This window comes from Hordeum vulgare, chromosome 4H (assembly GCF_904849725.1).
Source record: "Hordeum vulgare subsp. vulgare chromosome 4H, MorexV3_pseudomolecules_assembly, whole genome shotgun sequence".
Classification (NCBI taxonomy): Eukaryota; Viridiplantae; Streptophyta; class Magnoliopsida; order Poales; family Poaceae; genus Hordeum; species Hordeum vulgare.
In genome coordinates this window covers 460,690,828-460,762,916 of record NC_058521.1, presented here as the reverse complement: position 1 = coordinate 460,762,916, position 72,089 = coordinate 460,690,828, and positions in this window count along the sequence as shown.

Sequence of the window (72,089 nt, the reverse complement as noted above, 5' to 3'; positions counted from 1 at the left end):
CCTTACACTAAATGATCAAACATGTTTATAACCAATTTTTATTGCTTTATGCACCGATGACAACTTACTTGAAGGATCTTACTCAATCCATAGGTAGGTATGGTGGACTTTTGAAACATGGATTTGGGTTTAAGGTTTTGGATGCACAAGTAGTATCTCTACTTAGTGCGGAGTTTTGGCTAGCAAAGATATTGGGCAAGCATCACATGTTAGAGGATCTATAACAATACAACTTCTGCGTGAATGTGAACAAACATAAATCATTACATTGTCTTTCTTGTCCAATGTCAATAGTTTTGGCATACTATAATTAATGGGGGCTCACAATCATAAATATGTCAAGGATAGTGTATTTGCATGTAAATATTCTCTTTCCTAATTAATTATTTCATGTGTTGCATTGCCGACCAATGCTATGTTTGTCCATCTTCAACAAATTTTACTACTTATACTTTTCCTTATGTGGTATCACTACTTACTATAAGATTAGCATATGATATTTTTCATTACTTTCTTTTATTTGGATTGCAGCAAGAAAGTAAAGAAGCAAAAACTCAAACTAACTTTATTATATAACTCTCACTGGATTACAAAGATTGATAGATAGATCATGAAACTAGCACTCAAAAAGATGGATCGAACTAAACTTTTATTTGACTAAATCATGAAATAGCTAAAGATCAAACTAAGATGGATAAAGATAATAAGAGTGATGGTGATATGATACCGGGGCACCTCACCCAAGCTTGGCACATGCCATGGGGAGTGCCCATACCCGTGTACTCAAGTCTCCTTCTTTGATGATGAAGATGAAGGTGGTGGTGGTGTAGATGAGGAAGTAGCATCACAATGTAGACTCAAGAGGTTCTCTAGTTGTTTAATAATGATCTCTAGGCTGATGATTTAGTCCTTTAACAAAATATTTTCATGAGTAAGATATTTATTCTGAACACGAATCGTTTTGAAGGCTCTAAAGGCTTCAATTGTAGTAGGGTGAGATGCTCATAGTAGGGTTGGAGGTAATCTTCTTCCCTGTCTATTTTTGGTGCCATGGGATTTCCTTCTTCTCGAGCTTTATCCCCCTTTACTTCCTTGTCCTTGTTCTCCTAGGGGCCACTAAAAATTCCTCCTCCTTCAGTTCCATCTTTATTAGCCAAGCATACTCTTCTACGAGGTTGGAGGAGGGAGACGACATGATGCCTAGCATGATAGTTCTAACAGAAAAACAACACGAAACAAGAACAGAGGATTTATCCGCGGTACTGGGATCAAATCATCACGAGATATATACAAAGAATTTTTATATAAGAAAATACGTATCCCACAAGAAAATGGAGCTAGGAAGGTGCCCGATGAGCCCACTAGCCAACACGCAGCATGAGGGGGGGGGGGCTGGCGCGCCCTCGTGCCTAGTAGGTACCTAGGTTGCCTTCCCATGTGTTTATAAATTTCCTCTTTTTTCTAAAATTCCAAAATTGAAAGAAAATATGTTTGCGAATTTTTCTGAGTCTGTTTTCTTACCTTATCAGATACTCCTTCCTTTTAAGGGTTCTGGACTGTTCTCGAAGGTCTCCTTAATGTGCTCCTCCCGTGTCATGGTTTGGATAATATTTGTTTCAACATTAATTGGTTTACCTGAAATATAGTGCTTTATTTTTTGTCCATTGGCCACCTTCGCGTTAGTGCCTCCTGGATTATTGATCTTAATAGCTCGAGACCGATAAACATCTTCAATGATACATGGTCCTTCCCATTTGGAGAGAAGTTTTCCTGCAAAAATCTAAGACGAGAATTGTACAATAGAACATATTCACTAATTTTGAATTATCGCTTTTGGAATCATTTGTCATGCCATCTTTTAACTTTTTCTTTGAATAGTTTGGTATTTTTATAAGCTTGGGTTCTCCATTCATCTAATGGGATAATATCAAATAACCTCTTTGCACGAGCAAGTTTGAAATCATAGTTAGTTATTTAATTGCCCAATAAGTTTTATGTTCTAACTCAAGAGGTAAATGACATGCTTTCCCATAAACCATTTTATAAGGAGACATACCCATAAGATTTTTATAACCTGTTCTATAGGCCCACAATGCATCATCTAATTTCTTAGACCAATTCTTTCGGGACCTATTGACAATATTTTGCATTATTAATATTATTTCTATATTGGTTAATTCTACTTGACCACTAGACCGAGGATGATAGGGAGATGAAATCCTATGGTTAACATGATATCTAGCAAGCAACTTATGAAAAGCACCATGAATAAAATGTGAACCACCATGAATCATTAAGTATCTTGGGACTGCAAAACATGGGAAAATAACTTCCTTAAGCATTTTAATAGAGGTGTTATGATCAGCACTATTGGTTGGAATAGCTTCTACCCGTTTAGTTACATAATCAACAATAACCAAAATATGTGTATACCCATTAGAGGAAGGAAAAGGTCCCATATAATCAAATCCCCAAACATCAAATGGTTCAATAACAAGTGAATAATTCATAGGCATTTTGTGACGTCTACTAATATTACCAATTCTTTGACATTCGTCACAAGAGAGGACAAGCTTACGACCATCTTCGAAAAGAGTGGCCAATAAAATCAGACTATAGTACCTTGTGTACAGTTCTATCTCCAGCATGGTGTCCTCCATAAGCTTCGGAGTGACATGTCATGCCCAAGATGCGACCCTATCCTCAATTTGGCACGAAGGCCTCGTCAGGGATAGAAGCGCATCTCGTCGTGTCGCAAGAATGGATATCGTTACAAGTACATGTACTGAAACATAGAGATATAGGCATAGAGTTGGCTTACACTCGCCACAAGCTACATCAGAGTCACATGAGTACATTACATAATCATCAAGAGTAAGAGCAGGGTCCGACTACGGTAGAAAACAAATGAGAAAAGAAGAACGACGTCCATCCTTGCTCTCCCAGGCTGCCGGCGTGGAACCCATCCTAGATCGATGAAGAAGAAGAAGAAGAAGCAACTCCAAATGAACAATCAACGCGCTCGCGTCAAGTAACCTTTACCTGTACCTGCAACTGGTGTTGTAGTAATCTGTGAGCCACACGGGACTCATCAATCTCATTTCCAAAGGTATCAAGACTAGCAAAGCTTAATGGGTGAGGTAAGGTTAAGTGGTGAGGTTGCAGCAGCGGCTAAGCATATATTTGGTGGCTAACTTACGAGTACAAGAAATAAGAGGGGGAAGATCTACGCATTATGGACGTGAACTACTGTTGATCAAATGAATGATCCTGAACACCTACCTACGTCAGACATTACCTCACCGTGTCCTCGATCGGAGAAGGAACTCACGAAAGATACAGTCACGGTTACGCACACAGTTGACATATTTTAATTAAGTTAACTTCAAGTTATCTAGAACCTGTGTTAAACAAAATCTCCACGTTGCCACATAACCGCGGGCACGGCTTTCCGAAAAGATTTAGCCCTGCACGGGTGCTCCAACTAGTCCATCACAAATTACCACAAGCCGCTTGGAAATCCTCAATCACGAAGCTCGCGACCTCGTCAGATTCCCTAGTGGAAAACCTCAACTCTGAGATTACCCAAAGCATCACCGGAATCCCGATGCACAAGATATTTCATCAAAGGTAAAACTAATCCAGCAAGGCCGCCCGACGTGTCGTTGATCCCAATAGGAGCCGCGTATCTCGTTCTCAGGACACGACGGATGAGCTAGACGTCGGGATCGCTAAACCTCTGGGTGACCAGAGGGGCGTCGGACATTTCACAGGTGGGACCAACACTCATGAGGAGCACTTGCCTGGGGGTTGATTAAATTATCCTCGGGGTCCGAAAAGTCCCTATGCAATTTTATTAGGTGATTAGGCAAATGTAGTACCAAAGTTGGGCCTTGCCAGACCAGCTTTAATCTAAAACGAATTATCAAGGGGGTCCCCATAACAACCCCGATCGTGTTAGGAGCGCTCAATTTTGGAACATAACACTGGTAGCCGAAACTAAGGGGGCAAAGGTGGAACAAAACACCAGGCTAGAAAGGCTGAGCCTTCCACCTTTTACCAAGTATATAGGTGCATTAAATTAAATAACATTAATATGGTGATATAACAAGGAACCCATGTTAACACATGGAAGCAACTGCACCTGCAACTAGCAACGCTAACAACATGGTTAAGCAAGCGGTAACATAGCCAATCAGTGGTTTGCTAGTTTGAACAGGTTGAAGGTTATCATGGCATTGTTGAGAGGGTGATATTTAACATGTCGTAGGCAACGAGACATAACCGATAGCATCGAGATACTAGCATGGCAATGATAGTAATGGTATATGGGGAAATGTTCATCTTGCTTGAGATCCCGCTTGGAAGAAGAATGCCTTCGTGAAGCAGACGAACCGATGTAGTCGAACGGATCCTCACTATCCAGCACGCTGCGGAACTCTAACGAGACGAAGCAAACCGGAAACACAAATCAACAACGGAATTCACCATACGATGCACAACACAAATGATGCATGAGCAGCTGAATACATGCAAGTCACTGCATGACGATTCACACAAACAGACAGTAGACCTTAAGTGGAGTTCAATATGAAACGAGTTGCATATTGACGAAACTCCACGTTAATTATTTAGTTCTATCCTGATTAGATACACGACAATATTAAATGTGGTTAATCATGGCAAGAGGTGAAGCGCAATTAAACTACCTATCTAGGCATTTTAAATGAGGTCGGATATGACATATAGCACCTCCGAAACAACCTCACATGTTAATTTACACTTCTGTCCAGATCTGAACTAACACATTTAATTGGTTTTTAAACAGAAAAACAAATAGGTTCACGTGATTCTACGCGTCATTTCACGCAATTTACACATAGAGATCTTCTCCATCGCAGCTACGGATCAAAAGATACAAGCACCATAAAATATGATGGCATGAATGCAATATGTGTGCAACGACGGACACGAGCTCTTCAAAACAGACAACCAACAAGAAAGTGAAGCTACACGAGATTCTAAGCAAGTTCCATGTAGGACACGATCAAAACGGAGCTACGGTTCAACTACGAGCAAAACAAGAAAACACCACGATGTGCCAAAATCAGCCACATAGCATTTTCTACGCCCCACAACTACGAGCTACAAAATCCCAACATGCTCAAGCAAGGCATGAGACGATAGAGGGAAAGCAGCACTACAACAAACAACTAACAACAACTAGCATGCCATCATGGATCACTAGGGAAAGAAGTCACAAAAAGGCATCTCACACACTATTTCAGACTTGGTGAAAATTACACTTCATGAAAGTGCAGTTTTCGATCTGAAGGCATATTGACAGCAGCAAAACCATAAGATACAGGACTCCAAATGGCATGAAAATTCACAGCATGCTAGAGAAACAGAAGGTATACAACTAACTCCATTGGACCAACCTCAAAGGAGCTACAGATCACAAGATAGAAGCAAAACAAAACAGCAACAAAATATAACAGATTCCAGACTTAGAATATTTCAGCACCTGCAAATCAGCACTATTTCTAGCAACTTGAGAGCAAGCAAACCACACCTAAACATGCATTTCTATTGCAACCAAAAATACCAGGGGATAGAGTAAACATCAAAGGACAACTCTCTAGTTGACACCTCCTTCAAACGAAGCACGGATTAAATCATACGAAAATAGACACGAGGGCAACATGGCAAAATATCACGCGAACTAACTTACTCAAAAAAGCTAAAACTAATTGCACATAAAAATCTTATGGATTTTTCTACCCCGGAAACATATAAAATATGTGGGATTGCACAACAAAAATAACGCCACACGTAAATGCGAGATAAAAACCTATACATGGAAAAATTAACTAGCGGCAATCCCTACACGAAAAAATACCAATGTCTACTCTAAAATACATGGAAAAGTAGTTCCTAAAACATGAACATTTCTACTACGGCATACGAGCTATTCGAACACGCGCGGAAAATAAATGCAGGCACTATCCTATTGAGACATCACGTAAACCTAGGCATATGGCGGCTCAAACTACGTCAAACAATTATGCAAGTTGTGAAATCGTACTCTACGCGAGAAACTACACGAAATCCATATGCTACACGCCTCGTTCCGACTAACGGAATAAAAGTTACGACGTTTTTAATATACGGTTATTTTTTGGAATTTATTAATTCCTAAAATCTAAATGGGCTGAAAGGGCAACGCAAGATAACGAATTAATAAGCAAGGCGGGGAATAGCTCGGCCTCACCTTGGGCCAGAGGCCGGCCTGGTGCTGTGGGCTGAGGGGGAATGACGGGCTGGAGGGGAAGCTGGGCCGAGGCCTGGGCGCTGGAGAGGCCGAGCTGGGGCGAGGGCGCGCTGGCCGTCGTGCTCCTTATGCACGGGTTGGCAGCAGCCATGGAGGCGGCGGCCGGAGGCGATGGCGGCCGGCGAGGGCGCGGAGGCGGCTGGGAGGCGGCGGATCCGGGGCCTCCGGTCCCATTCCCGCCGGTAGGAGCCCGAGCCGGTGGCCGGTGGAGGAGATCGCCGACGGCTTGGCTTCGGTCAGGGAGGAGTAGGCGGGACGGCGCGGATCTAGGGCGGCGTGCACTAGGGCTAGCGCAGGGCATGCGGCCCAAGAGGAGGAGGCAGGGGCGGTGCGGCGAGGCACGCAATGTGGCAGGAACCATGGAGGCGCTTGAGCAGGGCCTCGGGAGCTGAGGAGCTCGGGGAGGAGGAGGGAGGCTCCCTGGGCCGTTGGATCCGAGATTCGACGGTCCAGATCGCTCAGATCGGATCTGAGGATTAGTTGGAGAAGGTGGAGTCTAGGGTTTGCACGAATTTCGAGGAGAGAAGGGGTTGGCTGCCTAAAAAATAGGAGGGGTCTATTTATAGGCAAATGGGGGGGTCTAGGTTTTGCGAAATTTCGTTCCGGATCCAACCGTGCGGTCGTAATCGGATAATTCCGAACGCGGGAACGTGCGAGTGGCTATGTAGAGTGGATATCCGTAGACGAGAGAGAGAACGGGCGGCGCGGCAACGAATTTAAAAACACCGACAAACGTCCAACGCTAGACCGAATACGGTGCCGCTACGGTCGACCGTTCGGGTACCAAACGGACTCCGATTGCGACGAAATTTGACAGGCGGCCTACCTAAAACTAGTTAAGACCGCACGCCAAGTTTCGACTCAATTAGAGAATATTTTACACACACTTTTGAAAACAGGTTTGACGATGCCGCGGGCGCGTGTGCGTGTGGTCGGGCTCAGAATGGACAACGACGAGAACCGGCAACTAACAATGGATGCAAGTTTTGAAAACTGGCAGCAACGGAGTGCTGATGCAATGCTGATGATGCGCAAGATACGATGATGATGCGACAAATAGAAATAACCACACGACGAAAACGGAAATAAAGGGGAATCTTCTGGAACGTCGGCATCGGGCTGTCACCAGTCTCCTACACTACAAGAGGATCTCGCCCCGAGATCCAAGAATGAAAGGGGGAGAGGATGAGAAAGCAAGAGGTAAAACTTAGTCGCTTCTTGACAAACGAGTGAAACCAACGATCCTTGAAGGTTGCAAGGCGATGAGGGATGATAAGAGAAAGAAGCAAGAATTCACGGAAAATTTTGGCAGCACTTCGGTAGGAAAATGGGACAAAAAATACGATAAGGTGGAAGAAATAGACAATATTCACAACCAACAACTAAATATAACAAGGGAACACCATGATCTTGATAGAACAAGATAATAGACCCAAAAGAGCAACATCACAATGCCTCTGGAACAATAGAATAGGAACTAGCTCATACGGAAGAAGAGAATGAAGAGAGAATGACAACTACTAACTCCAATTAACTTGGCAAGCATTCTTGCAAGAAGAATTGGGCGGAGTTGTTGGAAAAACAACAACGAAAAGAACAAGATAGTAGTGGGCTTATGGAAACCTTTTCAAACTAATGAAGTGACAACCGGCCATTAACAAAAACAAGGATTGATTGGGAGAAACAAGATATGAACAATTTCTTACACCAAGAGGATACATTGAGAACTTGGATTAATGACAAGCACCATAATAGCAAAAATCCATAGGAAAAGCTTTAGGTGAAATCCAAACCAAGATAGCTCAATGCAGAAATCATGGGTTGAAATATCTCATGATCAAAGAATTGGTGTGTTTAATTATCTCATTCTTGAAAGGAAAACTCTTCGAGACTCCTACACTAACAAGAATGCTATAATACCACCTCAAAGGATAAAGGAAGAACAAATGCACTTGGAAATGCAAGATAAGAAAACTTGAGGTTCTCCAATAAGAATCTTGAAGAACACTTTGATAATGAATTGAAACCTTGGTGAACCACCATGAAGGACCTCCGTAACAAAAGGATGATGCAAAGATAAGAAGGTAGAAAATAATAAGATTGAAGCCTTGCAAAGATTTAGATGAAGCTTCACAAAGAGATAATTGATAAAACTTGGAACTCCAGAAAAGAAAAGATAAAACACTTGAGAAAAAAGAATTGATATCATGAGCCACTCCGGAAGAAGAATTGAAATCTCTTGGAAGAAGGAAGAACAAGAATAAGAATTATGTTATGCTCATCCTTCATCAAATTAAATTGATGACAAGAAACGGATTTAGCAAACCACTTAATCTTCTTGAAATGATTGAGGAGAGATATGAGCACAAACTAGAAGAATTGTTGCAAGAAACTCCGACGAGAATCGAAATGAACGAGGCAACCATGAATGAATGGAGATACAAGAGAATGAAGAGATCATGAGCCACCTGAGAGAAAACTAGAACAAGGCACCGGAATAATTGAGAGAAGAACAAAGAGACAACAATTGAGAAGAATTAGAGAATGAAAGCTGAAAGCTGAGAACGAAGAAGTCTTCTAAAAATGATGTCCTTCGGAGGAACGAGAAATAAAACAACTCAGAAATGCACCGGATCGCAAGAAAGGGATTACTCATGATTGGAACAATTAAGATGATGGCACCAAGCTGAAATGATTAATCTCCAAGAGAATGAACCAAGATTTGAGAGAAACACTCCTCCGAATTTGCAAGCTGAGAACGATGATGAGGAACAACACCAAGAATAGCTGAGACACTCCGGAATAAGAACAAGGAAAAATTTATCCAATGACGACAAATAAATTTGAAGCGATCTTGAAGAAGGAATATGACTGATGAAATTCATACTTACGTCATAGTTGAAAAGAATTACGGATCTCCGAGAAAAAATTAAAAGAGCCAGGAAAGATCCTGGGAAAGAACCTGTGGGTTATGGGCCCACTCAAAGAAACCACCGTTAGAAAAGGTTGCTTAGAAGAGAGATATTGCACCGGTATGAAGAGAACAAGATGAGGTTAGCACCTCGGAATAATTGAAGGATTGAGAACCTTGAAACTCTGAGACATCTTCAACGCTCCGGATAGAATAGAGATAACTGAATAAACAAGATAGAATGATAAGAATCTCTAACATAGGAAAGAATTACAAGGATGAATAGAATATAATGAACACGGATAATTAAATTGAATTCACCAGAAAATATAACAAGATTGAATAAAGATGAACACGAAGCTCCTGAGAACCTTCACAATGAAACACCGGATAGGACATGGAAGAAAGGATAGCGGAGGCTATAAAGAAATGAAATGCACTTGGATGAAATCCAATCACTGATAAAAGGGAGGGAGGGCGGGGAAAAACAAGACAACTTGGGCTAGATGAGATGAACTCCGGAATAAAATGAGAGAATGATCTTGCAAGAAATTGGAGAGGATTGCATTCACTTGGAGAGAAACACACCGGTTGGAAAAAAATTGATATGACAACTCCGGTTAACAAAATTGATAAGACAATTGATTGAGCAAAAGGATTAACATTCTCACATAAAAATATGAGAACACAGATTAGGAAAGATCTGAAATCACCATTGACATCGAAGCAACTTAAATTACCATATTCCAACAAAACAAGGGGTGAGGCTTGGAAATAGCCAGAACAAACTCATGAGAAAGATTTCGTCCGATATTTTCGTGGACAGGATCGCACGGGCTCGATTTTACAGTAGCCATCAAGTGCAAGGCAGTGCACCCGACATACGAAGCGTCCCCGAGTCGTAGCAAGCTACAAGGACTCTTTAAGACACAACGTGTACCGCTGTAAGTCGACCGTGAACAAACGAATCCACTAGATGTCGAACCCCAACCTAACATCATGCATTTGTTGGAAGATTGTTCTGTAAGAAACTACTTGAATTCACACCTACGAATTCCCGAAATATCTGGTCATGCAATCTGGTACACGGATACAAGGAGTAATATCACACAACTCCTATACTAACCCGTCACCTGTATCACATCCGTCAACACACAACCAGAATCTCGGACTTTCATCTACAACAAACCCTCGTGATCACAACGATACAAAGTATGGCAGTACTCCCGAACAATCTGCACCAGTACTGGGGACATCGGGGTTATCTCGCCACTACTAGTATTGAAGCAATTACGAACATCCTTTGTCCCGAGATACTAAGAAATCTGAATGATAACGATGTGCTCGAGAATCCCCTGGAGCTCAACTCCCCGGAAGAAAAATCAAGTCAGACAGGAGGCACCAAGACAGAACTCCGTCACATCGGCATCATATAGATTCCAAGAGTATCCGCGTGATCCTAAATTTTTTTTTTGTGAGAAGAGGAGTACAATTAAATTATCACGTCAAGATTCCTCACCAGAGCATAAAAGAGGAGAAAAAAGAATCCTACTCTCCGATATATAACTAGACTCAAAGTAGTTTTTCACTAGACTCGACTCGGCCAAGTTCGATCAATCAAGGGGGCTCCTAGGTCGGTACTGCTCTGATACCAACTTGTCACGCCCAAGATGCGACCCTATCCTCAATTTGGCACGAAGGCCTCGTCAGGGATAGAAGCACATCTCGTAGTGTCGCAAGAATGGATATCGTTACAAGTACATGTACTGAAAAGAAGAGATATAGGTATAGAGTTGGCTTACACTTGCCACAAGCTACATCAGAGTCACATGAGTACATTACATAATCATCAAGAGTAAGAGCAGGGTCCGACTACGGACGAAAACAAATGAGAAAAGAAGAACGACGTCCATCCTTGCTATCCCAGGCTGCCAGCCTGGAACCCATCCTAGATCGATGAAGAAGAAGAAGAAGACGCAACTCCAAATGAACAATCAACGTGCTCGCGTCAAGTAACCTTTACCTGTACCTGCAACTCGTGTTGTAGTAATCTGTGAGCCACAGGGGACTCAACAATCTCATTTCCAAAGGTATCAAGACTAGCAAAGCTTAATGGGTGAGGTAAGGTTAAGTGGTGAGGTTGCAACAGTGGCTAAGCATATATTTGGTGGCTAACTTACGAGTACAAGAAATAAGAGGGGGAAGATCTACGCATTACGGACGTGAACTATTGTTGATCAAATGAATGATCTTGAACAGCTACCTACGTCAGACATAACCCCACTGTGTCCTCGATCGGAGAAGGAACTCACGAAAGAGACAGTCACGGTTACGCACACAGTTGACATATTTTAATTAAGTTAACTTCAAGTTATCTAGAACCAGTGTTAAACAAAATCTCCACGTTGCCACATAACCGCGGGCACGACTTTTCGAAAAGATTTAACCCTGCAGGTGTAACATCCCAAATTTTGGAATGTTAAAATAATTATTAGATTGTTTGTTGTTTGCTTGAGTGATTGAAACTTGTGTGAAATTTGAAACTTTTCAAAAACTTTTGAATGAGAGGGAATAAAATGACTTTCCCCTTCTCCGGTGAATTCAAATTCAATCAATTAAAAGCAAAGAGAGAAGATGACACGACTTCTTCAACTATAAAGAATTTGAACGGAGATATTTGCATTTGAATTCTTTTGCATTTCTATTTGTTTTCTTCGTGCAAGAAATGCCGGGAAATACATTCTGTCGAACAGAAAAGAGAGGAGGAACATGACCCTCAAACACACGGGAATTTTGAAAGTTATTTGAACCCTAAAACTTAGAGGGTCATTTGAAAATTATTTGCAAAAGAAAATAAATCTTTTAGGCAATTTTGTGAAAATAATTTTTTCTGAAGTTTTTATTTTTGTCGTGGAAAAATGTTAATCGTGTAGAGATTTTTTTTCTGAAAATTTTGGTATATAATACCCTATATTAATTTTTATTTTTTTGTTTCCTTTTATTCCCTTTTAGTTTCTGTTTTATTAAAAAGGCTAAATAGGAAAGTTAGTTTTTTTAGAAACAGCGCCCTCGGCGCGATTTAGCTCGGCCCAGATCCCCCTGGCCCAGGATCCCTCCCTTCTTTCCTTTTCGGTCAACCGACTGAACCACCTCCCGCCCCCCTCGCTGCCAGTGGGCCCCGCCCGTCCGACCCCGCCCCCTGCCGGTCACCCCCTCCCCCGCGCCTCCCTCCACCTTCCTTCTTCCCGAGCCGAGCCGCCATTGCTGGGACCTTCCTTGCCTCCCCCGATTCCCTTCCCTATGGCACCGCCCCCCTCCCCCTATAAAACCCGACCGCCCCAAGCCCTCCTCTCCCCGTTCCCCACCCTCGCCGCCGCCCTGCCCCACCCTCGCCGCCTTCCCGAGCTCCCCGAAGCCGAAGCTCCCGGCCGCCCTGCTGCTCGCCCTGCCGCCTCCCTTGCCCCTCCGACGCCACCACCCGACGGAGGAGGACGCCGCCGTCCCCCCGACCCCTCAGGTCTCGCCGGAGACCACCGGAGCCGCCCCCCGTCAACCGTGCCGCCTCGGCCTCGACGGCGACCACGCCGGAGCATCATCCCCCCCTGTGAGTTCCCCTCCCGTTAATAGCCGTTGGATCTAGATCTTACGCGCACGATTAGACTAAGTATTACCCTTTCGGTTTTCAAACAAAAAGCGCCGGTTTTTATTCACTTAACTTTTAGCCAGAGAGCTTTTGTTTAATTTGCGGCCGTCCGCTAGTTAGTCACCGCAGCGCACACCCCCTGACCAATCAGGAGCTGCCATGTACCCCCTTTGTTCGTTAGGTTAGTTTGTCTTTTTCTGTTTTAGATTTAAAAACAGAGAGAGATTCAATTTGCTTTTGATCATAACTTTTGATCCACAACTCCAATGGAGTTGATTCTTTTTCCAGGAGATCACAAATTTCCTGTAGTTTTTAAAAACATATAATTTGTCTATGTTTGAAATTTTCAAATTTTAATTAGATCATATTTAGTGTAAACCTTGTTTTGCTTATTCCAGGAGTTTAAAAATAGATTTTAATTTGATTCTTTTTGCTACTGATCACTAGTGATCTGATTTATCAGTGGTAGAAATTGCAGATTTGTTTGAGTGTTTTAGCTTACGGTTTCTTGTGAAACAATTTCTGTTTCACCTCTTGTAGGATTGTGACTAATTTACTTTCTTTATTTACTTTTAAAATTATTTTCTTTTATATTTCAGAAATATTATGTTTTGTTTCTGTTAGTTAAACAGTAGGTTTGCAAAAAGTTTTGATTTTATTTTTATTTGTTATCATGAAATCAATCTTGCAATTGGTTTCTCCACTGTTTCAAATCCCGTTTGGAAATACTTTGAAAAAGTTTTGTGAAAAATACTCTATTTTATCTTAATTAAATTTATATCTTAGGTCCTTGTTATTACTTTCAGTTAGACAAAAACTATTTAGTGTTTGACGTAGTAGAAGACTCCCTAGTCTTATTTGAAGTTTCCTTCGGATTCCTATTCGCTCTCTCTTTTGTTTTGATTGCTAGAATGATTGCTAGTATGAGTGCTTATGTGAATGATATGTTTGTTATATAGATTTCATCGGAGAGTGACGAGTAGTCTATCAAGTTATTTTCTCGAGAAATTCTTCTTCGTCAACATCACCAAGCAAGTCATTTTGATCATACTATCACCTATGTTTTATGCATCGTAGTTCTACCATCCTATGCCCAATTGCATGCTGAGTAGGTACTTGGAAATTTTAGTAAAGGTTGTAGTATCATGTGGTAGGCACACAACAACCCCGATAATTGGCCCTGGGACGACAAATTTCATATTGCTATGCTTGAGTAGACGGGATTTCAGTTGAGTGCATAACACGAGTGATGCAAGGTTGATTAAATAATCAAGACCGGTTAAGACAAGATTTTCAAGACCTCGGACGCAATGCAACTCTGGGTGAAGGACGGTTGATCGGCTCCCTGGAGAACCCAGTGGATGACCCGGGATGCTGGGGACGGCCATGACATCCTGCGGAAAGCTTCACCCAGGCTCAAAGAGACGGACGGATATTTTCAAGACCCAAGGCTTACCTGCGCAGCCACAAGTCATTATGGGCTCTGGCTTGGTTGGACAACGCGGCGACTCTGGACAGGCGGTGCTAGCAGATGTAGAAGAACGGTAGGAATGGATGGGCACCGACAGGGATTCAGAGGGACCCGTTGAAAGACCATGTTTTGATCATCCGGTCTTCAAACACCCTGAAGTGCGAGGACATACTCGGAGGCGATCAAATCTTGTGGGGAACGTGTGCAAAACTCTGCAGAGTACTCAAACCTAATCGATTAGCCGTGTCCACGGTCATGGACAAATTGAGCCAAAGGAACTGAAGTTATCTGAAATTCTCAACACCATTATAAATACTTGATGAGGGTAATATTGATAACTTGGGTATGAGAACTGGTTGGCGGAACCATCTCATTAACAACCAACAGCGTAGTAATATTTTGCTTTTAGCCCCTCTTGTTGTAGGAGAAAATTTGCTTTACGCTAAAACTTACAACACCACCTGCCATATATGCATATAGTATAGATGATATTTTACCCCCTCTCATATGTGACTTGTCGGCATATTCAATATGCTGGCCTACACGGCTGCAACGTCTTATGTTCCAGATATTTTTCTTCGACGAGTAAGAGTACGATTCAGGGTTACGGTCTACACTCAACTTGCCGTTGGTGTTTATTGGGACTCCACTCCCTTGACTACTTCCTCTGAAATATTTATGGTATATATCAGTTTTATGCTATTTACATGTGATTGCACTTTGATATATACATTGATGTACTGTGTGTGCCAGCATACTGATCCAGGGATGGCACAGATACATAGAGGCTTGACTCGTTTTGAGTCGGGTCTCTACAGCAGCGGTTCTCCAACTAGTCCATCACAAATTACCACAAGCCCCATAGAAATCCTCAATCACGAAGCTCGCGATCTCGTCGGATTCCCTAGTGGAAAACCTCAACTCTGAGATTACCCAAAGCATCACCGGAATCCCGATGCACAAGATATTTCGCCAAAGGTAAAACTAATCCAACAAGGCCGCCCGACGTATCGACGATCCCGATAGGAGCCGCGTATCTCGTTCTTAGGAGACGACGAATGAGCTAGACGTCGGGATCGCTAAACCTCTGGGTGACCAGAGGGGCGCCAGACATCGCACAGGTGGGAACAACACTCATGAGGAGCACTGGCCCGGGGGTTGATTAAATTATCCTCGGGGTCCGGAAAGTCCCTATGGAATTTTATTAGGTGATTAGGCAAATGTAGTACCAAAGTTGGGCCTTGCCAAACCAGCTTTAATCTAAAACGAATTATCAAGGGGGTCCCCATAACAACCCCGATCGTGTTAGGAGCGCTCAATTATGGAACATAACACCGATAGCCGAAACTAAGGGGGCAAAGGTGGAACAAAACACCAGGCTAGAAAGGCCGAGCCTTCCACCTTTTACCAAGTATATAGGTGCATTAAATTAAATAACATTAATATGGTGATATAACAAGGAACCCATGTTAACACATGGAAGCAACTGCACCTGCAACTAGCAACGCTAACAACATGGTTAAGCAAGCGGTAACATAGCCAATCAGTGGTTTGCTAGTTTGAACAGGTTGAAGGTTATCATGGCATTGTTGAGAGGCTGATATTTAACATGTGGTAGGCAACGAGACATAATCGATAGCATCGAGATACTAGCATGGCAATGATAGTAATGGTATCTGGGGAAATGGTCATCTTGCCTGAGATCCTGCTTGGAAGAAGAATGCCTTCGTGAAGCAGACGAACCGACGTAGTCGAACGGATCCTCACTATCCGACACGCTACGAAACTCTAACGAGACGAAGCAAACCGGAAACACAAATCAACATACAGAATTCACCACACGATGCACAACACAAATGATGCATGAGCAGCTGAATACATGCAAGTCACGGCATGACCATTCACACAAACAGACACTACACCTTAAGTGAAGTTCAATATGCAACGAGTTGCATATTGACGAAACTCCACGTTAATTATTTAGTTCTATCCCGATTAGATACATGGCAATATTAAATGTGGTTAAACATCGCAAGAGGTGAAGCATAATTAAACTACATGTCTAGGCATTTTAAATGAGGTCAGATATGACATATAGCACCTCCGGAACGACCTCACATGTTAATTTACACTTCTGTCCAGATCTGAACTAACACATTTAATTGGTTCTTAAACAGCAAAAAAAGTAGGTTCACGTGATTCTGCGCGTCATTTCAAGCAATTTACACATAGATATCTTCTCCATCGGAGCTACGGATCAAAAGATACAAGCACCGCAAGATATGATGGCATGAATGCAATATGTGTGCAACGACGGACACGAGCACTTCAAAACATACAACCAGCAAGAGAAAATGTAGCTACACGAGATTCTAAGCAAGTTCCATGTAGGACACGATCAAAACGGAGCTACGGTTCAACAACTACGAGCAAAACAAGAAAACACCACGATCTGCCAAAATCAGCCACATAGCATTTTCTATGCCCCACAACTATGAGCTACAAAATCCCAACATCCTCAAGAAAGGCATGAGACGATAGAGGGCAAGAAGCACTACAAAAAACAACTAACAACAACTAGCATGGCATCATGGATCACTAGGGAAAGAAGTCACAAAATGGCATCTCACACACTATTTCAGACTTAGTGAAAATTACACTTCATGAAAGTGCAGTTTTCGATCTGAAGGCATATTGTCAGCAGTAAAACCATAAGATACAGGACTCCAAATGGCATGAAAATTCACAGCATGCTAGGGAAACACAAGGTCTACAACTAACTCCATTGGACCAACCTCAAAAGAGCTACAGATCACAAGATAGAAGCAAAACAAAACAGCAACAAAATATAACAGATTCCACACTTAGAAATATTTCAGCACCTGCAAATCAGCACTATTTCTAGCAACTTGAGAGCAAGCAAACCACACCTAAACATGCATTTCTATTGCAACCAAAAATACCACGGGCTAGAGTAAACATCCAAGGACAACTCTCTAGTTGACACCTGCTTCAAACGAAGCACGAATTAAATCATACGAAAGTAGACAAGAGGGCAATATGGCAAAATATCGCGCAAACTAACTTACTCAAAAGCTAAAACTAATTGCACAGAAAAATCCTATGGATTTTTCTACCCCGGAAACATATAAAATATGTGGGGTTGCACAACAAAAATAACGTCACACGTAAATGCGAGATAAAAACCTATACACGGAAAAATTAACTAGCGGCAATCCCTACACGCAAAAATACTAATGTTTACTCTAAAATACATGGAAAAGTAGTTCCTAAAACATGAAAATTTCTACTACGACATACGAGCTATTCGAACACGCGCGAAAAATAAATGCGGGCACTATCCTATTGAGACAGCACGTAAACCTAGGCATATGGCGGCTCAAACTACGTCAAACAATTATGCAAGTTGTGAAATTGTATTCTACGCGAGAAACTACACGAAATCCATATGCTACACGACTCGTTCCGACTAACGGAATAAAAGTTACGGCGTTTTTAATATACGGTTATTTTCTGGAATTTATTAATTCCTAAAATTCCTAAAATCTAAATGGGCCGAAAGGGCAGCACAAGATAATGAATTAGTAAGCAAGGTGGGGAATAGATGGGCCTCACCTTGGGCCATAGGCCGGCCTGGTGCTGTGGGCTGAGGGGGAATGACGGGCTAGAGGGGAAGCTGGGCCGAGGCCTCGACGGTGGAGAGGCCCAGCTGGGGCGAGGTCGCGCTGGCCTTCGTGCTCCTTGTGCACGGGCTGACAGCAGCCATGGAGGCGGCGGCCGGAGGTGATGGCGGCTGGCGAGGGCGCAGAGCCGGTGGCCGGTGGAGGAGATCACCGGCGGCTTGGCTTCGGTCAGGGAGGAGCAGGCGGGACGGCGCGGATCTAGGGTGGCGTGCACTAGGGCTAGCGCAGGGCATGCGGCCCGAGAGGAGGAGGCAGGGGCGGCGCGGCGCAGGCAGGCAGGGGCGGTGCGGCGAGGCACGCAATGTGGCAGGAACCATGGAGGCGCTTGAGCAGGGCCTCGGGAGCTGAGGAGCTCGGGCAGGAGGAGGGAGGCTCCCTGGGCCGTTGGATCCGAGATTCGACGGTCCAGATCGCTCAGATCGGATCTGAGGATTAGTTGGAGAAGGTGGAGGCTAGGGTTTGCACGAATTTCGAGGAGAGAAGGGGTTGGCTGCCTAAAAAATAGGAGGGGGTCTATTTATAGGAAAATTGGGGTCTAGGTTTAGCGAAATTTTGTTCCGGATCCAACCGTGCAGCCGAAATCGGATAATTCCAAACGCGGGAACTGGCGAGTGGCTGTGTAGAGTGTATATCCGAAGACGAGAGGAAATCGGATAATTCCGAACGCGGCAACGAATTTTAAAACACCGACAAACGTCCGACGATAGACCGAATACGGTGCCGCTACGGTCGACCGTTCGGGTACCAGACGGACTCCGATTGCGACGAAATTTGACAAGCGGCCTACCTAAAACTAATTAAGACCGCACGCCAAGTTTCGACTCAATCAGAGAATATTTTACACACACTTTTGAAAACAGGTTTGACGATGCCGTGGGCGTGTGCGCGTGTGGTCGGGCTCAGAACGGACAACAACGAGAACCGGCAACTAACAACGGATGCAAGTTTTGAAAACTGGCGGCAACGGAGTGCCGATGCAATGCTGATGATGCGCATGATGCGACAAATAAAAATAACCACACGACGAAAACGGAAATAAAGGGGAATCTTCTGGAACGTCGGCATCGGGCTATCACATGACACTTCCGAAGGATTTGGCCTTGTTCGTGCTCAGGTATACAACATCTAATAATACCATCTACTCCCTCTTTAAATAGATGTGGGTCATCACAAATGTAATGTCTCAAATCAAAGAAGAATTTTTTCTTTCGCTCATAGGTGAAACTAGGTGGCATGTATTTAGCAATAATGTAATTAGCATAATCAGTAAACCATTGTGTCTTATAAGAAACATTGACCAGAGATAGTTGTTCATCAGGTTAACTATCAGCAATAGGTAGTCGGTCATCAAGAAAATTTTCTAACCTAGACAAGTTATCAGCTACGGGGTTCTCAGCTCCTTTCCTATCAATGATATGCAAATCAAATTCTTGTAGCAAAAGAACCCACCTAATAATTCTAGGCTTAGCATATTTCTTTTCCATAAGATATTTAATAGCAGCATGCCGAGTGTGAACAATTTCTTTAGAATCAACTATGTAAGATCTCAATTTATCACAAACAAATACAACTACTAAGAATTCTTTTTGAGTGGTAGCATAATTTATCGGGGCACTATCTAGAGTTTTACTAGCATAATGGATAACATTTAATTTCTTATCAACTCTTTGTCCTAGAACAACACCAACATCATAATCACTAGCATCACACATAATTTCAAAAGGCAAGTTCCAATTAGGTGATTAAACAATAGGTGTAGAATTCAAGGCTTTATTAAGTGTTTCAAAGGATTCTACACAATCATCATAAAAAACGAAAGGAACATCCTTTTGCAATAAATTAGTAAGAGGCCTTGAAATTTCAGAGAAGTCTTTAATAAACCTCCTATAGAAACCAACATGACCAAGGAAACTATGGATAACTTTAATATCTTTAGGACATGTCATCTTCTCAATTGCATCAACTTTAGCCTTATCCACCTCAATACCTCGTTCGAAAATTTTATGACCCAAGACAATACCTTCATTTACCATAAAGTGGCACTTCTCCCAATTCAAGACAAGGTTAGTTTTCTCAAATATCTACAAAACTCGATCAAGATTGCTTAAGGAGTCATCAAAAGAAGTTCAATAAACGAAAAAAAATCATACATGAAGACCTCAACAATCTTTTCACAAAAACCAGAGAATATAGCAGTCATACATCTTTGAAAGGTAATCCAAAAGGCATACGTCTATAAGCATAGGTTCCAAAAGGACAAGTAAAGGTGGTTTTCTCTTGATCAGGTTGTGACACATGTATTTGAGAGAAACCAAAATAACCGTCTTTGGGTGTGCTTCGATAATCTTTCTAGCATTTGGTCTATGAAAGGTAAAGGATAATGATCTTTTCTAGTAGCTTTGTTTAATTTTCTAAAATTAATTACTATTCTATAGCCAGTCACAATTCTTTGTGTAATGAGTTCATTTTTATCATTATGAACAACAGTAATACCTCCTTTCTTAGGAACATAATGAACGGGACATACCCATCTACTATCAGCTATGGGATAAATTATATGTGCTTCCAGAAGCTTTAATATTTCATTTCTTACAACTTCTTTAATTTTGGGATTCAATATCCATTGGTGATCAACAATGGGTTTATCATCTGGTTCGATATTAATCTTGTGCTCACAAAGAGTGGGACTAATGCCCTTAAGATCATCAAGAGTAAACCCAATAGCAGCTTAGTGCTTCCTAAAAGTTTTTAACAACTTTTCTTCTTCATGCTTTGTAAGGATAACACTGATAATAACATGATATATCTTCTTTTCATCAAAATAAGCACATTTCAAAGTGTCAGGTAATTGTTTTAATTCAAAAATAGGATCACCCTTGGGTGGAGGGGGACCTCGTAGAGTTTCAACAAGCAAGTTGTATAGGCTTTTGCTAAAAGAACATATTATCTAGTTCATTTCAGTCACGCATATGCATATCATTTTCATGGTCTAGCAAATATTGTTCTAATGGATCAATAAGAGGAATGGAAATATAAGAAAGACCAATTACTTCATATTTATAGGCAATTATATACCACGGGGTTGCTTACTGAACTTGGAGAAATGAAACGCATGAGACGTACCACCAAAATAAACACTAGCAGTTTTATTTTTGCAGTCTATTTGAGCATTGATAGTGTTCAAGAAGGGTCTAACAAATATTATGGGACAAAAATTATCTTGTGGTGAGCCAAGTACTAGAAAATCAGTAGATTATTTTACTTTTCTGCACAAGACTACACCATCTCTAACAATCCCAAATGGTGTGATGGTGTCTCTATTAGCAAATTTAATAGTACTATCTATGTCTTCTATATCAGCGGTGTTGTCTCATGCATAATTTCTTGATGTCAGGTAAAAGGAATAGCACTAACACTAGCACCCATATCACATAAACCATGATAACAATGATCTCCTATTTTGACTGAGACGACAGGCATGCCAACAACGGGTCTATTTTTATCTTTGTATTAGGTTTGGCAATTCTAGAAGCTTCATCTTAAAAATAAATAACATGCCCATCAATATTATCGACCAAGAGACCCTTAACCATAGCAATACTAGGTTTTACCTTTATTTGCTTAGAGCATTTGGTTGTTCTTACATAAGTTTTGTTAACCATAGTTGAAGCTTTAGCATGTTCCTTTATCCTAATAGGGAAAGGTGGTTTCTCAATATAAGTAGTAGGCACAACTGGGTCAACATTGTAAATGATAGTTTCATCCTCAACTTTAATTTATTCTTCAACTTTCTATTTAATAGGTGGATGATATTTAAACCATTTCTCTTTAGGGATATCAATATGAGTAGCAAAGGTTTCATAGAATGAGGCTACTATATCAGAGTCAAGTCCATATTTAGTGCTAAAATCATTGAAAGCATCGGTATTCATAAAAGATTTTCTAAGATACCATATCAGAGTCAAGTCCATATTTAGGGATACCAATATTTTGTTGCCAAGATACACAAAATCAGAATTTTCGAGTTTGAGTATCGGTGCCACCGAGTTTGGCCATTTGACCGTTAGTCACCTTTTCGGTGCGACCAAGTTCTATATATCGGTCTCACCAAGATTCAAAAGTTCATCACTTTAGTGCTAATCGGTACCACGAGTTGTCCACTTCGGTGTCACCGAGTTTGCTCTTTTGTGTGTAACAGTTGGATTTTGGCTACTGCCTATATATACACCTTCACCCACCTCTCATTCGTGGGAGAAGCACTCAGAACACACACTTCATTTCCACATCCATTTTCTAAAAGAGAACAACCTACTCATGTGTTGAGACTAAGATATTCTAATCCAATCATTTGAATCTTGATCTCTAGCCTCCCCAAACTGCTTTCCACCAAATCAACCTCTCCTAACCATGCATATTCTGTGTGAGAGAGATTTGTGTTGAGGAGACTATCTTTAGAAGCACAAGAGAAAGGAGTTCATTGATCTACACCATCTCTTACCTTTTGGAGGGTGGTGCCTCCTAGATTGGTTAGGTGTCCCTTGGGAACCTCCTACTTCGTGTCGTGGACTTGAACCAAGATGTTTGTAAGGGCAAGGAGATCGCCTACTTCATGAAGATCTACCGTAAGTAAGGCTAGTCCTTCATGGACGGAAGTCGTTGTGGGATAGACAAGGTCGCTTCTTTGTGGGCCCTCCATGGGTGGAGGCCTTCGTGAACTCTCTCAACCGTTACCCTATGTCGGTTGAAGCCTCCACTAACATGGGCGTACGATAGCGCCACCTATCGGAACCATGCCAAAAATTGCCGTGTCAACCTTATGCGTTTGATCTCCCTTCTTTACTTCTCTATTTACAGTTGCATGTTTTAGTTTCCGCTGCTATACTATTAGAACTGCATGTGTAGGGTGTGGTTGACCTGTTATAACTATCGTAGCTGCCTCTCAAGTAAAATTGGGAAAATGAAGTGTTTTATCTTGTCAAGTAGTCTAATCACCCCCTCTAGACATACTTTCGATCCTACAAGAGGTATCAGAGCTTTGGTCTCCATTTCATTGGTTTAGCAACCTAGGAGAGTATGACATCTAGTGAGGGAAATTATCATCATAGAGGTCCTTACTTTGACGGCACTAATTTTGCTAGTTGGAAGTATAAAATGAAGATGCACATTCTTGGCTTTAATCCTCAAGTTTGGGCTATTATTCGTGTTGGTGTGCAAGGTAACTTCTTTGTAGAACAACAAGAACCAAATCGTGATGAGACAGCTGATGAACTAAAGATGTCACAACTTAATGCTCAAGCATGTGATATCATCTTCAACTGCCTTTGCCCCAAAGAATTCAACAAAATTAGTCGTCTTGAAAATGCAAAAGAGATTTGGGATACTTTGGTTGATATGCACAAAGGTACTGATTCTGTTAGAGAATCTAAGTTGGATGTGCTTCAAAGTCAACTTGACAAGGTCAAGATGAAGGATGGTGAAGGAGTCGCTGAAATGTACTCTAGGCTAGCTCTCATCACCAATGATATTGCCAGCTTAGGAAGCGAAGAGATGACCGACAAATTCATCATCAAGAAGATACTTAGAGTTGTTGATGGCAAGTATGACAGAGTGTGCACATTGATCCAAATGATGCTAAATTACAAAGATCTCAAGCCAACTGAAGTCATTGGTAGGATTGTTGCTCATGAGATGTTAGTCAAAGACAAAGATGAGTTGCACAACAAGTCAAGCGATGCTTATAAAGCTTCATGCATTGCTCCTGCTACTTCAAAAGACAATCTTGTCACTGATGAAGAGATAAGCCTCATGGTCAGAAAATTCAACAAGTTCTACAAGGGTTGAGGCAAAGATAGAAGCTCAAGTTCAAGACATGATGAGAAGCGTTCGTCCAGTCGTGACCGAAACTGCTACAATTGTGGGAAACCGGACCCTACTCAAATGAGTGATTGAATCCCTACAAAAGAAGAGAAGAGTCACCTCGAAGACGAAGCTCAAGAGATGAGTCACCTCACAGAGAGAGAAGGAGTAGAGAAGATCACTATGAATGAAGACACTCACGGAGACGCAAGGAATCGGAGAAGAAGGACAAATACACCAAGAGCAGTTCAAGAAGAATATATCAAGCTCATGTTGGTGAATGGGTTTCTGGCTCTGAATCTGATCACCACTCCGAGAAAAGCTATCACTCCCACTCCGACTATAGTCAAGATGAAGGTGTTGCCGGAATTGCACTTGTTTCCTCCAACCCCTACGACTTATTTGATTCACCAAATGAGGGACTTGGAAAATGCTTCATGGCTAAAGGCCCCAGGGTATCACACTCCGAGTATCTTGATTTCAATAGTGATGAGGATGACTTGTTAGGAGAAGATGATTTGCTTCTAGATAAAACAAGTGACTGCACTGAAAATGAACGTGCTAATTATCATGCTAGTCAAGAGAAATTGAATGATAACGATAAGAAAGAGATCGAATGAATAACTCAAGAATTAAAAACTCTTAAGTTAGCTCATGAGACTACTCTAGAAGATCACAGAGAGCTTGCAAGAACCCATGAGAAGCTACGCTTCGAGAAGCTCAACTTGGATCAAGAGCATGAGTTCTTAAAAGCAAATAATGATGACCTTCGAAAGAATAGTTCTTCTTATCTAGCCAAGCGATTACTCTTGTCTAATTTTGTTCCACAAGTTAAGCCTAAGAACACTACTAACAAAGGCAAGAAGGTTTGTTCATCTAGTAACAACAATACTAAAGCTAAATCCAATAATGTTGTTGCTAGTAACTCTATTGATTCCACTAATGATTCTCTTAGCCAAGTTACACTTGAGCAAGAAAATGATTTATTTAAAGTGATTATAGAGAGAGGTGTCTTCAAGAGTCCTGCCACAAGTAAGCAATTTGAGGAAATTGTGCGCAAGCAAGGAGGACATCGGAAGAAACAAGGTGTTGGTTATTTCAACGTCAATGGAGATGTTTGGGAAGAAGGTCCATATCCCACTCCCAAGTTTGTTCCCCAAGAGGATAAGTCCACTCCTTCCGAAGGAACAAGCTCACAAGATGACCTTCCACCACAATACCAAAAAGGCAAGGGAAAGCTTCAAGATGACATTGACCTATTTGAAGAAGAACCCCAAGCCAAGGTCGAGTCGGCTCCCAAGGATACTACTAGATCTACCTCAACAAGTGCTACAACTACTCCAAGGATTCCCACCAATTTGATGTGGATTTACAAGAGGAAGAACTAGAAGTTCGTGAGGGGTGACTCTACCAATGAAATTCACTCTTATTCATTTTGGCAAGAACTATATGCAATCAACCTCAACCTTATGCATTAGTTCAAGGAGTTACACATTCCCTCAAAGGTAAGCAAGGAACTAGGTAATCCATGCATCTTTGGACACCATCCCATTTGTGCTTCACTCCATGTCCATAGATATACTTGCACATGTTCCTTATTGATTTGGGACTAACCCATGTAGGTGAGAAGAGTATGAAAACAACAAGATTGCGCCCAACTCAACATGATCTTCATCAACATTGAGAATCCACCACTACTTCACCTACTTGAAGTCTTCCACGACAAAACCCAAGGTTAGTTCATCCCTCTTTGTGGGGATATCATATCAAGGGGGAGCTTTACTCTAATACTTGAGTATAATCATCTCCTAATGATATGAACACATTAATGCTTATGTAAAAGTGGTAACCCCACTTGTGCTTAACGATGATTATGACCTATGATCAAGTATTCTTGCTTGGCTCCTATGTCAATATACTCATATATAGATGACCTTGTCATTGCCCAAGTGCTTGATAGCTTCTAGGATGTTTGTGCATGTTCACCATGTTTGTATCATCATTCTTATTGTGTGGGGATGTTGGTCTGCATGAATTTAATCATTTGAGGACATCCAATTGTTGTTATATGGCTTTTGTTTTATGTTCTGCCAATTGGATGGACAAGAATGCCTAGGACCCTTCTCTAGCTATATATGCTATCTCATCTCAAGTTCTATTCATGCTTCATCAAAAAACTTGAAAAAGCACTTGTCGATCCCTCTGTGTGAAGGTCCACTCGGAGTTCAGTATCGTCAAAGGCTGCCTTCCAAAAACTCTTTGAAAAACTTGGTGTCACCAACTCCATAAACTCGGAGCCATCGATTTTCCAAAGTTGATCAGGTTTTCTCATCTTGGTACCGCCGGAATCGCCAACTCGTTTAGACCAAGTTTCCCTGTCTATTGATAGTTGAGGAACTCGGTGACACTGATTTTGCTATCTCGGTGACACCGACAGTGCACTGGTATCTATACCTGTGGACCGGAACTTTTGATTTCACTTTGCCAAAACGGTTCGTTCGCCAAACCCTCGCTGCCCCCCGAGACCCCAGGTCATCGCATTGACTCCCCGAGTGCCGCCGCAGTTGGGACTCGCCATCGTTGACGAAATCTGCTCCTTCGGCGCCGCCGTAGCTGAACCGCCACCGAGATAGGGTACAGTTCGATCCCCTTTGCGTTCCCCATTTGTTCCTTATGCATTGGATGTTTTAATTCTTCTTACCACCTTGTGCAAACCTCCTGTCCACTAGATAAAATCAGTACATTAGGAAAAGTAGGAAATTTCAGATTTGATCGGCCGCAGAATGCAACTCGGTGAGACCGAGTTTATAAAATTGGTTCCACTGATTCTTGTTTTAGGGTTCTTCAGAAGCAACTCGGTGAGACCGAGCAGTTATTTTCGGTGCCACCAAAAATGACTTCCAAGTTTCTGTTAAGCAAGTCTATTTTCTCGGTGACTCCGAAAATGCCAGCTTGGTGCCACCGATTTACATCCTTCAAAAGATCATACCCTGAGTTTCAGACTTCAAATTTTCAAAAAATATCTGAATTTTGTGATGCTCATCCATTCTGTCTTTCCTGCATCCACTTCACAGGTTCTGTTGTTTGCTGTTGTGCTTGTCTGTTAGTATGTAAGGTTCAGATGACAATCAGAATGATTCCAGAGAGTAGAGTATCAAGATGGATATTTTCACTAGTCCAGAGAGGATCGCTTCAAACCCTAGTTTCCCAGTTCCCATGGCTTGCCCAAAGCAGCCACCAGGCAAAGGAGGAAGATAGTTTCCGATGAGGAAGACTCAGACTTTTTGCGAGAAGAAACTTCAGCCCCTCCTAAGGCTCCTCCAAGGAAAGTTGTCAGGAAGATATCTGCCAATGTAGCTGACCACAGAGCACCTGACTATGCCAAGAAGGGAAAATCTATTGCAAAGGAAGCACCTGCAAAGAAGGCTGGTGTGAAGAGGCCCGAGAAAAGAACTATCCATCTTGTTGTCAGAAAGACTTCTATGTTTGAAGACCAAGAAGAAGCCGAGGAAGAAGCTTCTAAGGGGATACCAGTTCCTCCCAGGAAGAAGAAGCTGATGGGTGCTGCAATGAAGTCAGCTCCAAAGCTTGCTGCTATAGCAAAGAAGGTTGTAGCTTCCAGGAAGACCAATAAAGATATACCTGCAGCTGGTAAGAGCAAAGGCCCTGCATCCAGTGCCCATGCTGCAGAAGAGGAAGAAGATGAGAATGCTCTAGTTCTCAGGAAGCTCAGACCATAGATATGTTGGAAATATGCCCTAGAGGCAATAATAAATTAGTTATTATTATATTTCTTTGTTCATGATAATTTTTTATTATCCATGCTATAATTGTATTGATTGGAAACACAGTGCATGTGTGGATACATAGACAAAACACTGTCCCTAGTAAGCCTCTAGTTGACTAGCTCGTTGATCAAAGATGGTCAAGGTTTCCTGACCATAGGCAAGTGTTGTCACTTGATAACGGGATCACATCATTCGGAGAATCATGTGATGGACTAGACCCAAACTAATAGACGTAGCATGTTGATCGTGTCATTTTGTTGCTACTGTTTTATGCGTGTCAAGTATTTGTTCCTATGATCATGAGATCATATAACTCACTGACACCAGAGGAATGCTTTGTGTGTATCAAACGTCGCAACGTAACTAGGTGACTATAAAGATGCTCTACAGGTATCTCCGAAGGTGTTCGTTGAGTTAGTATGGATCGAGACTGGGATTTGTCACTCCGTGTGATGGAGAGGTATCTCGGGGCCCACTCGGTAATACAACATCACACACAAGCCTTGCAAGCAATGTGACTTAGTGTAAGTTGCGGGATCTTGTATTACAGAACGAGTAAAGAGACTTGCCGGTAAATGAGATTGAAATAGGTATGCGGATACTGACGATCGAATCGCGGACAAAGGGAATGACATACGGGATTATATGAATCCTTGGCACTGAGGTTCAAACGATAAGATCTTCGTAGGATATGTGGGATCCAATACGGGCATCCAGGTCCCGCTATTGGATATTGACCGAGGAGTCACTATTGGATATGTCTGCATAGTTCTCGAACCCGCAGGGTCTGCACACTTAAGGTTCGACGTTGTTATATGCGTATTTGAGTTATATGGTTGGTTACCGAATGTTGTTCGGAGTCCCGGATGAGATCACGGATGTCACGAGGGTTTCCAGAATGGTCCAGAAACGAAGATTGATACATAGGATGACCTCATTTTATTACCGGAAGGTTTTCGGAGTTACCGGGAATGTACCGGGAATGACGAATGGGTTCCGGGTGTTCACCGGGGGGGCAACCCACCCCGGGGAAGCCCATAGGCCTTGGGGGTGGCGCACCAGCCCTTAGTGGGCTGGTGGGACAGCCCAAGAAGGCCCTATGCGCCATAGGAAGGAAATCAAAGAGAAAAGAAAGAAAAGGAGGTGGGAAAAAGGGGAAGGACTCCTCCTTCCAAACCTAGTTGGATTCGGTTTGGAAGGGGAGGACTCCCCCCTTGGCTCGGCCGACCCCCATGAGGGTCCTTGGACCCCAAGGCAAGGCTCCCCCTCTTCCCCCTATATATACGGAAGTTTTAGGGCTGATTTGAGACAACTTTGCCACGGCAGCCCGACCACATATCTCCACGGTTTTACCTCTAGATCGCGTTTCTGCGAAGCTCGGGCGGAGCCCTGCTGAGATTAGATCACCACCAACCTCCGGAGCGCCGTCACGCTGCCGGAGAACTCATCTACCTCTCCGTATCTCTTGCTGGATCAAGAAGGCCGAGATCATCGTCGAGCTGTACGTGTGCTGAACGCGGAGGTGCCGTCCGTTCGGCACTAGATCGTGGGACTGATCGCGGGACGGTTCGCGGGGCGGATCGAGGGACGTGAGGACGTTCCACTACATCAACCGCATTTCTTAAACACTTCTGCTGTGCGATCTACAAGGGTACGTAGATCGAATATCCCCTCTCATAGATGGACATCACCATGATAGGTCTTCGTGCGCGTAGGAAAATTTTTATTTCCCATGCGACGTTCCCCAACAGTGGCATCATGAGCTAGGTTCATGCGTAGATGTCTTCTCAAGTAGAACACAAAAAAATTTGTGGGCGGTGATGTGCGTTTTGCTGCCCTCCTTAGTCTTTTCTTGATTCTGCGGTATTGTTGGATCGAAGCGGCTTGGACCGACATTACTCGTATGCTTACGAGAGACTGGTTTCATCGCTAGGACTAACCCCCTTGCTCAAAGATGACTCGCAAGTTTCGGTTTCTCCAACTTTAGTTGAATCAGATTTGACCGAGGAGGTCCTTGTATAAGGTTAAATAGCAATTCATATATCTCCGTTGTGGTGTTTGCGTAAGTAAGATGCGATCCTACTAGATACCCATGGTCACCACGTAAAACATGCAACAACAAAATTAGAGGATGTCTAACTTGTTTTTGCAGGGTATGCTTGTGATGTGATATGGCCAAGGATGTGATGTGATATATTGGATGTATGAGATGATCATGTTGTAATAGATAATATCAACTTGCACGTCGATGGTACGGCAACCGGCAGGAGCCATAGGGTTGTCTTTAAACTAACGTTTGTGCTTGCAGATGCATTTACTATTTTGCTAGGATGTAGCTTTAGTAGTAATAGCAGGAGTAGCACGACAACCCCGATGGCGACACGTTGATGGAGATCATGGTGTGGCACCGGTGACAAGAAGATCGTGCCGGTGCTTTGGTGATGGAGATCAAGGAGCACGTGATGATGGCCATATCATGTCACTTATGAATTGCATGTGATGTTAATCCTTTTATGCACCTTATTTTGCTTAGAACGACGGTAGCATTATAAGGTGATCTCTCACTAAAATTTCAAGACGAAATTGTGTTCTCCCCGACTGTGCACCGTTGCTACAGTTCGTCGTTTCGAGACACCACGTGATGATCGGGTGTGATAGACTCAACGTTCACGTACAACAGGTGCAAAACAGTTGCACACGCTGAACACTCGGGTTAAGCTTGACGAGCCTAGCATGTGCAAACATGGCCTCGGAACACATGAGACCGAAAGGTCGATCATGGATCATATAGATGATATGATTAGCATAGGGATGCTTACCACTGAAACTATTTTCGACTCACGTGATGATCGGACTTGAGATAGTGGATTTGGATCATGTACCACTCAAATGACTAGAGAGATGTACTTTTTGAGTGGGAGTTCTTAAGTAATCTGATTAACTGAACTAATTGTCATGAACATAGTCTAATGGTCTTTGCGAATTACGATGTAGCTTGCACTATAGCTCTACTGTTTTTATATGTTCCTAGAGAAAATTTAGTTGAAAGTTGATAGTAGCAAACTTTGCAGAGGATTGTCCTCGTTGCTGCGCAGAAGGCTTATGTCCTTAATGCACCACTCGGTGTGCTGCACCTCGAGCGTCGTCTCTGGATGCTGTGAACATCCGATATACACGTTTCTGATGACTACACGATAGTTCAGTGCAAAATACTTAATGGCTTAGAAGCAAGGCGCCGAAGACGTTTTGAAACGTCACGGAACATAAGTGATGTTCTAAAGAGATGAAATTGTGATTTCATGCTTGTGCCCTTGTTAAGAGGTACGAGACCTCCAAGAAGATTCTTTGTCCACAAAGTAAAGGAGAAAAGCTCAATCGCTGAGCATGTCCTCAGATTGTCTGAGTACGACAATCGCTTGAATCAAGTGGGAGTTAATCTTCCAGATGAGATAGTGATGGTTCTCCAAAGTCACTGCCACCAAGCTGTGATAGCTTCGTGATGAACTATAACATATCAAGGATAGATATAATGATCCTTGAGCAATTCGCGATGTTTGACACTGCGAAAGTAGAAATCAAGAAGGAGCATCAATAGTTGATGGTTAGTAAAACCACTAAGTTTCAAGAAAGGCAAGGGCTAGAAGGGATACTTCGTGAAACGGAAAAACAATTGCTGCACTAATGAAGAGACCCAAGATTAAACCCAAACCCGAGACTAAGTGCCTCTATAATGAGGGGAACAGTCACTGAGGCGGAGCAACTCTAGATACTTGGTAGATAAGAAGGCTGGCAAAAGTCGAAAGAAGTACATTTGATATACATGATGTTGATGTGTACTTTACTAGTACTCCTAGTAGCACGAGGGTATTGGATACCGGTTCGGTTGCTAAGTGATTAGTAACACGAAATGAAAGCTATGGCATAAACGGAGACTAGCTAAAGGTGAGGTGACGATACGTGTTGGAAGTGTTTCCAAGGTTGATATGATCAGACGTCGCATGCTCCCTCTACCATCGGGATTGGTGTTAAACCTAAATAATTGTTATTTGGTGCTTGCGTTAAGCATGAACATGATTGGATCGTGTTTATTGCAATACGATTATTCATTTAAAGAGAATAATGGTTACTCTATTTGCTTGAATAATCACCTTCAATGGTTTATTGAATCTCGATCGTAGTGGTACACATGTTCATGATAGTGGTGCCAAAAAGATACGAGGTAATGATGATAGTACCACTTACTTGTGGCACTGCCGCTTGAATCATGTTGGTATAAATTGCATGAAGAGGCTCCATGCTGATGGATCTTTATACTCACTTGATTTTGAATCACTAGTGACATACAAATCATACCACATGAGCAAGGCCTTGTTTTCATTGAGATGAAACAAGATAGTAACTTGTTGGAAGTGATACATTTTGATGTATGCAATCCAATGGGTGCTGAGGCACGCAGTGGATATCATTATGTTCTTACTTCAATGAGGATTTGAGTAGATACAAGAGTATTCACTTAATGAATCACAAGTCTGAAATATTGAAAAGTTCAATTCTGTTTCAGAGTGAACTTCGTCGTAACAAGAGGATAAATTGTCTACGATATGATCATAGAAATGAATATCTGAGTTACGAGTTTTGGTACACAGTTAAGACAATGTGGAAATTGTTTCGCAGTTCATGCCACCTGGAACATCATAGTGTGATGATGTGTCTGAATGTCATAGCCACGCACTATTTGGTATGGTGCATGCTATGATGTCTCTTATCGAATTACCACTGTCATTTATGGGTTATGCATTAGAGACAACCGCATTCACTTTAAATAGGGCACCGCGTATTTCCGTTGCGATGACACAGTATAGACTGAGGATTAGATAAATCTAAACTGTCGTTTCTTGAAAGTTTGGGGCTTCGACACTTATGTGAAAAAGTTTCAGTCTGATAAGCTCGAACCCAAAGCGGATAAATGCATCTTCATAGGATATCCAAAACTGTTGGGTACATATCCTATCTCAGATCTGAAAGCAAAGTGTTTGTTTCTAGAAACGGATCCTTTCTCGAGGAAAGGTTCTCTCTAAAGAATTGAATGGGAGGGTGGTAGAACTTGATGAGGTTATTGAACCATCACTTCAACTAGTGTGTAGGAGGGCGCAAGAAGTTGTTCCTATGGTGCCTACACCAATTGAAGTGAAAGCTGATGATGGTGATCATCGAGCATCTGATCAAGTTACTACAATCCTCGTAGGTTGACAAGGTCGCGTACTACTGCAGAGTGGTACGGTAACCCTGTCTTGGAGGTCATGTTGTTGAGAAACAGTGAACCTACGAGTTATGGAGAAAGCAATGGTGGGCCCGGATTCCGACAAATGGCTGGAGGCCATGAAATCCAAGAGAGGATCCATGTATGAAAACAAAGTGTAGACTTTGGAAGAACTACTTGATGGTCATAGGACTATTGAGTAAAGATGGATCTTTAAAAGGAAGACACACGATGATGGTGATAAGTCACTATTAAGAAAAGCTCGACTTGTCGCAAAGATGTTTCCGACAAGATTAAACAGTTGACTATGATGAGACTTTATCACTCGTAGCGATGCTAAAAGTCTATTAGAATTATGTTAGTAGTTGTTGCATTATTTTTGAAATATTGCACATAGGATGTCAAAACATTGTTTCCTCGACGGTTTCCTTGAGCAAACATTGTATGTGATACAACCAGAAGGTTTTGTCGATCCTAAAGATACTAGAAAGTATGCAAGCGATCCTTCAATGGACTGGTGCAAGCATCTTGGAGTTGGAATATACACTTTGATGAGATGACCAAAGATTTTGGGTTTGTACAAGGTTTATGAGAAACTTGTATTTCCAAAGAAGTGAGTGGGAGCACTATAGAATTTCTGATAAGTATATGTGGTTGACATATTGTGGATCAGAAGTAATGTAGAATTTCTGTGAAGCATAAAAGGTTGTTTGAAAGGAGTTTTTCAAAGGAATACCTGGATTGAGCTACGTGAACGTTGAGCATCAAGATCTATGGAGATAGATCAAAACGCTTAATAGAAGTTTCAACAAGATGCATGCCTTGACAAGTTTTTGAAGGAATTCGAAATAGATCAGCAAAGAAGGAGTTCTTGACTGTGTTGTAAGGTGTGAATTTGAGTAAGACTCAAAACCCGACCACGGCAGAATAAAGAGAATAGACGAAGGTCGTCTTCTATGCCTTAGCCATGGACTCTAAAGTATGCCATGCTGAGTACTGCACCTGATGTGTGCCTTGCAGCAAGTCTGTTAAGAGGTACACAGAGTGATCCAGGATTGAATCACTGATCAGCGGTCAAAGTTATCCTTAGTAACTAAATAGACTATGGAATTATTCTCAATTATGGAGGTGGTTAAAGAGATCGTCGTAAAGGGTTACGTCGATGCAAGCTTTTACACTAATCCGAATTACTATGAGTAGTGAAACGGATTCGTATAGTAGAGTAGATATTTGGAGTATTTCCGAATAGCACATAGTAGCAGCATCTATAAGATGACATAAAGATTTGTAAAAAACACACGGATCTGAAAGTTTCAGAACCGTTGACTAAAACCTCTCTCACGAGCAAGACGTGATCAGCCCCCATAATTATATGGGTGTTGGATTCATTGGAATCACATGGTGATGTCAACTAGATTATTGACTCTAGTGCAAGTGCGACACTATTGGAAATATGCCCTAGAGGCAATAATAAATTAGTTATTATTATATTTCTTTGTTCATGATAATTGTTTATTATCCATGTTATAATTGTATTGATTGGAAACACAGTGCATGTGTGGATACATAGACAAAACACTGTCCCTAGTAAGCCTCTAGTTGACTAGCTCGTTGATCAAAGATGGTCAAGGTTTCCTGACCATAGGCAAGTGTTGTCACTTGATAACGGGATCACATCATTATGAGAATCATGTGATGGACTAGACCCAAACTAATAGATGTAGCATGTTGATCGTGTCATTTTGTTGCTACTGTTTTCTCCGTGTCAAGTATTTGTTCCTATGACCATGAGATCATATAACTCACTGACACCGGAGGAATGCTTTGTGTGTATCAAACGTTGCAACGTAACTGGGAGACTATAAAGATGCTCTACAGGTATCTCCAAAGGTGTTCATTGAGTTATTATGGATCGAGACTGGGATTTGTCACTCCGTGTGACGGAGAGGTATCTCGGGGCCCACTCGATAATACAACATCACACACAAGCCTTGCAAGCAATGTGACTTAGTGTAAGTTGCGGGATCTTGTATTACGGAACGATTAAAGAGACTTTCCGGTAAACGATATTGAAATAGGTATGCGGATACTGACGATCGAATCTCGGGCAAGTAACATACCGAAGGACAAAGGGAATGACATACGGGATTATATGAATCCTTGGCACTGAGGTTCAAACGATAAGATCTTCGTAGAATATGTGGGATCCAATATGGGCATCCAGGTCCCGCTATGGGATATTGACCGAGGAGTCACTCGGGTCATGTCTGCATAATTCTCGAACCCGCAGGGTCTGCACACTTAAGGTTCGACGTTGTTATATGCGTATTTCAGTTATATGGTTGGTTACCGGATGTTGTTCGGAGCGCCGGATGAGATCACGGACGTCACGAGGGTTTCCGGAATGGTCCGGAAACAAAGATTGATATATAGGATGACCTCATTTGATTACCGGAAGGTTTTCGGAGTTACCGGGAATGTACCGGGAATGCGAATGGGTTCCGGGTGTTCACCGGGGGGGGCAACCACCCCGGGGAAGCCCATAGGCCTTGGGGGTGGCACACCAGACCTTAGTGGGCTGGTGGGACAGCCCAAGAAGGCCCTATGCGCCATAGGAAGAAAATCAAAGAGAAAAGAAAAAAAAGAGGAGGTGGGAAAAAGGGGAAGGACTCCTCGTTCCAAACCTAGTTGGATTCGGTTTGGAAGGGGAGGCCTCCCCCCCTTGGCTCCGCCGACCCCCTTGAGGGTCCTTGGACCCCAAGGCAAGGCTCCCCCTCTTCCCCCTATATATACGGAGGTTTTAGGGCTGATTTGAGACAACTTTGCCACGGCAGCCCGACCACATATCTCCACGGTTTTACCTCTAGATTGCGTTTCTGCGGAGCTCGGGCAGAGCCGTGCTGAGATTCGATCACCACCAACCTCCGGAGCGCCGTCACGCTGCCGGAGAACTAATCTACCTCTCCGTTTCTCTTACTGGATCAAGAAGGCCGAGATCATCGTCAAGTTGTACGTGTGCTGAACACGGAGGTGCCGTCCTTTCGGCACTAGATCGTGGGATTGATCGTGGGACTGATCGTGGGACGATTCGCGGGGCGGATCGAGGGACGTGAGGACGTTCCACTACATCAACCGCATTTCTTAAACGCTTCTGTTGTGCTATCTACAAGGGTACGTAGATCGAATATCCCCTCTCGTAGATGGACATCACCATGATAGGTCTTCGTGCGCGTAGGAATTTTTTTATTTCCCATGCGACTGTTGGAATTATGCCCTAGAGGCAATGATAAATATAGTTATTATTATAATTCCTGTATCAAGATAATCGTTTATTATCCATGCTATAATTGTATTGAATGAAGACTCATTTACATGTGTGGATACATAGACAAAACACTGTCCCTAGCAAGCCTCTAGTTGGCTAGCCAGTTGATCAAAGATAGTCAGTATCTTCTGATTATGAACAAGGTGTTGGTGCTTGATAAATGGATCACGTCATTAGGAGAATCACGTGATGGACTAGACCCAAACTAATAGACGTAGCATGTTGATCGTGTCATTTTGTTGCTACTGTTTTCTGCGTGTCAAGTATTTGTTCCTATGACCATGAGATCATATAACTCACTAACACCGGAGGAATACTTTGTGTGTATCAAACGCTGCAACGTAACTGGGTGACTATAAAGATGCTCTACAGGTATCTCCGAAGGTGTTCGTTGAGTTAGTATGGATCAAGACTGGGATTTGTCACTCCGTGTGACGGAGAGGTATCTCGGGGCCCACTCGGTAATACAACATCACACACAAGCCTTGCAAGCAATGTGACTTAGTGTAAGTGGCGGGATCTTGTATTACGGAACGAGTAAAGAGAATTGCCGGTAAACGAGATTGAAATAGGTATGCGGATACTGACGATCGAATCTCGGGCAAGTAACATACCGAAGGACAAAGGGAATGACATACGGGATTATAAGAATCCTTGGCACTGAGGTTCAAACGATAAGATCTTCGTAGAATATGTAGGATCCAATATGGGCATCCAGGTCCCGCTATTGGATATTGACCGAGGAGTCTCTCGGGTCATGTCTACATAGTTCTCGAACCCGCAGGGTCTGCACACTTAAGGTTCGACGTTGTTTTATGCGTATTTGAGTTATATGGTTGGTTACCGAATGTTGTTTGGAGTCTCGGATGAGATGACGGACGTCACGAGGGTTTCCGGAATGGTCCGAAAACGAAGATTGATATATAGGATGACCTCATTTGATTACCAGAAGGTTTTCGGAGTTACCGGGAATGTACCGGGAATGACGAATGGGTTCCGGGAGTTCACCGGGGGGGCAACCCACCCCGGGGAAGCCCATAGGCCATGGGGGTGGCACACCAGCCCTTAGTGGGCTGGTGGGACAGCCCAAGGAGGACCTATGCGCCATAGGAAGAAAATCAAAGAGAAAAGAAAAGAAAAAGGAGAAGGTAGGAAAGGAAAGAAGGACTCCTCCCACCAAACCAAGTAGGACTCAGTTTGGGGGGGAGACCTTCCCCCCTTGGCTCGGCCGACCCCCTTGGGGCTCCTTGAGCCCCAAGGCAAGCCCCCCCCTATCCCACCTATATATACGGAGGTTTTAGGGATGATGTGAGACGACTTTTCCACGGCAGCCCGACCACATACCTCCACGGTTTTTCCTCTAGATCGCGTTTCTGCGGAGCTCGGGCGGAGCCCTGCTGAGACGAGATCATCACCAACCTCTGGAGCGCCGTCACGCTGCCGGAGAACTCTTCTACCTCTCCGTCTCTCTTCCTGGATCAAGAAGGCCGATATCATCGTCGAGCTGTACGTGTGCTGAACGCGGAGGTGCCGTCCGTTCGGCACTAGATCGTGGGACTGATCGCGGGACGGTTCGCGGGGCGGATCAAGGGACATGAGGACGTTCCACTACATCAACCGCGTTCACTAACGCTTCTGCTATATGGTCTACAAGGGTACGTAGATCACACATCCCCTCTCATAGATGGACATCACCATGATAGGTCTTCGTGCGCGTAGGAAAATTTTTGTTTCCCATGCGACGTTCCCCAACAGTGGCATCATGAGCTAGGTTCATGTGTAGATGTCTTCTTGAGTAGAACACAAAAGTTTTTGTGGGCGGTGATGTGCGTTTTGCTGCCCTCCTTAGTCTTTTCTTGATTCCGCGGTATTGTTGGATTGAAGCGACTTGGACCGACATTACTCGTACGCTTACGAGAGACTGGTTTCATCGCTACGAGTAACCCCGTTGCTCAAAGATGACTGGCAAGTGTCAGTTTCTCCAACTTTAGTTGAATCGGATTTGACCGAGGAGGTCCTTGGATGAGGTTAAATAGCAACTCATATATCTCCGTTGTGGTGTTTGCGTAAGTAAGATGCGATCCTACTAGATACCCATGGTCACCACGTAAAACATGCAACAACCAAATTAGAGGACGTCTAACTTGTTTTTGCAGGGTATGCTTATGATATGATATGGCCAACGATGTGATGTGATATATTGGATGTATGAGATGATCATATTGTAATAGATAATATTGACTTGCACGTGGATGGTACGGCAACCGGCAGGAGCCATAGGGTTGTCTTTATACTAACGTTTGTGCTTGCAGATGCGTTTACTATTTTGCTAGGATGTAGCTTTAGTAGTAATAGCATGAGTAGCACGACAACCCCGATGGCGACACGTTGATGGAGATCATGGTGTGGCGCCGGTGACAAGAAGATCGTGCCGGTGCTTTGGTGATGGAGATCAAGGAGCACGTGATGATGGCCATATCATGTCACTTATGAATTGCATGTGATGTTAATCCTTTTATGCACCTTATTTTGCTTAGAACCACGGTAGCATTATGAGGTGATCTCTCACTAAAATTTCAAGACGAAATTGTGTTCTCCCCGACTGTGCACCGTTGCTACAGTTCGTCGTTTCGAGACACCACGTGATGATCGGGTGTGATAGACTCAACGTTCACATACAACGGGTGCAAAATAATTGCGCGCGCGGAACACTCGGGTTAAGCTTGACGAGCCTAGCATGTGCAGACATGGCCTCGGAACACATGAGACCGAAAGGTCGATCATGAATCATATAGATGATATGATTAGCATGGGGATGCTTACCACTGAAACTATGCTCAACTCACGTGATGATCGGACTTGAGCTAGTGTAAGTGGATCATGAACCACTCAAATGACTAGAGAGATGTACTTTTTGAGTGGGAGTTTAGCGAGTAATTTGATTAAGTTAAACTCTAATTATCTTGAACATAGTCTAAGTCCATTTTGAACATATTTGTGTTGTAGATCATGGCTCACGCGACAGTCACCCTGAATTTTAATACGTTCCTAGAGAAAGCTAAGTTGAAAGATGATGGAAGCAACTTTGTAGACTGGGCTCGTAATCTTAAGCTAATCTTACAAGCTGGGAAGAAGGATTATGTCCTTAATGCTGCGCTAGGAGATGAACCACCCGCTACGGCTCATCAGGATGTTAAGAACGCTTGGTTAGCACGTAAGGAGGACTACTCAGTAGTTCAATGTGCAGTCTTGTATGGCTTAGAACCGGGACTTCAACGTCGCTTTGAGCGTCATGGAGCATTTCAGATGTTCCAGGAGTTGAAATTTATCTTTCAGAAGAACGCCCGGATCGATAGGTATGAGACCTCCGATAAATTCTATGCTTGCAAGATGGAGGAGAACTCGTCTGTCAGTGAACATGTGCTCAAAATGTCTGGGTACTCAAACCGTCTAGCTGAGCTGGGGATTGAACTCCCGCAAGAGGCTATCACTGACAGAATCCTTCAATCACTGCCGCCAAGCTATAAACGCTTTGTATTGAACTACAACATGCAAGGGATGAACAAGTCTCCCGGCGAGTTGTTTGCGATGCTGAAAGTAGCAGAGTCTGAACTCCGTAAAGAGCATCAAGTGTTGATGGTGAATAAGACCACTAGTTTCAAGAGAAACGGCAAAGGCAAGAAGGGTAATTCAAATAAGAGCGGCAAGCCTGTTGCCAATCCGACGAAGAAACCCAAAGCTGGACCTAAGCCTGAAACAGAGTGTTACTATTGCAAGGGTATGGGTCACTGGAAGCGCAATTGCCCCAAGTATCTGGCAGATAAGAAGGCGGCCAAAGAAAAATCAGGTATATTTGATATACATGTTAATGATGTGTACTTAACTGGCTCTCGTAGTAGTGCCTGGGTATTCGATACCGGTTCTGTTGCTCATATTTGCAACTCGAAACAAGAACTGCGGAATAGACGAAGGCTGGCAAAAGATGAAGTGACGATGCACGTAGGAAATGGTTCCAAGGTTGATGCAATCGCCGTCGGCACAGTTTCACTTCAGTTACCATCAGGATTAGTTACAAACTTGAATCATTGTTATTTAGTGCCTGCATTGAGCATGAACATTATATCTGGATCTTGTTTATTGCGAGACGGTTACTCTTTTAAGTTAGAGAATAAAGGTTGTTCTATTTCTATGAGTAACATCTTTTATGGTCATGCACCCAATGTGAGAGGATTGTTCATATTGAATCTTGATAGCGATACACACATACAAAACATTGAGACCAAAAGACTTAGAGTTAACAATGATAGCGCCATATTTTTGTGGCACTGCCACTTAGGTCATATTGGTGTAAAGCGCATGAAGAAACTCCATGCCGATGGACTTTTGGAGTCACTTGACTTTGATTCACTTGACGCGTGCGAACCATGCCTCATGGGCAAGATGACTAAAACTCCGTTCTCCGGAACAATGGAGCGTGCAAGTAACTTGTTGGAAATCATACATACCGATGTGTGTGGTCCGATGAGCGTAGAGGCACGCGGCGGATATCGTTATTTTCTCACCTTCACTGATGATTTGAGTAGATATGGTTATGTCTACTTAATGAAGCACAAGTCTGAAACATTTGAAAAGTTCAAGCAATTTCAGAGTGAAGTTGAAAACCATCGTAACAAGAAGATCAAGTTCCTACGGTCTGATCGTGGGGGTGAATATCTGAGTTTCGAGTTTGGTGCTCACTTAAGACAATGTGGAATTGTTTCACAGTTTACACCGCCTAGAACACCACAGCGTAATGGTGTGTCCGAACGTCGTAATCGTACTTTATTAGAGATGGTGCGATCTATGATGTCTCTTACCGATTTGTCGTTATCGTTTTGGGGTTATGCATTAGAAACAGCTGAATTCACTTTAAATAGGGCACCATCAAAATCCGTTGAGATGACACCATATGAACTGTGGTATGGCAAAAGGCCAAAGTTGTCGTTTCTTAAAGTTTGGGGATGTGATGCTTATGTCAAAAAGCTTCAGCCTGAAAAGCTGGAACCCAAAGCGGAAAAGTGCGTCTTCATAGGTTACCCAAAAGAGACAGTTGGGTACACCTCTATCTCAAATCCGAGGGCAAAGTGTTTGTCGCTAAAAACGGAGCTTTTCTCGAGAAGGAGTTTCTCTCGAGAGAATTGAGTGGGAGGAAGATAGAACTTGACGAGGTTGTCGAACATATCATCCCTCTGGATGGTGGCGCAGGGCAAGGGGAAACCTCTGTCGTTGCGACGCCGGTTGAGGAGGAAGTTAATGATAATGATCATGAAACTTCGGTTCAAGTTTCTATCGAACCAGGCAGGTCGACGAGACCACGTGCTGCTCCAGAGTGGTACGGTAATCCCGTCTTATCAATCATGTTGTTGGACAACAATGAACCTGCAAATTATGAAGAAGCAATGGTGGGCCTAGATTCCAACAAATGGCTAGAAGCCATGAAGTCCGAGATAGGATCCATGTATGAGAACAAAGTGTGGACTTTGGAGGTACTGCCTGAGGGCCGCAAGGCTATTCAGAACAAATGGATATTTAAGACGAAGACGGACGCTGACGGCAATGTGACCGTTTATAAAGCTCGACTTGTGGCAAAGGGTTTTTCACAAGTTCAAGGAGTTGACTACGATGAGACATTCTCACCCGTAGCGATGCTTAAGTCCGTCAGAATCATGTTAGCAATAGCTGCATTTTTCGATTATGAAATCTGGCAGATGGATGTCAAAACGGCGTTCCTTAATGGTTTACTTAAGGAAGAATCGTATATGATGCAACCCGAAGGTTTTGTCGATCCTAAGAATGCTAACAAGGTGTGCAAGCTCCAGCGATCCATTTATGGACTGGTGCAAGCATCTCGGAGTTGGAACAAACGCTTTGATGAAGTGATCAAAGCATTTGGGTTTATACAAGTGGTTGGAGAATCTTGTATTTACAAGAAAGTGAGTCGGAGCTCTGTGGCGTTTCTAATATTATATTTGGATGACATATTGTTGATTGGAAACAACGTAGAGTTTTTGGAGAGCATAAAGGATTGCTTGAATAAAAGTTTCTCTATGAAGGACCTAGGAGAAGCTGCTTACATTCTAGGCATTAAGATTTATAGGGATAGATCAAAACGCCTGATAGGACTTTCACAAAGCACATACCTTGATAAAGTTTTGAAGAGGTTCAAAATGGAACAGTCCAAGAAAGGGTTCTTGCCAGTTTTACAAGGTACGAGATTGAGTAAGACTCAGTGCCCAGCAACTGATGAGGATAGAGAGCATATGCGCTCCGTCCCCTATGCTTCAGCCATAGGTTCTATCATGTATGCGATGCTGTGCACGAGACCGGACGTTAGCCTGGCCATAAGTATGGCAGGTAGATTCCACAGTAATCCAGGAGTGGATCACTGGACGGCGGTCAAGAATATCCTGAAGTACCTGAAAAGGACTACGGAGATGTTTCTCGTGTATGGAGGTGACGAAGGGCTCGCCGTAAAAGGTTATGTCGATGCAAGCCTTGACACAGATCCGGACGACTCTAAGTCGCAAACCGGATACGTATTTATTCTTAATGGGGGTGCGGTAAGCTGGTGCAGTTCCAAGCAAAGCGTCGTAGCAGATTCTACATGTGAAGCGGAGTACATGGCTGCCTCGGAGGCGGCTAAGGAGGGTGTCTGGATGAAGCAATTCATGACGGATCTTGGAGTAGTGCCAAGCGCACTGAATCCAATAACCTTGTTCTGTGACAACACGGGTGCCATTCCCTTAGCAAAGGAACCACGGTTTCACAAGAAGTCCAGACACATCAAACGATGCTTCAACCTCATCCGCGACTACGTCGAAGGGGAGGACGTAAATATATGCAAAGTGCACATGGATCTGAATGTAGCAGACCCGCTGACTAAACCTCTTCCACGGGCAAAGCATGATCAACACCAGAACTGTATGGGTGTTAGATTTATTACAATGTAATTCGCATGATGATGTGAGGACTAGATTATTGACTCTAGTGCAAGTGGGAGACTGTTGGAATTATGCCCTAGAGGCAATGATAAATATAGTTATTATTATAATTCCTGTATCAAGATAATCATTTATTCTCCATGCTATAATTGTATTGAATGAAGACTCATTTACATGTGTGGATACATAGACAAAACACTGTCCCTAGCAAGCCTCTAGTTGGCTAGCCAGTTGATCAAAGATAGTCAGTGTCTTCTGATTATGAACAAGGTGTTGTTGCTTGATAACTGGATCACGTCATTAGGAGAATCACGTGATGGACTAGACCCAAACTAATAGACGTAGCATGTTGATCGTGTCATTTTGTTGCTACTGTTTTCTGCGTGTCAAGTATTTGTTCCTATGACCATGAGATCATATAACTCACTAACACCGGAGGAATACTTTGTGTGTATCAAACGTCGCAACGTAACTGGGTGACTATAAAGATGCTCTACAGGTATCTCCGAAGGTGTTCGTTGAGTTAGTATGGATCAAGACTGGGATTTGTCACTCCATGTGACGGAGAGGTATCTCGGAGCCCACTCGGTAATACAACATCACACACAAGCCTTGCAAGCAATGTGACTTAGTGTAAGTTGCGGGATCTTGTATTACGGAATGAGTAAAGAGACTTGCCGGTAAACGAGATTGAAATAGGTATGCGGATAATGATGGTCGAATCTCGGGCAAGTAACATACCGAAATACAAAGGGAACGACATACGGGATTATATGAATCCTTGGCACTGAGGTTCAAACGATAAGATCTTCGTAGAATATGTAGGATCCAATATGGGCATCCAGGTCCCGCTATTGGATATTGACCGAGGAGTCTCTCGGGTCATGTCTACATAGTTCTCGAACCCGCAGGGTCTGCACACTTAAGGTTCGACGTTGTTTTATGCGTATTTGAGTTATATGGTTGTTTACCGAATGTTGTTCGGAGTCCCGGATGAGATCACGGACGTCACGAGGGTTTCCGAAATGGTCCGGAAACGAATATTGATATATAGGATGACCTCATTTGATTACCGGAAGGTTTTCGGAGTTACCGGGAATGTACCGGGAATGACGAATGGGTTTCGGGAGTTCACCGGGGGGGGCAACCCACCCCGGGGAAGCCCATAGGCCTTGGGGGTGGCACACCAGCACTTAGTGGGCTGGTGGGACATCCCAAGGAGGCCCTATGCGCCATAGGAAGAAAATCAAAGAGAAAAGAAAAAAAAAGGAGAAGGTGGGAAAGGAAAGAAGGACTCCTCCCACCAAACCAAGTAGGACTCGGTTTGGGGGGGAGACCTTCCCCCCTTGGCTCGGCCGACCCCCTTGGGGCTCCTTGAGCCCCAAGGCAAGGCCCCCCCTCTCCCACCTATATATACGGAGGTTTTAGGGCTGATTTGAGACGAGTTTTCCACGGCAGCCCGACCACATACCTCCACGGTTTTTCCTCTAGATCGCGTTTCTGCGGAGCTCAGGCGGAGCCCTGCTGAGACGAGATCATCACCAACCTCCGGAGCGCCGTCACGCTGTCGGAGAACTCTTCTATCTCTCCGTCTCTCTTGCTGGATCAAGAAGGCCGAGATCATCGTCGAGCTGTACGTGTGCTGAACGCGGAGGTGCCGTCCGTTCGGCACTAGATCGTGGGACTGATCGCGGGACGGTTCGCGGGGCGGATCGAGGGACGTGAGGACGTTCCACTACATCAACCGCGTTCACTAACGCTTCTGCTGTACGGTCTACAAGGGTACGTAGATCACACATCCCCTCTCATAGATGGACATCACCATGATAGGTCTTCGTGCGCGTAGGAAAATTTTTGTTTCCCATGCGACGTTCCCCAACAAGATACCACTCCACAGTGATGCTCATCCTATAGCAGAAGACGTGAAGAAGAGGAAGGATGTCGGAATAAGAAAGTGGAGAGCTGCTGATCCATATGTTGTCAGAAGAAGAACTGTTGTTGATCCAAAGTTTCACACCAAGGAACAACAAGATTTTTATGAGACTGTCTTGTATTACAAGAGTCATGATGTCAGTGATATGAGGTATGTCGACTGGGCATACATCAAGGAGAATGAGAATTTCTTTCCTCATGTTCAAGAGAACTTCAGGCTAGTTGACATATAATATTTTGTTGGAAAGGATATGACCCCATGGAATTACGAGATGATCATGCAATTCTATGCAACAGTTCATTTCTATGATGGCTATTTAGTTTGGATGACCGATGGACACAAGTACGCCGCTACAATTGCTGAATGGGCTACTAACATTGGTGTTCCCAAGCAGGAAGAAGCAGATGTAGATGTGTATGCAGATGCTAAGCAGAATCACAACTTCATGGCTAACATGTACAAGACCATTCCACATCAGTACTTGGCCAGGTTCAAGTTTTGCTCAGTATATTTTCTGCAAGCTAATATTCCCATGACAAACACTATACTGCAATACACTCTCATGCCTAAGTTAGGAGATGAGAAGATGATCAGAGGATATTCAATCAAACTACTGCACCTACTTGATACCCATACCAGATTTAGAGTGATGGACTTGATAGTTGAGACTATCCGAAGGACTACTGTGGATCAGAAGAGAACCTGTGGATATGCACCTTATATTCATATGCTCATCAATGACAAGTTAGGCAAGCATGCATATCAACTTGATCGTCCTCATCTACCTCGTTAGCATGAGTGTGCAGATAATGAGGTTGTGATGGATGACAATGATCCCAACTGAGCTGCAACAAGAATGGCAGCAGAGGCTGAAGCTGCTAGAAAGAGGCCACCTCCAGTTCCACGGCTCAGAACTCAAGCTGAGAAAATGGCATTTCTAGTAAGCACTGTCCAAGGCATAGAGAAGAACATTTAGGAGATCATGCAAAATCAGAAGAGCCTTGAGAGAGTTGTGGAGACAAAATTCCACAACATGGATATGAAGGTAACTGAGTTGACCACCATTGCAAGACAACTTCAACATGAAGTTGACTCTATGGAGATTCCACACTCAGAGGATGAAGATGAAGATGACAATGACGAGGATGATTCTCCTCCTCCCACTACTACACAGTTCAGCACCAGGACCCGGTCAGTTGTTGTTCCTGCTCTGGAGACAAGACATACATCTTCAGCACAAGCTTTAGCACCTTCAGCACCAGCTCCGGCTCAAGCTCCTTCAGTATCAACTCCTCCAGCTCCAGGGACGTCAACATAAGTCTTCGCAGACTATGTTTTATCGACTCCATCATGAGCTACCCAGAGACACGAGTAGTTCTATACTTTTGAACTTTTTGGTAACTTGTTGCCAAAGGGGGAGAAATGTATAGATCATAGACCCCGTGAGAGAGAGAGAGATTTTGACTTTATTTGCACTCGTTTGGTTTGAAAAAAATTGTTTGTTGGATGACTTTATCATATCTGTGTGTGATCATACGCTTTATCATGTGTGATGCTACGATATTATCTTTTAGATATCCATGTGATGATCACGCACTTATCTTGTTGGTGTCATGTGCATTACTTTTACTTTTACGCACCACAAATACGTATGTGATATGGAAGAGTAAACCGTGATCCTAATCGATTGTGCACTTGCATTCAAACGCAAATTTTAAATAATGCACAAATTTAGGGGGATCTCTTTCTTTTCACATACTTCTCAAAGCGTCGATGCTAATCATTTGTTATATCTTTTGTCGAAGCTTTGATCTATATGTTGTCATCAATTACAAAAAGGGGAGATTAAAAGCACAATTGCTCCCTAGGGTAGTTTGATAATTGATCACAACATATGCATCATTGGACTAATGTGTTTTCCAAGTATATTTCAGAAAAGTTCAAAATATGCTATGGCTTAACGTTTATGTGGAGATGCCCCTAGATGCAAGAAAGGAATAGTATTTTCTCAAGCTTCAAGCTAGAAGACTCTTCATTTTATATTTGTGAGAAATCACTTTTGAGTCCATAGGAAAGCCAATAGTATTAAAAGGGGGTGAGGTAGTAAAATGAACTGATTGCTCAAATGCCAAAGTTAGCCACCAAAGCACTCAGTCATTTTTCCCACATATCCACTCTGTCAAGTTCCACATACACAAATTCAGTTTACCCAACATTGCCACATTGGACCCACCGAGTTTGAACCTAAGACAGAACCCTAGCCATTCCCACCAAATCGGTGCAACCAAAACTGCATTGGTGCTACCGAGTTTAGTGTGACCAACATTCTGTTGCCAAGATACACAAAACCGGAATTTACGAGTTTGAGTATCGGTGCCACCGAGTTTGGCCATCTGACCGTTAGTCACCTTTTCGGTGCCACCGAGTTCTATATATCGGTCTCACCGAGATTCAGAAGTTCACCACTTTAGTGCTAATCGGTACCACCGAGTTGTCCACTTCGGTGTCACCGAGTTTGCTCTTTTGCGTGTAATGGTTGGATTTCGGTTGCTGCATGTACATACCCCTTCACCCACATCTCATTCCTGGGAGAAGCACTCAGGAGACACACTTCATTTCCAGATCTATTTTCCGAGAGAGAACCACCTACTGATGTGTTGAGACCAAGATATATTCCAATCCAATCATTTGAATCTTGATCTCTAGCCTCCCCAAACTGCATTCCACCAAAGCAACCTCTCCTACCCATGCATATTCCGTGAGAGAAAGATTTGTGTTGAGGAGACTATCTTTAGAAGCACAAAATAAAAGGAGTTCATTGATCTACCCCCATATTACCTTTTGGAGGGTGGTGCCCCCTAGATTGGTTAGGTGTTGCTTGGGAGCCTCCTACTTCGTGTTGTGGAGTTGAACCAAGATGTTTGTAAGGGCAAGGAGATCGCCTACTTCATGAAGATCTACCATGAGTAAGGCTAGTCCTCCGTGGACGGAAGCCGTGGTGGGATAGACAAGGCCGCTTCTTTGTGGACCCTCCATGGGTGGAGCCCTCTGTGGACTCTCGCAGCTGTTACCCTTCGTGGGTTGAAGTGTCCACTAACATGGACGTACGATAGCACCACCTATCAGAACCATGCTAAAAATCGCCGTGTCAACCTTATGCATTTGATCTCCCGTCCTTACTCCTCTATTTACACTTGCATGTTTTACTTTCCGCTGATATACTATGAGAACTGCATGTGTAGGGTGTGCTTGACCTATTATAACTGTTGTAGCCGCCTCTCAAGTAAAATTGGGAAAAAGCAAAAAATTATCTTGTCAAGTAGTCTAATCAACCCAGATTTGTAAACTGTTCTAGGTTGAGAAGATTTATGTTGAGAAGATTTCAAGTAGTCTAATCTTGTCAAGTAGTCTAATCAATAGCGCCACCTATCGATCCTACAGTGACTAACTTTATGTTGATAAGATTTCAAGAATCGGAATTTCCGAGTTTGAAATCGGTCTCACCCAGATTTGTAAACTCGTCTAGGTTATCGTATCAGTACCACCGAGATTCCTATATTGGTCTCACCGAGAATTCAAAAGTTTCCACATTTAGTGCAAATCGGTACCACCGAGATTCATTTTGGTGTCACCGAGTTGGGCAATAATGTTGTAATGGTTGGAATTTGGGGGATGCCGATATATACACCTCCACATACCTCTCGTTCCTAGAGGAAGCACTCGCAACACACTTACACTTGCCAGATTCATTATTTTCTGAGAGAGAGCCACCTACTCACGTGTTGAGATCAAGAGATTCCATTCCAACCATTTGAACCTTGATTTCTAGCCTCCCCAAGTTTCTTTCCACAAGATCAATATGTCCTATCCGTGCAAAATCTAAGAGAAAGTGATTGAGTGTTGAGGAGACTATCTTTTGAAGCACAAGTGCAATGAGTTCATCGTTCTACCACATCTATTACCTTTTGGAGGGTGGTGCCTCCTAGATTGATTAGGTGTTGCTTGGGAGCCTCCTACTTTGTGTTGTGGAGTTGAACCAAGATGTTTGTAAGGGAAAGGAGATCGCCTACTTCATGAAAATCTACCGTGAGTGAGGCTAGTCGTGTGTGGACGGAAGCGTGGTGGAATAGACAAGGCCGCTTCTTCGTGGACCCCTTGTGGGTGGAGCCCTCCATGGACTCTCGCAGTCGTTACCTTCTGTGGGTTGAAGTCTTCACTAACATGGACGTACGATATTACCACCTATTAGAACCATGACAAAAATCGTTGTGTCAATTTCTTTGTGTTTGATCTTCCTAAACTCTACTCCTTACTACATGTGCAAAGTCGTTACTTTCTGCTACCATATTTGTTGACTAGCATGTGTAGGGTGCACTAGACTTGTTAGGAATGTTAAAATCTTCCAACCATTAAATTTGGGAAAAGGCTAGGATTTTAATTTATGCAAGTATTCTACTCAACCACTTCTAGACACATCTTCTATCGATCTCATAATTGGTATCAGAGCAAGGTCGCCATAACCTTGGTTTGAACACCATTGGAGGAAGATGGATGTGCCTAGTTTGGGGAATATTAGTTGTGGAGTGCCTATTCTTGATGGGAAATATTTTAAACAATGGAAAGATAAAATCCTTGATATATTTGATAAATCCCATTTACGCAAGTATGTTGAATATCCCTATGAGCCTGCCATCGATCCTTTGCATCCTTATCATAATGAAGAACTTGATATGCTTGGTAATCTTAAAACTATAAATCTAATCATTAGAGGACTGCCAAGAAATGTACTTAATCAATTGCAAAATTTTGAGATCATTTTCCATAAACGCATTGCCTTTCACAAAATGAAGCCAACCGATCCTAATTTTGATAAATGCCTCTTTGAGCTTCGTGACCTCAGGTGTGTTAAAGGAGATGTCATTACCATTAAAAATGTTGTTGTTGAATCCATTCACATGCATAAATCTAAACATTGTCATAGTCAAAATTCTAATGAAATTCTTGTTTCCTATGATGAGGATATTTCGTGCGACGACGACAATGTGGAGCATGGCTACTACGATGAAGATGAAGAGTTTGACGTTGAGTATGAGAAGACCATGAGGATCCTTAGTCTTATGGCGAACCTTAGAGACTACATGGCCGGAGGAAAGGAGGGGATAGTTGGCAGTGGATGCACCGATCACATGACCAGAGATAAAGACATGTTCCATGAGATCACACCAAACCGTAGACTTCGAAGGTATGTGACCTTTGGAGACAACTCCAAGGGTAAGGTACTTGGTCTTGGTAAGGTGGCCATATCTCATGATAGTTCCAATCAAAATGTCATGCTTGTTGAATCCCTAGGATACAATCTTCTTTCTGTATCTAGACTAGTAGACTCTAGTTTCAATGTGCTATTTACGGAACTTGACTGTCAAGTGTTTCGTCGTGATAATCATAACATGGTCTTTAGTGGTTTCCATAGAGGTGATCTATACATTGTCGATTTCACTAAAAAATCCAAATCCCGTACATGTCTTATTGCTAAATCTTCTAAAGGTTAGTTATGGCATTGAATGTTAGGATGTATCGGTATGAGTAACCTTGACTGGCTTATCAAAGGTGATCATATTCTTGGTGCTAAAGATGTTATCTTTGACAAAGAGAGACTTTGTACTGCTTGTCAAGTAGGAAAGCAAGTTGGTGGAAGTCATCCCATGAAGAACATCATGACTACAAGAAGGCCACTTGAGCTGCTTCACATGGATCTTTTTGGTCCCAATGCTTACAAGAGCCTAAGTGGAAATTCTTATGGTTTAGTCATTGTTGATGATTTTCCAGATTTACGTGGGTATTGTTTCTTGATGATAAGTTGCGGGTACAAAAGATCATCAAGAACTTCACTCAGAAAGCTCAAAATTAGTTTGAACTGAAGAACAATATAGTTCGGAGCGACAACGGAACGTAGTTCAAGAACACTAATGTCGATACTTTTCTTGACGAATAAGGTATCTCACATGAGTTCTCAACAACGTACACACCTCAACAAAATGGACTTCTTGAGAGGAAGAACCAGACTCTAATAGAGATGGCGGAATGATGCTCGACGAATACAAGACGCCAAGACACTTTTGAGCAAAAGCCGTGGAAAGAGCTTGTCACGCCATAAACCGACGCTACTAACACAAGCTTCTTGGTACAACGGCATACGAGCTACTCACCGGTAGCAAATGCAAAGTTGAATACTTTCGAGTATTTGGCTCTAAGTGCTACTTTCTTGATAAGCATTGTCGCGCAAAATTTAGTCCAAAATCTCATGAAGATTTACTATTCGGTTACGGATCAAACTCTCACACTTACCGTGTCTACAACAGCTTCACTCGAAAAGTTGAAGATACGGTAGATGTAAACTTTGATGAATCTAATTGTTCGCAAGTAGAACAATTGCCAAATGATGTAGGAGATAAGGAACCTTCGGAAGCCATCCAAGATCTACCTATCGACAAGATTCATCCCATGGAGGTAAAGGAAAGTACTTCATCAATTCAAGTGGAAGCTCCTACTTCGCATCAAGGCGAACCACAAAACGACATGGAGGCATCCACAAGCGGTACACGACATGAGGAAGAAGCGGAAGAAGTACATTGTGATGATCCACCTCAACCTTCCTCACCACCACCTCAAGGAGATGAAATCGTCAATGATAACATGCAAGAAGATGATGATGAAGAAGCTCCTCCATCCAACAAGAATAAGATGTCATGAGTTCCAGCAAGAGTGGACAAAAATCAACCGCTGAATCAAATCTTTGGTGACATACGAACCGGGAGAATCACTCGCTCTAAATATCGTTTAGCTAAATTTTGCGAGCATTACTCTTTCATCTCTAGCATTGAGACTTTGAAGGTAGAATAAGCCCTTCAAGACCCGGATTGGGTAAATGCCATGCACGAAGGGCTACACAACTTCAAGAAGAATCAAGTGTGGACACTTGTTCAAAAGCCCGAAGATGAGCACAACATCATCGGTACAAGATGGGTGTTCCGAAACAAGCAAGATGAAGATGGACAAGTTGTATGCAACAAGGCATGTCTATATCCCAAGGATACACACAAGTCAAAGGTATGGACTACGGTGAGAATTATGCCCCCGTTGCTAGACTTCAGCCATTCACATTCTTCTCGCTTATGTCGTTCACCATGACATTACTCTTTACCAAATGGATATCAAAAGTGCTTTTCTAAATGGTGAAATTGAGGAGGAGATTTATGTCAAAGAACCTCCCGGCTTTGTGAACCCCAAGAAACCTAATCATGTTTACAAACTTCATAAAGCTTTATATGCTCTTAAACAAGCCCCTAGAGCTTGGTACAAATGCCTAACAAAGTTTCTCATTGAAAGGGTTTTGAAATTGGAAAAATTTACGCAACCTTATTCACTAAAAGAGTTAATGGAGAACTATTTGTGTGCCAAATATATGTGGATGATATTATCTTTGGTTCTACTAACCCACATTTTAGTGAGAAATTTGGAAAGTTGATGTCAGAGAAGTATGAGATGTCAATGATGTGCGAGCTGAAATTCTTCCTTGGATTTCAAATCAAACAATCGAGAGAAGGTACATTTATCTCTCAAACAAAGTACATCGAGGACTTTATCAGGAAGTTCAACATGCAAGAGTGCAAAGGTATGAGAACCCCCATGCCTACTAGTGGACATATTGACCCCACTAAGGAGGACAAACCAGTTGATCAGAGAGTTTATCGATCAATGATTGGTTCATTGCTATATCTATGTGCCTCCCATCCTGACATCATGTTGGGTGTTTGCATGTGTTCCCGATACCAAGATTCACCTAAAGAGTGTCATCTATTGGCTGTTAAAAGAATCGTGAGATACCTAATACACACGCCAAACTTTGGCATATGGTATCCCAAGGGGTCTTCTTTTAGTCTTGTTGGATATTCCGACTCGGACTATGCCGGAGACAAGGTTGATAGAAAATCCACCTCTGGTACATGTCAATTTCTTGGGAGATCTCTTATGTCTTGGTCATCCAAGAAACAAAACTCGGTATCTTTGTCTACTGCCGAAGCTGAATATATAGCCACGTGAATATATAGTCTATTGCCGAAGCTGAATATATGGATGACTCAAACTCTTAAGGATTATGGCATTCATGTTATAAATGTTCCATTACTGCGTGAAAATGAAAGTGCTATTAAAATTGTCTATAATCATGTGCAACATTCTCGAACAAAACATATTAAAGTGCGACATCATTTCATTCGTGATCATGTTGGTAAAGGAGATATAGATCTTAAGCATGTTCGTACCGACAAACAATTAGCTGATATATTTACCAAACCACTTGATGAGGAAGTGTTTTGTCATTTGAGGAGTGAGTTGAACATCATTGATGCTTCAAACTTGAGCTAAACTCACTCGGATGCATCCAAGGGCATGACCTTGATTGTTTATTCCATGATGCCATTGATATGATAATATCTTATATCTTGGAAATCTATGCTCCCTTGTATTGCATCTAAACTTTTGTAGGTACTTGGAAGAAATACACTTCACAAGATTGTCATCAACTCAAATCAAAAGCAATCTTGACATGGCCAAGTATCAACAATCCTTTCTTTGGAGATGGAGGAAGAAGACAACCAATGCCATATGCTTGACAATTATATGATGATGAAATTCACTCATGTCATTTGGATATATTATGCTCTTCCTTGCATGACTAACCATTGTAGGTTAAAAGTGAACCAAAACGACAAGGATAGCTCCCAACTCAAGATGACCTTCATCAACATTGCGCATCAACGACAAGTTCACCTACATGCCACGTCATCAACATCATTCGAAGGTATGTACTCATATCCTTGATAAAGCTTTGCACCAAGTCATGAGGTAAAGCAACTCAAGTGATATGAATACGTTAAAATATTAATCAAAAATGGTAACCACATTTTGCACTTAACGATGAGTATGACCTATGATCAAGCGTCCTTGCTTGACTCCTCAAGTCAATATACTCTAATATAGGTGACTTAGTCACCGCCCCACATCTAAATGGAGATTCCTGTATGGTTCACATTTTTGTTGCATGCTTTCTTAGAACCATTCAAATCTCGTCTTTATATGTATGTATATATATTGAAAAAAAAATCTATTATTTCTTTTTAATTTGTGGATATTTTCTGTCTATTTTAGTTAAGGCGTTGATTTTCAATGCAACTCGGTTTCACCGATCTGAAAAACTCGGTCCAACCGATTTCTCCAAGAGGCCTGCTATCATTCTCGGTTCTACCAAACCATATTGCCTCGGTGAACCTGACTATTATCACTGCCTATAATTTTCAGATATTTTCTGAATGTTTGCCTTAGGGGAGAAAACCTCAGTGATCCCATACATATAAGAGGGGGAGACATTCAAGATTCCTCATATAGGGGGAGATAGTTCGAGGAACTCTTATCTATAATTTAGGGGGAGAAAAGTCAAATTAAAGGAACCTTCATCAAAGAGAGAAGAGTCAAAGAACCCTTTCTCTCAATGATCCCTTACCCTTTGACCTTTTTGGAAATTAATGCCAAAGAGGGAGAAATATCAAAGCTTCCAATAAGCTAACACAAAAGGGCGAGAAATATCAAAAGGGGGATATCTGCCACAGGGGAGTTGTATCAAACCATACATATTCGGGGGGAGATAGATAAAATTGTTTTAGATATAATTAATGTTCCCCTATCTTTGGATTGAACTTGTCTTACCCTACCTACTCCAAATATCTACATGCTATGATTCAGGGGGAGAGAAAATTCTTACATATTCATCCTTAGGGGAGAAATTTCTAAATTCTGTTGGAGACATATCTATACTCAAATCCAATATCTTGGTACTTTTGAATCTCTTCGCATATTTACAATAGAGTACTCTTCTGTTATCTAACATATATTTTCCCAAGTGTCCTTCTACTGCTAAGACGCTCCAGAACCTCAAGGTAAGTATATGCATCTTATCCTTGTTCATGATATTATCTTGTATCTTGCACATATTGTTTGCAAGAGTGAGTCTTGAACATGGAAGTTCTTCATTCACTAAAGTTTGATGCATATACCAAGAGTTATATGGCTTGTCTTGTCCTTCTATCTTGTGTGTGCCCATGCAGTCCAAAAAAACTATTATTTAAAAGGGATTGCACACATTTAGGGGGAACTTGTACTAGTCATGTATTTTTCAAAGTTGTCATATTATAATGCTTACCTTTATTTGAAATTTGATTGTATGTTTTCATCAATTAAATAAGGGAGATTCAAAGCACATACGCTCCCTTGCTGATTTTGATAATTCATGACAACATACATTGTCTCTTGTACTAACACTTTTACCTAGTATATTTCACGTATAGTCCGACTTTGAGTGTTCTCACACTTTGTGGAAAAACTTAGAGGAAAGATATCCCGACTATTCAGTGAAGAATCTTGAGATCATTTTCCATAAATGCATTGCCTTTCACAAAATGAGGCCAACCGACCCTACTTTTGATAAATGCTTTTTTGAGCTTCGTGACCTCATGCGTGCTAAAGGAGATGTCATTACCATTAACAATGTCATTGTTGAAGCCATTCACACGCATAAAAATGAATATTGTCATAGTCAAAATTCTGATGAAATTATTGTTTCCTATGATGAGGATATTTCGTCCGACGGCGACAATGTGGAGAATGGTGTGGGTGCTCTAATAATGGGGTACCTAGTGCCCATGACTTATCCGCGGGCATTGAGAGCATACCCAATCTCAAGAGCAACCGCCAACTCCAAAAGCACAAGGCGTGCCAAGGACCCGTGGCACCTACCGGGGGCGAAGGTGCAATCATCCTCACCAAGACCCGACAAGGCACCTCCCCGGCAGGTGTGAGCCAACTTGTCACAACTCCACCTCGTCGCTACACGAGTCACTTGTCGATGAGGTATTGAGCCCCAGATGACTAGCTGTCTCTCCCTAGCTACATGGTGCCACCCCGGAAGCTAGGTTGGAACATGTTGACACCCGTCCAGAAGCATGTCGAGACCTCAAGCCATGGCCAGCTCATAGATGGCAGAGGCCTGCCGGGAACACACCCCTGCTCGCCACCTAGGGCCGCATTTATGGCGCTCTATCTTAAGTACCAGAGTTAGGTATGATAGCACTGTTAGCTATCTAATCATGTCAATTTCCACTGTGGACACCCCTTGAGCTATAAAACGAGGCCCGAGGCAACCTTGCAAGGGATTTAGATCTTTGGGTATTCGAGCACTTAGAGATTCGACACTTGGTAGATTAGGTCCCTCTGGGATTAGAGCCAAGTGTAAGTGTACATGCGTGCTAGCTCTCCCGGGCAACCCTTGCTGGTGCATAACTTCGTGCATACTTCGTCTTCCCCAATCAATCCACCAAAGCAGGAGTAGGGTTTTAAGCTTCACAGCGGCCCAAACCTGGGTAAAAAAACCCAAGTCTCATCATCGTGTTGTTTCATAGTCTCTGCTCTTTGTGTGGTACGACCTCCCCGCCGAACCACAAGGGGCCCGAAGGTCCCCTAGGTGACCTTGTGCACGCCTGCACTTACATCTTTGGCGTGCCAGACAGGGGGCTTCATTCACGCAAACCTGAGGATACGAGCAACATGTTGATCTTCATCGCGACTTCCTTTTTCTTATGATGGCTCCCAAGAAGAAGACCGATGCAGACGCTCACCCATCTACTTCGAAGGTCGCGTCACTTGCAGCCGCAGACGTCATTAGCACCACGGCGGCATAAGGTGACGCAGACACTGTGGGCGACGCGATCGACGCACGAGGTGCCACCATCATGTCCCGTGCGGTCGAGGCTGGAACGAGGGGCGCCGGAGGTGAGCAACACGGACGTCATAGCGAGCCTTCCCCTGGTGTTGCGGGTGAAAGGGACACCAAGGCCGCACGCATCCGCCCCATCAGTGACCGCACTCGCAACAGCGGCACCGAGTCCGAGGGAAACCATGGTCCACCTACTGCGGTGCCCACGGGCATGGCTGGTGGCGTGTGCCTTGTCCAGAGCAAGATGGAGTGATGAGCAGAGCTACGGATCCACGCGCCCAGCCTCCCCCACGTCAGGCCACCACGGCGACTGGCGCACGACGACAAGGACGTGGCGAGGCTCCTCCTGGTTCAACCAGGAGACAAGCCACATTGTGGTCCGCCTATTTGCCCATGTCAGACAAGGCTACAAAGGAAATGGCACAGGCTCACCTGCTGTTAAACTTCCCCCCACTTGCTGACAAGATGGACGAGTGGAAAGCCACCATCCAAAGTTTGATCGGCTTCAAGGAAGCCGGCAAGTCACAGAAAGCAGGCCCGTACCGTCGTCCACGGACGACAACGGCGGCCCGAACAAATGGTCGTGTTGAGGGGACACATCAATCGTGCAGTCCCTGTCGGATTTCGGTTTCCGCAAAACCCTAAGGATTCGAGCTCACGGGCGCGCGGAGAGTTCAATTAGGAGCTTCGGTTCGTGTGACTTGCTACTCGATGAACAAGGCAAAGAACTCACTCGATGGCGAGGAAGACAAAGGACATGATAGTTTACCCAGGTTCGGGCCGCTGGGAAGCGTAAAACCCTACTCCTGCTTTGGTGGATTGCCTCTCGCTGAGGTTAGTGGATGAACTAGTACAGTGCTTAGGCACCTCCGAAGGCTAGGTGACCTTGCATGGTGCTAGTAGGTAAATGAGTCGTTCCCCTTCCTCTACGAATCAACCTATCCTCCCTTTATAGTGGCGGCCCTGGTCCTCTTCCCTTATAGTTTCGGACGGAAGGGATCCCACAACGGCCAATTTCAGAGGGGGACAAGGGAACATGCTCCCCCTGCCCAAAAGTTGTCTTCGCCTGCAAAGTAGCTGCCAGCGCTGCAGGGGCTGGCTCAGGGACAATGTCCGTCCTGCCGGCGGGCGGCCAGGGTCTTGTTGCACCAGCATGGAAACCTTTAGAAAATGCCTTGGGAACCTACGTCCGTCCTTGCCCCCTTTGCACCAAAGGGGAAACTGCTCCGTCCTGTTGTCCGCTGCCCGACTACCTTCCTCTGCGTCATCCTTGACTCCTGAGGCCGGGCCTCGCCTCAGAATATCCGTCGCTCTCGGGGGGCCTGAGGAGGCCCCCTGCGGGTCTTCATGTCGTTCCTCCTCGCGAGGGCCTTTCCTTGAGTGATGCCGAGCCTGCGGGCATTTAGTTCGTGAAGTGGGCCAGCCCTGGGCCACAGACAGGCAGTGTGGCGACCCCGACTTACAGGTCGAGATCGCCGTGCTCAGTGATCCCAGAGATCAATGCTCACCGAACACAGATACCGAATAAGAGAGTCTTACATCCAAATACCGATTATTACAACACAAGACCGATTGGTCAGGTTCACAAGGCAGGGCCTAAGGCCAAATTACTCAAATACAACTAGAAGCGGAAATCATAGGGGCTAAGCGGGTGCCCATGCCATCAAGCCTACACCGACAAGCATTCTGACTTGGAAGGGTCCTAGTTCGCAGGGGCGTCTCCGAAGACATACTCATCTCCAAACTCCGGTCCTTCCATGTCTGGTCAATAACCTAACCAGTGGCAAGCCAATGAGTACTTCGAATGTACTCGCAATCTGCCCATGACATGAACATTGAAAGTGAAGGATAACAATAACATGTATCTTTGGTGGAATTACTCTTGGTGGAATAATCATGAATATGCATCAAATTAAAGAATTACTTTTGAAGAACAGGTTATAGATATCAATATATCTGACGAGGACTGAACCATCCGGGGTCACCCTATATGCCAAGTCACCAAACTTGGTCATATCGTTACTATCACAACAACACCTTTTTATCACCACACACACACACTCTTGGTTTATGCGGAAACAACTGGGCGTAGTTTAAGCAGGATTACCCAATTGTCCTTGACCGTGGACATGACTATTCGAATAGTTTTACACTCTGCAGAGGTAGTATGCTCAACCCACGAGATCCGGGAAACTTCTGTTTCATCCACGACTCGCGGTACATAATATACTCGAGGTAAGTACCCGATCAATGCCTTTCCCCTGACGATACTAGAAAAAGAGGTCCACTCCATTGGTATCCATCCCACATGTTGTACGTCTTGCGAGCACCGACCCTGGACAGTAACAACCATGTGGGGACCAACGGTGTGCATGGAACTCATAAAAATGGCATAGTCATCCTACCTGGCACGAGCACATCATGAGAGTGACCACACATTACTCCCGCCACTTCTAATGTGGCTCTTTGCTAGCACCGACCAGAGTAATCAACATAGCTCCGTCCCATAAGGGGTAACGTGGTCGTATTGGTAAGGTTGGGACCGTCGACACATCATAAATCTAATCACATTTCCGAAACCATACACACACAAATCCGGGTGCACCACTTCACCAAAAGTGGCCACCTAACTCATCATCACTCTCGGGCATTAGTGGCACCCGACGGGGTTTTCGTAAATCTTTGATTTATACCAACAACACGCTCGTGCTATTTATTCTAGCATTACATGTCAACATGGTAATAACGTGATCCTCAAAAGGGGTAGGATCAAGCTCAATGCATGTGCTCCGGAGGAGCCACCGGTAACATCATATCAAATGTTTTACCGACACTTGTGATCATATGCAACGGAAATGCTTGATATCTTAACATGCAATATAACATATGCTCAGTCATGGTCATAGGGCTGCTTGCCTTGGTCAGCTAGGTATCCGGGGTCTTCGAAGTCTTCCGCTCCGATTCCCTCGTCACGCGGATTTTCTATCGTCAATAAAAGAATAAATAAGAAATAGCTCACACAGAAACAGATCACAAAGTCATTTTAAAAATGTTCTTTATTACTGATAAATCTAAGTTGTCATTTTGAAAAAAATATTTGCTGCACTTTTACTTGAAGGAACATTTTTAAAATTAACGAAACAGAAGCAAAACTATTCCAATTTAGTCCTTTTTATTATTGTAAAACGGAATAGTTGTTGAAAAATTCATCCAATCATATCATTAAATACTACATATTTTTAGAAGAATAATAGTGGAAAATTTATATTTTTACACTAGGTAATTGTTTTTATAAAAATCTTAGAAATCAGGTTTTAAAAATAAAAGGAAACGGGTTGGCCCATGGCCAGCCGACAGCTTGCCCAGGCGCGCGCGCCGTCAGGTTTGAACCTGACGTGCGGGGCCCTGCGGTCAGTGGCTGTGGGTAGCGCGGGGGAGGAGGCTGGGCCACCGACAGGTGAGGCACACCTGTCGGGGTCGTCTCCTACAGGTGAGGCGAGGCTGCCGACGCTCTCAAGCCCCAACAAGGACTGGAATGGGTTTGCCATGACATCACCTACCTGCTAGTGGTCGGAACAACGTCGGAGGGGCAGGAGTTCGCCGGCGACGAGGAGGTCGCGGCGGAGGAGTTTCATGAGGTGGTCGAGGAGGTGGCTAGATGCACGGAAATGCTCGGGCGGGTTGGGGGAAAGCTTCCTGGGGTTGAGGGGATCAGTTTGGTGGGTCAAGGGGCGCAGGAGCCATCGTGTAGCCGGAGATCGACCGGAGCTCCGAGGCAGAGGGGCCTCGGTCGATCTCGAGCACCGGGGCTCTGCTGGTTTGTTGGGTTGGCTAGGGAGGTGCTAGTGGTCGTGGTGAAGCTATCTGAGGGGTGCTGGAGCGAGGGGGAGGGCTATAAATAGGCCCGCGACGGTAAGACGATTTGGGAGTGCTGGTGACTCACCGTGGCGCGCATGAGGGTGCAGGGAGGAGCTGGGGTCGAAACCACGGTCTCAGGACATGGTTTTGGACTGCTAGAACCATCTGTTGCAGAGGGAGAGAAGGAGGAGCCGAGCATCCGTGGCCGCACAACCTTGGCCTGTTCTGGTGCGTGCGGGCACGCGTCGCACGAGCTCTAGCACGGGGAAGGAGGGCTGCTCGATGCAAAGGGGTTGTCGGGGAAGAGGTTGGACACCTCAGGGGAGGCTGGAACTGGCCGGGAGCTTCGCCCCCACCTTGGTGGCTTCCTGTAGCGCGCTCAGAGCGCAGTTTTGGCATGCCACGGCATGCTGGTGCACTCTGAGGCATTGTCGACATGTCTAGTATGTCCTGGCACTGGTTGGGAGTGTGGCTAGCTGTTTGGGTCTTGTGGGACTTCAGCTGGTCAAGGGAGACAAGAAATACTAGTGTTGTTAGCCTTGAACTGAAGCCTAAATTGGAGTTTTGGCATTTCTACTTTGAACCAGTGAGGGGCCAGTTGACTGGGGTTAGATATGGATACTGGCCACCTAATCTATGAGTTTGGAGCAAAGGGGTTGGGTTTAGCTGTGGCTAAGGTGGCTTTTTCCCATCTGTCAGAAGGTGCTCGACAGTGGTTTGAGGGGGTTGCACCCCACCACTGGTGCTGCAACTTAACAGGTTTGGGTTTCGTGCTAAAACATGCGGTTTAAGCAAGTTTGAGCTCCATTGGGCAAGTTTAGCTTTGTAAACTTGAAAACACTTCAATTTGACCAAATCTGTCCCTTCCAAAGAGAGTGTTGGCAAACTAAGTCCCACAAATCCCATTTTTTGTGTGGAACAATCATTTGAGGTATTAGGCACTCCTGCAAAGTTCCAGCATCATTGTATAAACTTTGCTATGTAGAGTTTCTCTAACTTCAACCTGGAGAAAAGGGTTTTTAGGGTTATTTGGGGTTCTTAATCACCTTGGATCTAGGTGAAACTTTATGTGGACACCAAATATGGCTTAGGGATACTACTGGAATTTTCTAGGATTTTATTGAGAATATTTCCTTTGGAAATATTTCAAAAGTTCAAAAGAGACAGAAATGGCTTCCACGGTTTTATTCAAATAATTATCATATAAAATAGGGTTTAAAATCTTATGTATGGAAAATATATGTCCTTCTAATCATCTCCAAATTTAATCAGATTTTTCTAAGGCAGAAAGTTATTTTTCCATGTAGGAATACCAATTCCGGCCTTAGAAATAGACATGCAATTAAATTAGGGAAATAACTATAAAAATAATTATTTTTGTGGTTTTGGAATATAAAGACAAGTCAAAATCAGATCACCAACTTTGGGTAGAAACACCTCTTGCCATCAAGGGCATGTAATGCAACTCAAAGTAGGGTTTTTACCTTGATCACAAACAAGTAAAGGTTTTTAGAAACAATTCAATATCGTGAAATGGGTTTTTATCATCTCATGATCACACACACAAGCATACAATGACAATCATGGCACTCACATCATTTGTTTTGAAAAAGTTTTAACAAGCTTAGATTTTCACAATACAGAGAATGTGGTAGTAAAAACAGGGTGTGACGGGCAGGTCTGGGTACCCCCATTCCCAGAACGCCAACAGTAGCCCCCGGCCCAAGGCGCGCCCGGGCTGGCTTCCTGGCAAAGCCTTGGGGGCAGCTTGAAGCATCGCGAGCCCTAAATGTCTATGGGACAAGCTCCACACGCGCTGCGTAGCCAAGTGGCAACGCCGCCAGTTCCCGAGGCGCCCGGAGATGCGCCTAGTCAAACTGATGCGACGCCTGGATGCTGCTCCAGCCATCATTGCTCCTTGGAGGTGACGCATGTGCACACATCACGCAGGCGCGCTCACTCATGAACCGTGTGGGCCCGGGAATGCGAGAGGGTGCCAGCCCGTTCTCGATGACCTATTTAACCTGGCGAGGGTGATAAGGCTCACATTGCCTCCGTCTTCTTTGTCTTTCACCCTGAGCCCTCCATTCCCTCAGCATGGCGCCCGTGAGGAATACTCTGTCGCCGAGATGGGGAAGGCTTCCAGTGAGGGTCTTGCTGCCCCACCTACCTAGAGGGGTCGAGGCCGCCCTCGAAAGCGCGCGGCGGTGTCGGTGCAGGCCTCCGGCGGGCGCTGTTGTGGCTCTGCCCTTCCTGGAATCACGATCGGCGACGCCGGTAGTACGCCAGTGAGTGCAAGCGTGCACGGCGGCCGGGGTGGAAGGTCGGTGGTGGTCATCCGGCCGCCGCGCCCGCGATTCCATTCAGCTAACACGGCGATGGAGTTCGTGATGTGGGTGGACATGCCGGAGATCGCCTGGTTCCAGCTCCCAAGCTTTTTCGCAAAGGCATTGCCGATCGGCGGGATCTCGGGCCTCTAGCTGCAGGCCGATGGCTGCTGCGGTGGGGCGTCTTGGGTGGAAGTCGAGTTCACCCCCCATGGCTACGTGTATCTGAACCGCGGGTGGCAGGCGTTCTCCCGTGCCCGAGGATTGAAGGGGAGGCGCTACCTCCACTTCAACTACGACGGGGAGGCGACGCTCTTCGTCAAGATCTTTGGGGACGAGGGCGAGCGTCTGGGTTGCTGCCCGGAGGACGCTGGCCAGAGCGATCCCGTGGATGTGCCCGTCTCCGACGGTGGGCTTCGCGCCTCCAGCAGCAGAGACACCCACTCCGGGAGGAGCCCGAGCGGCAGTAGCGACAACAGCTACGACGAGCCGCCTTGCCGTCGTGCCTGGACCTTGGGAATGAGCCCCCAAGTGCGACGCCGCCTGTCTACTCCTGCGGCACGTGTGAAGGAGGAAGATGACATGGACTGAGGCTCCTCTTGCGGGTGTGGAACGTCTGGGGCGACAACCCTACTCTGGGATCTCCATCGCTAGCTGTCTCCTCCTTGCTTTTGATCATGCGTCCATGAAAACTAGGATAGGCCCTTCGGGCATGTAATGGATTTGGGCGGCCGTCCCTTTTGTTAGTGTCGTTGCTTCTCTGTTGGTTCGGATACTTAGCTTGGTACACTTGCAGTTAACTTGTTTGTTGTGGCGCATGACTGCGGCGCTTGAGGGGCTTGTAGATCGGGTGGTTTCTCCTTGCTGCCAGTGAAGTGGGTCGATGCTCTATGTTAACAGGCCCTAGTCCCGCACATTTCCCCGCCGCCGTGAGGCGTGACCCGTTACCAAGGTCTCTCCTCACGGGGAAAGACCCTGACCCCCCTCATGCCGACCAGATAAGCCTAGACAGCACCAGGGTGGTCAAGTGGCTCTATGACCGGTAAGGCTCCTGAGGCGCAATGCTCACGAGTCCCCTTAGACATTCAAGCGGCTCTAGGTCGACATTTCCCAGTCCCGCACATTTTCCTTCCGTGAGGCACGACCCGTCAAGGTCATCCCTTGCGGAACAAGGCCCTGACACCCGGGTACCAGGTGGCTTTGTGATCGGTAAGGTTCCTGAGGAGCGATGCTCAGGAGCCCCCTTAGACATCCGAGAGGCCCTCGCAAATTCTGTTTTCTGAAGATCCCTAGTCTGCATCCAGGAAGCTCTACGTCGGCAAGTCCCAGTCCCGCTCATTTCCCTACCATCGTGTGGAGCGACCCGTTACCAAGATCGTTCCTCACGGGGCGAGGCCCTGGCATGAGGGTGCCAAGTGGCTTGTGACCGGTAAGGCTATAGAGGCGCGGTGCTGAGGAGCCCCCTTTAGCGGTCAAGTTGTCCCAAGAGAAACAACTGTTGTAAGAAAATACCAAATGTGTTTCCTCTCTAGGATGGTGCGTCGAGCCATGAATCGGACTCTTGAGGGAGTATCAGATGGCATGAGTCTGCCGACTCATCCGTGAGTGCATGCGAGGTTCCGGGCGCCAAGGCCTTGGCGAGGTGCCGACACAGTGGCCCCCACCCCGCGCTCGCGCGGTACGAGCGGGTGGGGACATGCGAATGCTCGACTTAGCAAAAGAGGGCGTGCCACGCAGAGGAGCAAGGAAAACGAGTTTTTGCAAAGGCTTCATTTGGAAAGGCACCGAGTTTGATCTCATAAATATCAGCAGATCCAAACCGGAAAAAAGGCAAATGCAAGCCGCGTCCGGCGCCTAATCTATTCTCCGCCTCGGTCGCCCCATAGCGCTGAGCATACGGCTTCCACTAGGCATGGGGTGGACCCCTTCCGCATCCTCGGGGGGCCCTGGGCATATACAGCCTTGGCTCGTTATTATGTGAGAGTGTCACGATGGGGTGTATATGGGAGGTCGTGAGGACGCTTTGGCCTCGCGAGTGTCCCTACCCCCGAGATATTGAAGCCTGAACTTCTGGAGTCATTCGTGGACTGTGTTGATTTCCTCCGCCTTCCTCACTAGGCGTGGGATGGACCCCTTCCGCGTCCTCGAGGGGCCCTGGGCGTATACAGCCTGGGCTCATTATTACGTGAGAGTGTCACAGGATGAAGTAGGTTCTGGAAGAATTGAAGGATGATGGAGGGTCGATGCAGAGGTGACGCAAAGTCGTTATGGGTAGAACTTGCGGAGGTGTTGGATGTTCTAGGCGTTCTGTATGGGGACTCCTTCTTGAGTCTCCACACGCACGGAGCCTGGCCTGGAGACGTGGACGACCTTGAATGGGCCCTCCCACATGGGGTGAGAGCTTATGCAAGCCCTATATGGACTGGACCCGCCTCAGGACGAGATCACCAACTTCGAGGGTCCTGGACCGGATGTTGTGGCAGTGCTAGCGCCACAAGGCATGTTGGTACCGCGCGGGTCGGAGGGAGGCCCAGCGGCGCGCCTCCTCTCCAACCACTAGGTTCGTCCCCCGTGCAGCCTCCTGGCGCTCCTCATCGAACGCCATGACCCACGGGGAGCGGTGCTTGATTTCGTGGGGAAGTACTGCCTCGGCTCTGTAGACGAGGAAGAACAGGGTTTTTCCGGTAGGTTAAGTTACGGTGGTGCGGATGGACTACGCCACCGATGGGAGCTAATCGACCCAGCCCCGTTCGCAAGCCTCGAGCTTCTTCTTGAATCTCCTCACTTTGAGACCCTGCAGGACCTCCGCGTTGGTGCGCTCCGCCTGGCCATTGCTCCACGGATGGGCCACTGAAGCATAGCATATCTGCGTACCGAGGTTAGCACAGTAAATCTTGAAGAGATGACTGGTGAACTGCGAACTATTATCGGTGATGATGCGGTTGGGACGCCGAAGCGGCTCACGAGGCCCTTGATGAACTTGACGGCCGACCCGACCAGGATGGTGCGCATGGGCTCGACTTCTGCCCACTTGGTGAATTTGTCGATGGCGACATACAGGTAGCGGAAGCCCCCGCCGCCTGCAGGAAGGGCCCTAGTATGTCCAGCCCCCAGACCGCAAAGGGCCGGGAAAGCAGGATGGTCTGGAGGCCTTGGGTAGGATGGTGGATCTGCTTGGCATGGAACTGGCAAGCCTCGCAAGACCGGACCAGCTCAGTGGCGTCGTCCAACGATGTAGGCCAATAGAAACCAGACCTGAACGCCTTACCTACGAGTGTGCGCGAAGAGGAGTGGTGCTCACAGTCCCCTCTGTGGATGTCGAGCAATAGCTCGCGCCCCTGCTCTCTAGAAACGCACCGCAGCGCGACGTCTTTCGGGCGCCTGCGGTATAGGGTGTCGTCTCGTAGGCAGTAGGTCGAGGCTTGTCGTGCCATGTGCTCCGCGTCTTCCTCCTTCTTCGGTAACGTGTCGTGGAACAGGTACGCCCCAAGTTCCTGCATCCAATTGTCGGCCTGAGCCTCCAGGGCCAAGAGCAGTCGAGCCCCCGAGGCATGGCCGTAGTCCGGAGCCCCCGAGGGTGGTGCTGGGGGAGCTCCTCTATGCATGGCACCGGGTCCTCAGGTGACGGCGTCACGGAGGGCTTGAAGAGTTGCTCCTCGAAAACGCCTGGCTCTTGAGCCTCGCGACGCAAAGCTCTCTTGGTGATGTCGTCCGCCTCCTTGTTTTCGCCACGCGGGACGTGTTGCAGCTCCAGGCCCTGAAAACGTTTCTCAATCTTATGTACCTCTTGCAGATAAGCTTCCATGTGTTCGTCCTTGGGCGTGTACTCTTTGTTGGAGAAGTTGACAAGGAGTTGAGAGTCTCCCATCACGGTGAGGCGCCGGACCCCCAAGGCCGCCGCCGCCTTGAGACCGGCGATGAGGCCCTCGTACTCTGCGATGTTGTTGGTGACCTTCTCCCCATGCTGGAAGCAGAGCTGTACAACGTAGCGAAGCTTGTCTCTCATCGTGGAAGTGAGCAGGACACCAGCTCCCGCTCCTCTTCGCGTGCAGGCTCCATCGAAGTGCATGGTCCATCCCTCGGGTGCCTCCACACCGGGGGCAAGGGATTGGCTCCCTTCTAGCCCCCGGTCCGGTGCATCCATCCACTCCTCCACGAAGTCAGCCAGGGTCGCTCCCTTGATGACCCTGGTCGTGCTGAATACGATGTTGAAGGCCTGAAGCTTGATGTTCCATTCGGCGACCCTTCCCATTGTGTTTGGGTTTTAAAGGATCTTCTCTAAGGGATAGGCGGAGACGACCTTGATCGGGTGTCCCTGAAAGTAGTGACGCGGTTTGCGTGAGGCGATGAGTAGCGCTAGAAGGAGCTTCTGCTGCATGGGGTAGCGCGAGCGTGCGTCATGCAGTATCGTGCTGACGAAGTACACTAGGTGCTCGACGAGGGTGCGTCCGCCCGGGGCATCATGCTCCTCAACGACTTCAGGAGGTTGGGGTGTTTCATCGTCTGGAGGAGGACCTGGTGCCCCAGGAGGGCCTAGCTCCTCGTGGCACGATCCTGCAGTCTGGGCTTCAGGTTCCTCTACTGGCGGGGGAATTGGAGCTTGTGAGTCATGTGAGCCCCCAGACGCTGCGGTGGGGGTCCGCCGAGGCTCCCCGAACCAGCGCCCTTGCTGGTACGTTCCTCCCTTACTGCCACCAATGCAGTGCTGGCAGAGTGGGGGTGGTAGTGAGGTACAGAACCAGAGGCTCCCGAGGGCGAGGCGCCACCATGACTGGCGGGCTAGTGAGGTAACGGTTGAGCTTGTCTAAGGCGGCATCGACCTCCGGGGTCCACCCGAAGGACCCCTTTCTTTTCATGATCTTGAAGAAGGGCAGGGCCCGCTCGCCAAGCTTGGAGATGAAACGACCCAAAGAGGTAACACACCCCGCCAACTTTTGCATCCCCTCGAGGGTTGTGGGTGCGCTCATCTTGTTTATGGCACTGACCTTCACTAGGTTTGCCTCAATCCCCCGATGCGATACCAGGAAACCGAGCAGCTTGTCCGACGGGACCCCGTTGTTGGAAATATGCCCTAGAGACAATAATAAATTGGTTATTATTATATTTATTTATTCATGATAATCGTTTATTATCCATGCTGGAATTGTATTGATTGGAAACTCAGATACATATGTGGATACATAGACAACACACTTCCCTAGTGAGCCTCTAGTTGACTAGCTCGTTGATCAAAGATGGTCAAGGTTTCCTGACCATACACAAGTGTTGTCACTTGATAATGGGATCACATCATTGGGAGAATGATGTGATGGACAAGACCCAAAACTATGAACGTAGCATATGATCGTGTCAGTTTATTGCTACTGTTTTATGCATGTCAATGTCTCTGTTGCTATGACCATGAGATCATGCAACTCCTGGGCACCGGAGGAATACCTTGTGGGTTATCAAGCGTCGCAACGTAATTGGGTGACTATAAAGGTCCTCTACGGGTATCTCCAAAGGTGTCTGTTGGGTTGGCATGGATCAAGACTGGGATTTGTCACTCCGTGTGACATAGAGGTATCTCGAGGCCCCCTCGGTAATACAACATCACAACAAGCCTTGCAAGCAATGTGACTAAGGAGATAGTTACGGGATCTTGTATTACGGAACAAGTATAGATACTTTCCAGTAACGAGATTGAACTAGGTATGGAGATACCGACGATCGAATCTCGGGCAAGTAACATACCGGAGGACAAAGGGAACATCATACGGGATTAACTGAATCCTTGACATAGGGGTTCAATGGATAGAGATCTTCGTAGAATATGTAGGAGGCAATATGGACATCCAGGTCCCGCTATTGGTTATTGACCGGAGAATGTCCCAGGTCATGTCTGCATAGTTCTCGAACCCGCAGGGTTTGCACACTTAAGGTTCGGTGACGTTTCGATATAGTTGAGTTATAGATGTTGGAACTGAAAGTTGTTCAGACTCCTGTATGAGATCCCGGAGATCACGAGAAGCTCCATAATGGTCCAGAGGTAAATATTGATATAAAGGAAGTCCTGTTTTGGTCACCGGAAAAGCTTCGGGCTCATGGGTAGTGTAGTGGGAGTGCCGCGAGGGTACCGGGGACCATCAAGAGGGGTGTCACGCCCCGAGGGGCCTCATGGGATGTGGGAGGATACAAACCATCCCCTAGTGGGCTGACATAAGCTCCCACTAAGGCCCATGAGGTTTGAGAGGCAAAAACCCAAAGGTGGAAAAGGTGGAAAGGGTTTCCAAGTGGAAAGGAGGAATCCTACTCCTAGTAGGATTGGAGTGGACTCCTCCACCTCCAATTTCGGAAAAATCTTGAGGGTTTGAGGCTGCCTCCTCCCCTCCCTCCCTCCTATATATACTAGACGTATTGAGGGTTTTCGAGACACACAATTTCAGTCACGTGCTACCCTCTCCTCTAGTTTGCAGTTCTTCCTCTAGATTTGATTTCTGCGGTGCTTAGGCGAAGCCCTGCAGGAATAGATCACCACCAACACCAGCGCGTCATCACGCTGCTGGAGAACTCATCTAATTTCCCGTCTCTCTTGCTAGATCGAGAAGGCGGGGGTCGTCATCGAGTTGTATGTGTGCTGAACGGGAAGGTGCCGTCAATTCGGCACTAGATCGGGATGGATCGTGATGGGATCGCGGGACGGATCGTGATGAGATCGCGGGATGGGCTGTGATTTGAATCGCAAAGATGTTCCACTACATCAACCGTGTTATATACGCTTCCGCTTAGCGATCTACAAGGGTATGTAGATTCACTCTCCCCTCTCGTAGATGATCATCACCATGGATAGGTATTGCGTGTGCGTAGGAAATTTTTTGTTTCCCATGCTACGTTCCCCAACAGTGGCATCATGAGCTAGGTTCATGCATAGATGATATCTCGAGTAGAACACAAAAGAGTTTGTGGGAGTTGATGTTCAATTTTCTTCCCTCCTTAGTCTTTTCTTCATTCGGCGGTATTGTTGGATTGAAGCGGCCCGGACCAACTTTACTTGTACGCTTACAAGAGACCGGTTTCATTGACTGACATGCAACTTGTTGCATAAAGATGACTGGCGGGTGTCTGTTTCTTCAACTTTAGTTGAATCGGATTTCACCGAGGCGGTCCTTGGAGAAGGTTAAATAGAAATTTGCATATCATCGTTGTGGATTTGCGTAAGTAAGATGCGATCATACTAGATACCCATAGCAGCCACGTAAAACATGCAACAACAAATTAGAGGATGTCTAACTTGTTTTTGCAGGGTATGCATGTGATGTGATATGGCCAAAGACATGATATGATATATTGGATGTATGAGATGATCATGTTGTAATAGTTAAATATAGACTTGCACATCAATGCTACGGCAACCGGCATGAGCCATAGGGTTGTCTTTAAACTAACGTTTGTGCTTGCAGATGCGTTTACTACATTACTAGGTAGTAGCTTTAGTAGTAATAGCATAGATAGCATGACAACCTCGATGGCGGCACAATGATGGAGATCATGGTGTGGCGCCGGCGATGATGAAGATCATGACGGTGCTTTGGTGATGGAGATCAAGAAGCACAAGATCATGGCCATATCATGTCACTTATGATTTGCATGTGATGTTAATCCTTTTATGCACCTTATTTTGTTTAGAACGACGGTAGCATTATAAGGTGATCCCTCACTAAAATTTCAAGATAAAATTGTGTTCTCCCCGACTGTGCAACGTTGTGATAGTCCATCGTTTCGAGACACCACGTGATGATCGGGTGTGATAGACTCAACCTTCACATACAACGGGTGCAAAATAGTTGCACACGTGGAACACTCGGGTTAAACTTGATGAGCCTAGCATGTACAGACATAGCCTTGGAACACAAGAGACCGAAAGGTCGAGCATGAATCATATAGTTGATATGATCAACATGGAGATGTTCACCACTCAAACTATACTCAATTCATGTGAAGATCGAACTTGAGTTAGTGGATTTGGATCATGCGCCACTTGAATGACTAGAGGGATGTCTATTTTGAGTGGGAGTTATTAGTAATATGATTAGCTAAACTCTATTATCATGAACATAGTCAAAAGGTCTTTGCAAATAATGTTGTAGCTTGCGTTGTAGCTCTACTTGTTTTGATATGTTCCTAGAGAAAATTTAGTTTAAAGATGATAGTAGCAATTATGTGGACTGGGTCTGCATTGCTGCGCAGAAGGCTTATGTCCTTAATGCACCGCTTGGTGTGCTGAACCTCGAGCATCGTCTATGGATGTTGCGAACATCTGACATACACGTTTTTTATGACTACATGATAGTTCAATGCGTAATGCTTAAACAGCTTAGAATTGAGGCACCAAAGACGTTTTGAACATCACGGAACATGCGAGATGTTCCAAGAGATGAAATTGGGATTTCATGCTCGTTCCCTTGTTGAGAGGTATGAGACTCCGACAAGATTCTTTGTCTACAAAGTAAGGGAGAAAAGCTCAATCGTTGAGCATGTACTCATATTGTCTGAGTCCTACAATCGCTTGAATCGAGTGGGAGTTAATCTTCCAGATGAGATAGTGATGGTTGTCCAAAGTCATTGCCACCAAGCTACTAGAGCTTCATGATGAACTATAACATATCAAGCATAGATATGATGATCCTTAAGCTATTCACAACGTTTGACATCGCGAAAGTAGAAATAAAATAGGAGCATCAATTGTTGAAGGTTAGTAAAACCACTAGTTCCAAGAAGAGCAAGGGCAAGAAGGGATACTTCATGAAATAGTAAACCAGTTGCTGCTCTAGTGAAGAAACCCAAGGTTGAACCCAAACTTGAGACTAAGTGCTTCTATTATGAGGGGAACGGTCAC